This window comes from Coregonus clupeaformis, chromosome 35, assembly GCF_020615455.1.
Source record: "Coregonus clupeaformis isolate EN_2021a chromosome 35, ASM2061545v1, whole genome shotgun sequence".
In the NCBI taxonomy this organism is placed as follows: Eukaryota; Metazoa; Chordata; class Actinopteri; order Salmoniformes; family Salmonidae; genus Coregonus; species Coregonus clupeaformis.
This window is the reverse complement of record NC_059226.1, coordinates 23,485,235-23,557,323: the sequence shown is the minus strand read 5'-3', so window position 1 is coordinate 23,557,323 and position 72,089 is coordinate 23,485,235. Positions and strand designations below refer to the sequence as shown.

The following is a 72,089-nucleotide window of genomic DNA, read 5'->3' as shown; positions in this document are numbered from 1 at the left end:
CTGCCAGCTGTCTGCTTCCCCTGGACCTACCAACCCAGGGCAAGACCTGCAGACTAGGGGACTGACACTGGGTCTGGGGTCTGGAGGGAGATGGGGAGAGCTGGAGGTATGGAGCTACTGCAGATGTAGAGGGGTGGAATGAGTGTGTATGCATGCATGTATATATACACACATACTGTATAAGGGGACACACACAAAATATGCATACTCATGCCTATGTCTGCTTGCACATATACATGCATACAAACACACACATGCACGACAGTGGTTCCCAGGAAATGCTTTTCCCTAGTGAGGAAGGTGAACCACAAATGGTAACATCTGTTAACATTCATCCCGGACGAGCCCCCATATGTTACGAAACCAGTAAATAGCCCACTGATTTTGCTGCTCTCGTCTAGGGGTCCTAGGCCTAGCTACATGGTCTGGAGCCTGATTTGATGTGTGCGTAAATGTGAGAAGTAAGCGTATGTGACCAGGTGTTGAATGCATGTACCCAGGAGACGGCAACCTTGCCTCAGGTCCAGAGCCAGCTCCTTCTTGACCTCCTGGTCGTCCAAGCGGATTATTATTTGTTCAGATGGTGACGGAAATAAACATACAAAAAGGAAAACTACAAACATGCATTCCCCAAACTAAAGACTCCTCTCTCACAATATCTTACTTCTCTAGGACCCCCAGGATAGGAGAGCCATTAATCCATAAAGCAGTTGAGCCGTGGTAGGCATATTAAGAGATGGCCTTTGACAGACTGATATGTCACTCAGTCTTACATTACATCTTCTTCATTTGGATAGATCCACTGTTTGAGACAGACAGCATTGTGACAGACATTCAGCCTGTAAGTTTGTATTTAATAACCTGACAATCAACAACCTGTCAATCAAGATGTTGTCAAGTCTACATTTAGTGTCTGATGAGGTATCTTTAACAAATCATTTTTTGCGCTACCCACGCACACACATTCAGAACCAATTGTACTTACACACGCGCACGCGCACGCGCACACGCACACGCACACGCACACCTGCCTCATGGAAGGTTATTTGCAGCTCCTTCCTCTGGCAGCATGTCTCTATGCAGGCCACATTCTGCCGGAAGGTAAGGGGAGGCAAGTGACCTAAATCCAAGCTGCCACTTGTGAAGTGTCAACTCATAATGAGTGGTCTTTTTTTGGGTAAACCCTGTCACACTAATCTCGGCAGCCATAACCAAGTCTTGTGTGGCCAGCTAGGCCACTGTCATGCCTACCCAATATCAACATAAACCACAGAAACACCTCAAGGCTCAGACAGGGAATTTAAACTTATAATCACATTGAAGTGGAAGGATATAAATGGGGCTGCCTAGAACAAATTAGATAATTATTCTAAAACACAGAATTCTAGAATAGATTATTGTTTTCCTTGAAGAATAAAGATGGACACATAGTCCAAGTGCTTCCTTGAATGGCGCTGAAGGGGATGGCTACCGTTTTACGGGCTCCTAACCAACTTTGCTATTTTGTGTGTTTTTTCGCATTGTTTGTAACTTATTTTACATTTTTATTTTAGTAATTTAGCAGACGCTCTTATCCAGAGCGACTTACAGGAGCAATTAGGGTTAAGTGCCCTGCTCAAGGGCACATCGACATACTTTTCACATAGTCGGCTCGGGGATTAGAACCAGCGACCTTTCGATTACTGGCACAACGCTCTTAACCACTAAGCTACCTGCCGAAAAAAGAGCTTATGGATATCAGAACAGCGATTACTCACCTCGAACTGGACGAAGATGTTTTATTTAATGAGTCCGACGCGAAGGATATACTGCTTCTCTGAGACCAGGCCCAAATCCCTGTCATTCACGTGAAGAAAGGATGGAAATACAGAGGGCGGATATCGGGGTGCATTGTGAGAATTCGTCGGCGAGTGAGTAACCCGCCTCTACCATCCGTTCTATTGGCCAACGTCCAATCACTGGATAATAACCTGGATGATCTCAGTTCGAGACTATCCTACCAACAGGACATTAAAAACTGTAATATCTTATGTTTCACCGAGTTGTGGCTGAACGACGACACGGTTAATGTACAGTTGGCTGGGTTTTCCATGCATCGGCAGGACAGAACAGCTACGTCTGCTAAGATGAGGGGGGTGTGTGTCTATTTGTCAATAACAGCTGGTGCTTGATGTCTAATATTAAGGAAGTCTTGAGGTATTGCTCGCCTAAGGTAGAGTACCTCATGATAAGATGTAGACCACACTATCTACCAAGAAAGTTTTCATCTATATTTTTCGTAGCCGTCTATTTACCACCACAAACCGATGCTGGCACTAAGACCACACTCAATGAGCTGCATAAGGCCATAAGCAAACAAGAAAATGCTCATCCAGAAGCAGCACTCCTAGTGGCCGGGGACTTTAATGCAGGCAAACTTAAATCCGTTTTACCTCATTTCTACCAGCATGTCACATGTGCAACCAGAGGAAAAAAAACTCTAGACCACATTTTCTCCACACACAGAGACGCATACAAAGCTCCCCCTCGCCCTCCATTTGGCAAATCTGACCATAATTCTATCCTCCTGATTCCTGCTTACAAGCAAAAACTAAAGCAGGAAGTACCAGTGTCTCATTCAATGCGGAAGTGGTGAGATGACGCGGATGCTATGCTACAGGACTGTTTTGCTAGCACAGACTGGAAAATGTTCCAGGATTCATCCAATGACATTGAGGAGTATACCACCTCAGTCACTGGCTTCATCTCTAAGTGCATCGACAACGTCGTCCCCACAGTCACCGTACCTACGTATCCCAACCAGAAGCCATGGATTACAGGCAACGTCCGCACTGAGCTAAAGGCTCAGGAGTGGGACACTAATCCGGACCATCAAACAGGCAAAGCGTCAATACAGGACTAAGATTGAATCCTACTACACCGACTCTGAAGCTCGTCGGATGTGGCAGGGCTTGAAAACTATTACGGACAAAAAGGGAAACCCAGCCGTGAGCAGCCCAGTGAAGTGAGCCTACCAGACGAGCTAAATGCCTTTTATGCTCGCTTCGAGGCAAGCAACACTGAAGGATGCATGAGAGCACCAGCTGTTCCGGACGACTGTGTGATCACGCTCTCCATAGCTAAGGACCCTGGGACTAAACACCTCCCTCTGCAACTGGATCCTGGACTTCCTGACGGGCCGCCCCCAGGTGGTAAGGGTAGGCAACAACACATCTGCCACGCTGATCCTCAACACGGGGGTCTCTCAGGGGTGCGTGCTTAGTCCCCTCCTGTGCTCCCTGTTCACCCACGACTGCATGGCCAAGCACGACTCCAACACCATCATTACGTTTTCTGATGACACAACAGTGGTAGGCCTGATCACCGACAACGATGAGACAGCGTATAGGGAGGAGGTCAGAGACCTGGCAGTGTGGTGCCAGGACATCAACCTCTCCCTCACCATGAGCAAGACAAAGGAGATGATCATGGACTACAGGAAAAGGAGGGCCGAACACGCCCCCATTCACATCGACGGGGCTGTAGTGGAGCGGGTCGAGAGTTTCAGTTTTAAGACTGCTGAACAATTAATCAAATGGCCACCCAGACTATTTACATTGACACCCCCCCCCCGGAGCGCCAAGTCTAGGTCCAAAAGGCTCCTTAACATCTGCTACCCCCAAGCCATACGACTTGCTGAACAATTAATCAAATGGCCACCCAGACTATTTACATTGACACCCCCCGGAGCGCCAAGTCTAGGTCCAAAAGGCTCCTTAACAGCTTCTACCCCCAAGCCATAAGACTGCTGAACAATTAATCAAATGGCCACCCGGGCTATTTACATTGACCCACCCCCCTCGATTTCTTGAACTGCATTGTTGGTTAGGCTTGTAAGCAAGCATTTCACGGTAAGGTAACACCTGTTGTATTCGGCGCATGTGACAAATACAATTTGATTTGATTTGATTATCCTAATTAAAGTGAAATTATACAAAGCTGTCACTCAAATGTCTGAGAATTAAGGGACAGAACAAATTTTAATAGAGAATTTGGGAATATTTTTTATATTTTAATTCTTTGTACAGTATGTTTTAACTATAATTGGGTTTATAAAAAAGCCTTTAGAATACTATTTAACTAGTTTATACCTAATAGTGCTTAACTGGCAGCTAATGTTATTTACATTACAGATGAGGACTGATTGATTAAAATAACCAATGAATCATCAATTAATTAATTAATTTAGCTCTCCAAGAAAGGAGGAAAACATTTTGTAAAGCAGATAATAAAATACAAGTAATTATCTCAATAAGTCATTGTTAAGGGCTTGTCTGTGCTCTCTGATTGAATCTCCACTCTGTGAAAAGTCCATCTTTTAAATTGGAAGCTTGTGAGAAGAACCACTCCACATAATGAAAACAATGAAGCCTGAAGGACTACAGTAGTACCATTACTTATAAGTGATCATAAAGGAGATCTTCAGTACCCAAGATTTACGATGGAAGAGTAAAGAAAACGAGCATCAAAGGAGTGTCGCTGAAAGTCTGAATATATTATATTCTGTAATTCTACATGGGCCACTACACACATCTATACCCTGGAGAGACAACATAGCCTACCACGACCAGCTACATAAAGCCACTTCCTCACCAGTTGCTTCCTTCATGTTTATTCAGTCAGCTGTATGTGTTTGGATTTAGAGCTTAGAGGTCGGTGCTGCACTATGGACGCCTGCAAGGTTAGAGAAAAACAATCCTGTCTACTTATACACGCTTAGAAAAAGGGTTCCAAAAGGGTTCTTCGGCTGTCCTCACAGGAGAACCCAAAAGGGTTCTACCTGAAACCAAAAGGATTCTACCCGGAACCAATAATGGTTCTTCAAAGGGTTTTCCAATGGGGACAGCCAAATAGCTCTCTTAGGTTCTAGATAGAAATAAGGTGCTAAGAGTGTATCAGTGCATTCGGAAAGTATTCAGACCCCTTGACTTTTTCCACATTTTGTTACATTACAGCCTTATTCTACACACAATACCCCATAATGACAAAGCAAAAACAGGTTGTGAGAATGTTTTGAACATTTCGTAAAAAATATAAAAAGACTGAAATGTCACATTTACATAAGTATTCCGACCCTGTTCTCAGTACTTTGTTAAAGACCCTTTGGCAGCGATTACAGCCTCAAGTCTTCTTTGGTATGACGCTACAAGCATGGCACACCTGTATTTGGCGAGTTTCTCCCATTCTTCTCTGCAGGTCCTCTCAAGCTCTATCAGGTTGCATGGGGAGTGTCGCTGCACAGCTATTTTCAGGTCCCTCCAGAGATGTTCGATCGGGTTCAAGTCCGGGCTCTGGCTGCGCCACTCAAGGACATTCAGAGACTTGTCCCGCTTGGAGTTTGCCAAAAGGCACCTACATTTCTTCGACCTCATGGCTTGGTTTTTGCTCTGACATTCACTGTCAAATGTGTGACCTTATATAGACAGGTGTGTGCCTTTCCAAATCATGTCCAAACACTTGAATTTACCACAGGTGGACTCCAATCAAGTTGTAGAAAAATCTCAAGGATGATCAATAGAAACAGTATGCACCTGAGCTCAATTTCGAGTCTCATAGCACAGGGTCTGAATACTTATGTATTCTTTAAACCTGTTTTCAGTTTGTCATTATGGGGTATTGTGTGCAGATTGATGAGGACATTTTTCTATTTATTCCATTTTAGAATAAGGCTGTAATGTAACAAAATGTGGAAAAGGTCACACAGCTTTCACAGCTAGTCTCCAACAACCGCTACCTCTACCCAGCCCATCTTCATCTCCATCCATAGGCCCTGGCATTGGACATGTATTCCTAATATGGACACTGTATCAGTGGATGTGTATGTTTAGGAAGGCTATGTCAATGGACATGTATTCCTAATATGGACACCGTATCAGTGGATGTGTATGTTTAGGAAGGCTATGTCAATCATAAAGAATGCAACTTTTTTTCTGTCTTTATTTACTCTCTTCCCAGAGGAGTAGAGAGCAAGGCCAGCACTGACCCTGCCCAAACCCTCTTCTTGTCCTCCTCCTCTCCTCTCCTCCTGGGTCCATTGTCGTCACTGGTCTGCTCCGTGCGCCGACCTATTGGCTGCTGTTTTCTGCGAATAACACAACATAATAACATGCACAGAGATGTATTCTTTCTGAAATTGAATAGAATACCAAATAGGCGTCTTACTTTTCCATATCAAATCCACCAACAGTAGCAAAGGAGAATACTATTATTTCTGTATCTTTATTCTTCAGTCAGAGATGTGACTAGTAGTGGAGGGCTACACTGAACATCCCTTAGCCAACGACGATAGAAGACATGGTTTAAAATACTATTTTAAATAATTGATAATACTATAGCTGTGCTTGATTGAACTTGCCTGGCTTGATAGACCAATATAATAGTCTCAAAATTGCAAACCTCGCCCATCTGGCAGTCCAGGCACAATAGAGCAAACACCCAAAATATTTGAAAGATTTCAAATAGTATTTGAACCCAGGTCTGGAAGATAGTATCTGTTCTGACTGTGTATTTATTGGTCACAGAGGGATTAGACTAGCCTTGTAATTACCAGACTGATTACCGCTGCGTAGCGAACAGCCATGTAAGTTCGAGAGATCAGGCGGCTTGCGAGGCTTGGATTAGACACATGGCTGAGTTGTTGACATCGGAGGGATCGAGTGTAGGTTTTTTGAGGAGGGGTGCAACTCTCGCTCTCTTGAAGACGGAAGGGACATGGCCAGCGGTCAAGGATGAGTTGATGAGCGAGGTGAGGTAAGGGAGAAGGTCTCCGGAAATGGTCTGGAGAAGAGATAAATGAGGATCGGATGTCGTCAACCTTCTTTTCAAAATGGTTGACGAAGTCATCCACAGAGAGGGAGGAGGGAGGGGGAGGAGGAGGAGGATTCAGCAGGGAGGAGAAGGTGGCAAAGAGCTTCCTAGGGTTAGAGGCAGAGGCTTGAAATTTAGAGTGGTAGAAAGTGGCTTTAGCAGCGGAAACAGAGGAAGAGAATGTAGAGACGAGGGAGTGAAAAGTTGACAGGTCCGCAGGGTCAAGTTTTCCTCCATTTCCACTCGGCTGCCCGGAGCCCTCTTCTGTGAGCTCGCAATGAGTCGTCAAGCCACGGAGCAGGAGGGGAGGACCGATCCGGCCGGGAGGATAGGGGACATAGAGAGTCAAAAGATGCAGAAAGGGAGGAGAGGAGGGTTGAGGAGGCAGAATCATGAGATCGGAGGGAGAAGGATTTAGCAGAGGGAAGAGATGATAGGATGGAAGAGGAGAGAGTAGTGGGAGAGAGAGAGCAAAGGTTGCGACGGCACATTACCATCTGAGTAGGGGCAGAGTGAGTAGTGTTGAAGGAGAGCGAGAGAGAAAAGGATACAAAGTAGTGGTCGGAGACTTGGAGGGGAGTTGCAGTGAGATTAGTAGAAGAACAGCATCTAGTAAAGATGAGGTCAAGCGTATTGCCTGCCTTGTGAGTAGGGGGGGACGGTGAGAGGGTGAGGTCTAAAGAGGAAAGGAGTGGAAAGGAGTGGAAAGAAGGAGGCAGAGAGAAATGAGTCAAAGGCAGACGTAGGGAGGTTAAAGTCACCCAGAATTGTGAGGGGTGAGCCATCCTCAGGAAAGGAACTTATCAAGGCGTCAAGCTCATTGATGAACTCTCCAAGGGAACCTGGAGGGCGATAAATGACAAGGATGTTAAGCTTGAATGGGCTAGTGACTGTGACAGCATGGGATTCAAATGAGGAGATAGACAGATGGGTCAGGGGAAAAAGAGAGCATGTCCACTTGGGAGAGATGAGGATTCCTGTGCCACCGCCGCGCTGACCAGATGCTCTCGGGGAATGCGAGAACACATGGTCAGACGAGGAAAGAGCAGTAGGAGTAGCAGCACTTTCTGTGGTAATCCATGTTTCCGTCAGCGCCAAGAAGTAGAGGGACTGGAGGGTAGCATAGGCTGAGATGAACTCTGCCTTGTTGGCCGCAGAACGACAGTTCCAGAGGCTGCCGGAGACCTGGAACTCCACGTGGGTCGTGCGTGCAGGGACCACCAGATTAGAGTGGCAGCAGCCACGGGGTGTGAAGCGTTTGTATGGCCTGTGCAGAGAGGAGAGAACAGGGATAGACAGACACATAGTTGACAGGCTGAGTGCACAAAATATTAGGAACACCTTCCTAATATTGAGTTGCATAAACAGCGCCGGGGACATAAACAGCGCCGGAGAAGATGGCTGCCGTTTTACAGCCCTCTAACCAATTGTACTATTATGTGTGTTTTTCCGCGTTATTTGTAATTTATTTTGTACATAATGTTTATGCCATCGTCTCTTATAACCAAAAAGAGCTTCTGGATATCAGGACAGCGATTACTCACCTCGCATTGGACGAATACTTTTTCTTCAACGAGTCGGACGCGAAGGATATTCTACAGACACCCGGCAAGGCCCAGATCCCCGTCATTCGCCTGAGGAAGAGACGGAGATATCGTGGACGTAGGTCGGGGTGCCTTGTAAGGATCCGACGGCGAGCGAGTAAACTGCCTCTCCCATCAATACTATTAGCCAACGTTCAATCTTTTGAGAATAAAATTGACGATTTAAGATTACGGTTATCCTACCAACGGGACATTAAAAACTGTAATATCTTATGTTTCACGGAGTCGTGGCTGAACGACAACAATGATACCATTCAGCTAGCAGGCTACACGCTACATCGGCAGGACAGAACGGCTGGCTCCGGTAAGACAAAGGGTGGCGGTCTCTGTATATTTGTAAACAACAGCTGGTGTACAAAATCAAATACTAAGGAAGTCTCGAGGTTTTGCTCGCCTGAGGTAGAGTATCTTATGATAAGCTGTAGACCACACTATTTACCAAGAGAGTTTTCAGCTATATTTTTCATAGCTGTCTATTTACCACCACAAACCAATGCTGGCATTAAGATTGCACTGAATGAGTTGTACAAGGCCATTAATCAACAGGAAAACGCTCATCCAGATGCAGCGCTCCTAGTGGCCGGGGACTTTAATGCAGGGAAACTTAAATCCGTTCTACCTAATTTCTACCAGCATGTCAAATGTGCAACCAGAGGGAAAAAAACTCTAGACCACCTTTACTCCACACACAGAGACGCATACAAAGCTCTCCCTCGCCCTCCATTTGGCAAATCTGACCATAACTCTATCCTCCTGATTCCTGCTTATAAGCAAAAACTGAAGCAGGAAGCACCAGTGATTCGGTTAATAAAAAAGTGGTCAGATGACGCAGATGCCAAGCTACAGGACTGTTTTGCTAGCACAGACTGGAACATGTTCCGGGATTCTTCAGACAGCATTGAGGAGTACACCACATCAGTCACTGGCTTCATCAATAAGTGCATCGATGATGTCGTCCCCACAGTGACCGTACGTACATACCCCAACCAGAAGCCATGGATTACAGGCAACATCCGCACTGAGCTAAAGGGTAGAGCTGCCGCTTTCAAGGAACGGGACTCTAACCCGGAAGCTTATAAGAAATCCCGCTATGACCTCCGACGAACCATCAAACAGGCAAAGAGTCAATACAGGTCTAAGATTGAATCATACTACACTGGCTCTGACGCTCGTCGGATGTGGCAGGGCTTGAAAACTATTACAGACTACAAAGGGAAGCACAGCCGCGAGCTGCCCAGTGACACAAGCCTACCAGACGAGCTAAACCACTTCTATGCTCGCTTCGAGGCAAGCAACACTGAAGCATGCATGAGAGCACCAGCTGTTCCGGGACGACTATGTGATCACGCTCTCCGTAGCCGATGTGAGTAAGACTTTTAAGCAAGTCAACATTCACAAGGCCGCTGGGCCAGACGGATTACCAGGGCGTGTACTCCGAGCATGTGCTGACCAACTGGCAAGTGTCTTCACTGACATTTTCAACATGTCCCTGACCGAGTCTGTAATACCAACATGTTTCAAGCAGACCACCATAGTCCCCGTGCCCAAGAACTCTAAGATAACCTGCCTAAATGACTACCGACCCGTGGCACTGACGTCTGTAGCCATGAAGTGCTTTGAAAGACTGGTCATGGCTCACATCAACAGCATAATCCCAGAAACCCTAGACCCACTCCAATTTGCATACCGCCCCAACAGATCCACAGATGATGCAATCTCTATCGCACTCCACACTGCCCTTTCCCACCTGGACAAGAGGAACACCTACGTGAGAATGCTATTCATTGACTACAGCTCAGCATTCAACACCATAGTGCCCTCTAAGCTCATCACTAAGCTAAGGATCCTGGGACTAAACACCTCCCTCTGCAACTGGATCCTGGACTTCCTGACGGGCCGCCCCCAGGTGGTAAGGGTAGGTAACAACACATCTGCCACACTGATCCTCAACACGGGGGCCCCTCAGGGGTGCGTGCTCAGTCCCCCTCCTGTACTCTCTGTTCACCCATGACTGCATGGCCAGGCACGACTCCAACACCATCATTAAGTTTGCCGACGACACAACAGTGGTAGGCCTGATCACCGACAACGATGAGACAGCCTATAGGGAGGAGGTCAGAGATCTGGCCGTGTGGTGCCAGGACAACAACCTCTCCCTCAACGTGACCAAGACAAAGGAGATGATTGTGGACTACAGGAAAAAAAGAGGACTGAGCACGCCCCCATTCTCATCGACGGGGCTGTAGTGGAACAGGTTGAGAGCTTCAAGTTCCTTGGTGTCCACATCACCAACGAACTATCATGGTCCAAGCACACCAAGACAGTCGTGAAGAGGGCACGACAAAGCCTATTCCCCCTCAGGAGACTAAAAAGATTTGGCATGGGTCCTCAGATCCTCAAAAAATTCTACAGCTGCACCATCGAGAGCATCCTGACTGGTTGCATCACCGCCTGGTATGGCAACTGCTTGGCCTCTGACCGCAAGGCACTACAGAGGGTAGTGCGTACGGCCCAGTACATCACTGGGGCAAAGCTCCCTGCCATCCAAGACCTCTATACCAGGCGGTGTCAGAGGAAGGCCCTCAAAATTGTCAAAGACTCCAGCCACCCTAGTCATAGACTGTTCTCTCTGCTACCGCACGGCAAGCGGTACCGGAGTGCCAAGTCTAGGTCCAAAAGACTTCTCAACAGCTTCTACCCACAAGCCATAAGACTCCTGAACAGCTAATCATGGCTACCCGGACTATTTGCACTGCCCCCCCACCCCATCCTTTTTACGCTGCTGCTACTCTGTTAAGTATTTATGCATAGTCACTTTAACTCTACCCACATGTACATATTACCTCAACTACCTCAACTAGCCGGTGCCCCCGCACATTGACTCTGCACCGTTACCCCCCTGTATATATAGCCTCCCTACTGTCACTTTATTTTACTTCTGCTCTTTGTTTTTCTCAACACTTTTTTTTGTTGTTGTTGTTTTATTCTTACTTTTTTTGTTTAAAATAAACGCACTGTTGGTTAAGGGCTGTAAGTAAGCATTTCACTGTAATGTCTGCACTTGTTGTATTCGGCGCATGTGACCAATAAAATTTGATTTGATTTGATTTGATTTGCACCCCCTTTCACCCTCAGAACAGCCGCAATTCGTCGGGGCATGGACTCTACAAGGTGTCGAAAGCTTTCCACAGGCCCATGTTGACGCCAATGCTTCCCACAGTTGTGTCAAGTTGGCTGAATGCCCTTTGGGTGGTGGACCATTCTTGATACACACAGGAAACTGTTGATGTGAAAAACACAGCAGTGTTGCAGTTCTTGACACACTCAAACCGGTGCACCTGGCACCTACTACCATTCCCCATTCAAAGGCACTTAAATATTTTGTCTTGTCCATTCACCGTCTGAATGACACACATACAATCCATGTCTCAATTGTCTCAATGCTTAAAAATCCTTCTTTAACTTGTCTCCTCCCCTTCATCTACACTGATTGAAGTGGATTTAACAGGTAACATCAATAAGGGATCATAGCTTTCACCTGGTCAGTCTATGTCATGGAAAGAGCAGGTGTTCCTAATGTTTTGTACACTCAGTGTAGTTTTCCATATAATACAAATAACCCAAGGGCATACTAAACAATAACACAAGGCAATTCTCAAACACAGGAAAATACATCAACACATCCCAGTAGTATAGGCAGGAAGTTGAGGAATGAGTCAAATATATAAACCGGTTTCTCATGGTACTGTTCCTGCCAAATCCAGACATAGGAACATAATCAGTACAACTTTGGCCACATGGGAGTGATGGATAGCCAATACTTAAACAACTGATGGAGGGTATAGGTCAGTGTTTCTCAATCCCGGTCCCCTGAGAGAAGAAGAAGAGGGAAGAGGAATGAAGGAGGAGGGAGGAGTCGAAAAAACCCACATCCTAATATGTTTTTGTTTTGGAGTTCGTTGAAATTGCTGTTGTTTTCTGTTAAAGTAAAATGTTTGAAAATAAGGATAATCTCACATTCATTTGCTATGGAGTTCCTTGACATTGCCGTTGTTTTGTGTTTTGCATTGTGTGTGTTATGTGTTTCTGTTGTATGTTTTCTGTTGTTGTTGGTGACTGTCATGTATTTAAATTATGCAGCCTGAGTGGCAGTCTGTTTGTGCTATCATGCCAACTCGTTGTCACTCAATGGCTGCATTTACACAGGCAGCCCAATTCTGATCTCTTTTCCACTAATTGGTCATTTGACCAATCACATCAGATCTTTTCACATCAGATCTTTTTCAGAGCTGATCTTATTGGTCAAAAGACCAATTAGTGAAAATACGATCAGAACTGGGATGCCTATGTGAACACAGCCATTGAGTCAAATATATAAACCAGTTTCTCATGGTACTCTTCTTGACATTTCAATTGTTGGTTCACCGCAGAGGTTCGAAGTAAATACAGACAGATGAACATAATCAGTACGACTTTGGCCACAAGGGGCCACAAGCATAAATCAACTGAAGTGGGCTATAGGTCAGTGTTTTCCAATCCTGGTCCCTGCCATGAGGATCCTAAGGGGTGAATATTTTAGTTTTTACCGTAGCACTAACACATTGAATCATCTAATCAACTCATCATAAAGCCTTTAATTATTTCAATCAGGTGTGCTGGTGATAGGGCAACAACTAAAACGTGCATCCCATTGGGTCCCAGTGACCAGGATTTGTAATTTGAGAAACAACTTTACAAGGTTTTCAGCTTGTAGGTGACCTGTCTAGGCCCTACTGTAGCAGAGACAGTAGTGGCTATACCAGGATAGATAATCTGTGGTTGTGGTTATATCCCCTGGAAGGACTGACGTACTGTATGCCTTCCAGGGGAAACTTGATAGATCTCTGTGAATCTGGAGCCCTGTGGTTCGGTATATGGGAGAGGATGCATTGTTGAGGGGGTTGGCTAGCCCGTGAGAGAAGAAGATGAGGGACAAGGGAAGGAAGGGAAGAAGGAGTGAGGAGTTGGAACATAGTGACAATGCTTGCTTTTCTTCTTCTTCTTTTTCTAATATGTTTTTGGACTTCCTTGACATTGTTGCTGTTGTTTTGTGCTGTGCATTGTGTTTCTGTTGTATGTTTTCTGTTGTTGTTGGTGACTGTCATGTGTTTAAATGATACAACTAAAATGTTTGAAAGGAAGGATAATCTCACATTTATGTGTAAAAAATGCATTAAAATGTAGCCTGAGTGTCAATCTGTTTGTGCTGTCATGTCAACTCCTTGTCACTCATTTTCATGTCAAACATGTTTGGCTTGATAATGAGCAATGGGGTTGGGACCAGGCTAATGCCCACATTCCACCCTGACAATGATCTCTACTTCGGCCACAAGGGAGTGATAGAGGGCCATAATCAATCATTTGATGGAGGGTATAAATCAGTGTTTCCCAATCCCGGTCGTGTGACCCTATGGGGTGCATATTTTTGCTTTTGCCGTAGCACTAACACATTTTATTAATTTAATTCAACTCATCATCAAGCCTTTGATTATTTGAATCAGGTGTGTTGGTGATAGGGAAAAAATAAACATTTGGGTTCCCAGGACCAGGATTTGTAATTTGGGAAACACTGGTGTATGTGCTTATAGAGTTTTCAAACATGTTTGTCTTGACAAGCACACAAAGATATCTGGGACCAGGCTAATAAAAAATGACTGGAATACATGTCCATACAATATTGTGTCTCAAACAAGATGAAAAGACCCAATGCTGACAGAGGAATCTATTTTCTAGGATCTTAGTTCATTAGTGTCTGTACAACCATTCATCTGTCAACATAAAACAACATGAAAGCATTCCAAGCCAGAAGTCACAGCCATGGAGAGGGAGGCTCAAATAATGAACTCACTGACACTGTGCTTTATTAGGAATATAGCCAATATATTGATATAGACTCTGTTCAGCTTTCTATATGAAAACATCTTTCCTCTGAAATTAATGTCTTGAACCATACATCAACCCAAGTGTAGAAAAAATGTATAGAATCCTGGATAGTCATAGCCTAATTAAAAAAACATATATTTTTAACTGAAGATAAAAATAAATTTAAAAAAAGCTAAGACTTTGATATTTGGAAAGGTATAAATAAAGTTGTTAATGCTAAAAACAGCTGTTGTGCAAAATGTAATCAGTCAGCTTGGTCTCATAGACTAGACGTAACATAGTAAATGTAAATCCGTGTAAATTAAATTAGTATGATATGTTATGTTTGGTATGGTAACATATATAATGCGAATGTTTAGCAACCCAACGGTTGTTTGTTCGAATCTCATCACGAACTTTAGCACTTTAGGTAATTAGCAACTTACTAATTAACTACTTACTACTTTTTAGCTACTTTGCAACTACTTAGCATGTTAGCTAACCCTTCCTCTAACCTTAACACTTTAACATAACGCCTAACCCTAACCTTAACCCCAACCTTAACCCTAACCTTAACCACCTAGCTAACGTTAGCAACAACAAATTGGAATTCGTAACATATCATACCAGTTGCAAATTTGTAACATATTGTACGAATTGCAATTCGTAACATATCATATGAATTGTAATTCGTAACATATCATATGAAATGGATGATGGACATCCACAAATGAATACATACCATACCAAATGTAACATATCATACTAATTAGAACATCCCGGATTGTCCTTTACTATGTTACGTCTACCCCTGAGTCCAGGTTGCATCAGTCCTATTGTCTTAGCTTGTGCAACAGGTGAGTAATGTATGTATGGCTTTATGGTGGATCAGTAGCTATTGGTGAGAGACCTGCACAGAAGCATAGTGACGTTGTCACGTTATTGTGATATATAAATACCAGCGCAGCAGCCAGCCTCCCTCTCCAAAAGGACTAGCCGAAAAGCTCCAGACGAATTAACTGCGTTCCCACCTTCAAATGAATTCTGCACCCTGCAGAGCTGGATCTTGCTGTTTTACTTTGCTAACAGTAAACTACACATTCATCACAATCAAACAAGTTACTTTGATAAGAAAATGTATGTTAGTTTACATAACAATAATGATTAGATTGTGGGCGTTTTGAGATCAGCAAAATGCAAAAACGGATTATTGAGTGTGTGCCGCTCGCGCTTGGAATTGAGACGAGGACTTGATCGTTGTGGACGCAGAGATGGCACTATCTTTTTGTAATGCGATAAAGTGTAACATAGTCAATTTCTTCAAAACATTTCGTTGCTTTGATACAAGTCTTTAACAGCACCACCTCGATGAAGGCGCGCGTCTGAGGTGGAAAAGACATGGAAATGCGCACTGCGCGAATGGCTAAACTCTGACGTGCCATGGACAGTGTATGAAGCGCTCAGGTAAGTCTCTCAATAGAAATGAATAGAACTAGCAAATACTTTTTTTTTTTCAGGGGAATTATTAAAACAAGATTAAAGTTGCATTGTTTAATATGTCCCTAAGCAATTGAATATCAGGTTTTAAGTTATTGGTGTGCTTGCTAAAAGCAAGACTACTCTAACACTCTTACAGAGGAGCTACACCGGGATGGCGCGTGCCCAAACTGTGAACAGGACATTAGTGCTGTAATTTTACACGCTACACCAGAGAGATAAACAGATGCGTGGGTGGAAGCAGAATCAGTAGTACTAGGTCTCTTCTGCAAGGAATCTATTGACTTTCGGTCCAATATGGGTATATGACTATATGACGACAACCATATTTCTCATTATATCAAAAATAAAGTTGAGTAAAAATTCTACAACCATCTGCAGTCAATTCATTAACCTCATTCATTAATCAACAATTGAACAGTTGCTGGCTAGCTGCAGTGTCGGCCGCCCGTTAGGGGCAGCGCCCCACATGTGATTGGTCAAACTGAAAAAAGTAATAATTATATATATAGAAAAAATAACAATATTATATAATTCATGGATTATGTTTTAAATGTTCATAAAAGTGTGGTAAATGTGTACATTCTCCTGTTTAAAAAATATATTGTTCAAAACAAGTGGTGCAGTAACTTACTACTCTGCCCCTCAGTGACTCTGCCAGCAGCAGCAGCTCCGCGGGCGCATAGGCTGCGCGAACATTGCTTGGATTGTTTTGCCAGCTATTTGCTATGAGGGGCAACTGCCCCAATGAAATCACAGAATTTCATAGCATACATTTTTACAGCACAAAGTAAATGGACCACCCTGGGGTGTTGAAATGTTCACTCAGTCAGAACTTCTGTGTTTGCTCTAGTCTTCCTCCCAATGAGTCTCTCACACCTGACGGCTTACTTCCGCGTGAAACTAGATCTGCTCTATCAGGTACAGATGCCGCTAAATCAAAAAGCTAATTGTACAGTTAACTTGTAAATAAATAATCAAAACAGTCATGGGAGCCTGGGACCTGATAAACCGGACATCTACATCCAACAAGAGTCGAAGGACAGAGGGATACACTAGCTAGAACCTTCTCATCGCAGATCTGGTAGGACAAAAAAGCATGTTTCCCCCATGGTGTTTAACATATTGACTAAAATAGCATAAAACTGGGTGTATAACAAAGCATGATCAAATTAATTAATTAGCTAGCTACAGTAATTTTGAGTAACGTGAAATAGTTTGGTAGATTTTTTTGTCAAATTAACCCTTTATCTACCTTTGATAAGCAGATAGCTAGCTGGTAGCTTGCTAGCTAGTTGGCTCCCATGCCAATGTCAAGTCTATCTAAACTAATATCTGACTAACTCGGAAATAGGAAGTTATTTCAGAATTAAAGTTAACTTGCTAGTGCATCATACTTTGTGACATTATGTTAGCTATCCCCAGTTAGATAATCTGCTTTCACTTATAGCATCTGCATGCTTGTTGCGTTCTCCCTGGTGCACTCGTTCGTTTGTGAGCTGGCTGCTTGTTCTAAATAGACCCGCGCCCCGGGCTTTCAACCAATCAGCGGCTGCCACTGGCTAGCTGTCTGTACTTTGCAAGCCAGAACAAATACACATCAATTGATTTTGTTGACAAAACAGACCTGGTTCTCCGAAGACGGTTGCTACAGCATTCCATGCTTTTTCAAGCGTCCTTGTATTGGGGGTTGCTAGGGTCATACAGCAAAGGGTCCTTCTCAACTTCGATGATCAAACGGGTGTCATCCATTTTGCCAACTTTGTCCTGTCCTTTCAAATCGGAATAACTTCAAAGGAGGGTTGGGGGAGGGGTCTACAGCATCCTCTGCCTCAAATTATAATACAAGGTAGACAATCAGCTCTGCAACTGCCTCTAGTTATGAACTAGGAAGACTACAGTTATATTTGTTTTTCAATCAATCAATCAAATTTTATTTATAAAGCCCTTTTTTTTCATACAGGTAGCCTTCTACTATTGTATTGATGTAGCCTACTACTATTATTCATGTTTCTATTACATTTTCACTATGAAGCTGAGTGAAAGTGTCAAAAAAAGATTCATACCAATTATTTCAGGCACTTTGTATGGTGTTTACGTGTGTGGATCCGAGAAAAAGAGACTCCAAACATAATGTTAGGTTGCTGCTACAGCAGCTGCCAATGTCTACGCTTTATGCACGTGCCAATGTAGCAGGTAACATTGACTACAGTAGGACTCTTATCAACTTCGTATGAAGCAAGTCTCATGGACGCGTGGTGTAGCTGGGCCGTTACAGACTCTTATTATTATTAATGTGCTTGCTGAAGGCAAGACCACTAGAGTTCTTACATAATAATATTAATAATAATAATAATAATAACAATAATAATAATAATAATACTATATTATTATTTTTGCATAAATTAATGTGGACTTGAATGAGAACAATAGTAATACAGTGGTAGCTATTCAACATCATATCAAATTTTATTTGCCACATGCGTCGAATACAACAGGTGTAGACATTACAGTGAAATGCTTACTAACAAGCCCTTAACCAACAATGCAGTTTTAAGAAAAAAGTAAGTAAAAAATACCGGTTAGTCGAGGTAATTGAGGTAATATGTACATGTGGATAGAGTTAAAGTGACTATGCATAGATAATAAACAGAGTAGCAGCAGCATAAAACATTGTCCTGTTTCTCAGCCAATTAAGACCAACTTTAAAATGTTCAGGCTATCCTAACTACAAAATTCTCTAAAACCTTTCTAAACTATATAAAGAAATGTATTTGCATACATTTGCATACAACTTAATTTATTCAATGCCAGCCATAAGAACACAGTGGTGGACATTTTAAATGCTACTGCTCTTTATCCATTTCAGCTACAAACATTAAAGCAACTTTAAGATTTTCAAAAGGTTATAAATTATAACTATTGAAATGTGCATAAATTACCATAACATAACCCATCAAAAATAACAGTAACTTTTGAACCGTTCAAGCTAAAAACACCAAACCAACTTTTATATATTCAGGCTATCAATCAATCAATCAATCAATCTTTCAATCTACCTACTTTATCAACTATAACCAGTCACTACTGTTACTACTGCAGTCACAAGCACTACCATAAATACTTCAACACAAGCTAGCAAGCACACACATATTCTTTAGGAAATTTACTTTTCTAGTATGTATATATTATTCTTTTCACATGGCTGAACCAACTTTATATGTATTATACAATTGTAAAATGCGAACAATTCAAAGCATGAGAATGTTTTTGCCCGCAGGCATTTGCATTGGTATGCAGCATTGCCTGTGTGTACTTTTTTTTTAGGAGATTAGTGACTGACTGTGAAACTATCTGTCTTGACGTTAGGTATTTGCCCAGCGTCACCTATCATAGTATTTTACTGTGACAGAAGTCACAGATGATCACAGATGAGAAGATGATTTATTGCCAGGACATGAATGTTCCAATGTGGTTAGCCAAAAATGTCATGAGATAGTTCACACGGCCATTATCCAGGGTTTCAAATGAACAGATATGCCACATTTCTGGTTCGTTCTTGTTGCAGGGAGCGTTGACAGGAATGATAATTTGATTATAGAAAACCATGCTTTTGTTATGTGTGACATGACAATTGGAGAGAAAGAAGATTATACAGGCTGCCCAATTCTGATCTTTTGCCCAATTATTGTCAAAGAGCTGACATGTCCCGTGTAGCTCAGTTGGTAGAGCATGGCGTTTGCAAAGCCAGGGTTGTGGGTTTGTTTCCCATGGGGGACCAGTATGAAAAAAAAATAAAAGATGTATGCACTCACTAACTGTAAGTCGCTCTGGATAAGAGCGTCTGCTAAAATGACGTAAATGTAAAGGGTGCTTGTCTGGCACCTCTGGGCTACATCATTCTACAGTCTTGGGATGGGTTGATGCGTTTTGAAATGCAATTTACTGATCTGATTGGTCAAAAGACTAATAAGCAGCAAAATATCAGAATTGGGCTGCCTGTGTAAATGCAGCCAAAGAAGAGGTGTGGAAAGAATGTCACCATGCCGGTTTGCAGACAGTTGCCACGTTTCAATCCAACCCTTTTTCTGCGTAAAAAAAAACTCCAGACAAGTGGAAGTAAACAGCAAATTGTCTGTAAAATGTACACACAAAATATGTTTGACTAGAGTGGATAATTTTTTGTTGGTGAAAAAGATTATGGGACAAATGGCGATGAAAAAGCTTTTTGGAGCGAATAGCCTATTGATAGAATATCATCATGTTGTCCTCCCACTCCTAGGCTATGACATGGGGATGCACCACAGCTCACGTTCAATATGTTCCTCATGTACAATTCCTTGTGGGAGTATTCACACCCTTAGACAGGTGTAGCAAATGTATGATTGTAATCTTCTCTATCAACTCCAATCCAATACTGAAAAGTGCTGACTGACCCAACTTTATTTAATTTAGTTATTTCGTTTATTTTACCTTTATTTTACCAGGTTAGTCTCACTGAGATTAAATATATATTTTGCAAGAGAGACCTGGCCCAAAAAGCAGCACACGAAGTTTCAAACATTTACAACACAAAGCACTACAGTTTCAAACATTAGTTTACACATTGATCAGGACATTGCTGGTTGGGAGGAGTGGTTGACTAGGGGTCAAAACATTGACAACACCGCAAATCATTTTCCACCATTTGACTCTAGCTTTAAAATAATTTAAAGAGACAAGCTCCTGAAGTTTCAAGTCCTTTTGTAGCTTGTTCCAAGTAGAGGGGCCAGAGTAATGGGATGCTTTTTCACCTGTACGGACCTTAGGCACCGTCAAGGAGATACAGTCCTTTGAGCATATGCGGTAATTGTCATTAGTCTGCTGGATAATGCAGGTACACAGGTAAAATGAAAGCTGTCTCAATATGGCCTTATAAATTAAAACTTATGTTGCTTGCATTCAGATTTTTGAAACTATTTATACTTTTTGAACTATAACCGTTTTGAATTTGCAAAAATTAACATGGATTTCAATGAGAACCATAGGAGTACAGTGATTGATATTCAAAATGGTCCTGCTCCTTGGCCAATTAAGCTACAATACCAACTTTGAAAATGTTCAGAATATCCTGACTTCAAATTCTGTAAAACCTTTATAAACTGTAAAAAATTTAAATCGCATAAATTAGGATAAAACATAATGGATTCAAAACCAACCGTAACAACACAGTGGAATACATTTTAAATTCTACTGCTTTTTAACAATTTTAGATACAAATATTAAAACAAATGTAACATTTTCAAAACTTTTTTAATTAAACTATTTAAATTACCCACAAATAGTAATGATAACTGTTGAACCATTCGAGTTAGAGACACCAAGCCAACTTTCTTGTGTTCAAGCTATCCTATCAATCAATCAATTAACTAATTAACCAATTAAAAAATTGATCTTCTTTACATTTCCATAACTTAACATGGGTTAGCATAAAACTTCATGGGCTCAATGCCAACCATAAGAAAACAGTGGTAAACGTTTGAATGCAACTGAGTCCCTGGCGGCGTAGTGTGTTACTGTAGCTCAGCTGGTGGTCCTCTGTAGCTCAGCTGGTAGAGCACGGCGCTTGTAACGCCAAGGTAGTGGGTTCGATCCCCAGGACCACCCATGCACAAAAAAAATTATGCACGCATGACTGTAAGTCGCTTTGGATAAAAGCGTCTGCTAAATGGCATATTATATTATATATTATATTATTATAAACATTTCAGTTTCAAACATTTAACCACTTTAGAATTGTCAAAAGTTTATAAATTATAACTATTTAAATGTTCTTACATCTTACTAACCCATCAACAGTAATAGTAAAAATCAATCAATCATTCAGTCAATCAATTAATCTTTCCATCTACAGGTACCTACTTTTTTAACTACAGTGGGGAAAAAAAGTATTTAGTCAGCCACCAATTGTGCAAGTTCTCCCACTTAAAAAGATGAGAGAGGCCTGTCATTTTCATCATAGGTACACGTCAACTATAACAAACAAATTGAGAAGAAAAAAAATCCAGAAAATCACATTGTAGGATTTTTTATGAATTTATTTGCAAATTATGGTGGAAAATAAGTATTTGGTCACCTACAAACAAGCAAGATTTCTGGCTCTCACAGACCTGTAACTTCTTCTTTAAGAGGCTCCTCTGTCCTCCACTCGTTACCTGTATTAATGGCACCTGTTTGAAATTGTTATCAGTATAAAAGACACCTGTCCACAACCTCAAACAGTCACACTCCAAACTCCACTATGGCCAAGACCAAAGAGCTGTCAAAGGACACCAGAAACAAAATTGTAGACCTGCACCAGGCTGGGAAGACTGAATCTGCAATAGGTAAGCAGCTTCAAATCAACTGTGGGAGCAATTATTAGGAAATGGAAGACATACAAGACCACTGATAATCTCCCTCGATCTGGGGCTCCACGCAAGATCTCACCCCGTGGGGTCAAAATGATCACAAGAACGGTGAGCATAAATCCCAGAACCACACAGGGGGACCTAGTGAATGACCTGCAGAGAGCTGGGACCAAAGTAACAAAGCCTACCATCAGTAACACACTACGCCGCCAGGGACTCAAATACTGCAGTGCAAGACGTGTCCCCCTGCTTAAGCCAGTACATGTCCAGGCCCGTCTGAAGTTTGCTAGAGTGCATTTGGATGATCCAGAAGAGGATTGGGAGAAACACAACTCGTCGTGTTTGGAGGACAAAGAATGCTGAGTTGCATCCAAAGAACACCATACCTACTGTGAAGCATGGGGGTGGAAACATCATGCTTTGGGGCTGTTTTTCTGCAAAGGGACCAGGACGACTGATCCATGTAAAGGAAAGAATGAATGGGGCCATGTATCGTGAGATTTTGAGTGAAAACCTCCTTCCATCAGCAAGGGCATTGAAGATGAAACGTGGCTGGGTCTTTCAGCATGACAATGATCCCAAACACACCGCCCGGGCAACGAAGGAGTGGCTTCGTAAGAAGCAGTTCAAGGTCCTGGAGTGGCCTAGCCAGTCTCCAGATCTCAACCCCATAGAAAATCTTTGGAGGGAGTTGAAAGTCCGTGTTGCCCAGCGACAGCCCCAAAACATCACTGCTCTAGAGGAGATCTGCATGGAGGAATGGGCCAAAATACCAGCAACAGTGTGTGAAAACCTTGTGAAGACTTACAGAAAACGTTTGACCTGTGTCATTGCCAACAAAGGGTATATAACAAAGTATTGAGAAACTTTTGTTATTGACCAAATACTTATTTTCCACCATAATTTGCAAATAAATTCATTACAAATCCTACAATGTGATTTTCTGGAATTTTTTTCTCATTTTGTCTGTCATAGTTGACGTGTACCTATGATGAAAATTACAGGCCTCTCTCATCTTTTTAAGTGGGAGAACTTGCACAATTGGTGGCTGACTAAATACCTTTTTCCCCCACTGTATATAAGGTCCCACAGTTGACAGTGCATGTCAGAGCAGAAACCAAGCCATGAGGTCGAAGGAATTGTCCGTAGAGCTCCGAGACAGGATTGTGTCGAGGCACAAATCTGGGGAAGGGCCTCAATAATTCTTAAATGGAAGAAGTTTGGAACCACCAAGACTCTTCCTAGAGCTGGCCGCCCGACCAAACTGAGCAATCGGGGGAGAAGGGCCTTGGTCAGGTAGGTGACCAAGAATCCGATGGTCACTCTGACAGAGCTCCAGAGTTTCTCTGTGGAGCTGGGAGAACCTTACAGAAGGACAACCATCTCTGCAGCACTCCACCAATCAGGTATTTATGGTAGAGTGGCCAGACTGAAGCCACTCTTCAGTAAAAGGCACATGACAGCCCGCTTTTTAGTTTAGTTTGCCAAAAGGCACCTAATGTACTCTCATAACATGAGAAACAAGATTCTCTGGTCTGATGAAACCAAGATTGAACTCTTTGGCCTGAATGCCAAGCGCCATGTCTGGAGGAAACCTAGCACCATCCCTACGGTGAAGCATGGTGGTGGCAGCATCATGCTGTGGGGATGTTTTTAAGCGGCAGGGACTGGGAGACTAGTCAGGATTGAGGGAAAGATTATTGGAGCAAAGTACAGAGAGATCCTTGATGAAAACCTGCTCCAGAGTGCTCAGGACTTCAGACTGGGGTGAAGGTTCACCTTCCAACAGGACAATGACCCTAAGCACACAGCCAAGACAACACAGGAGTGGCTTCGGGACAAGTCTCTGAATGTCCTTGAGCCCGGACACTCCCCATCCAACCTGACAGAGTTTGAAATGATCTGCAGAGAAGAATGGGAGAAACTCCCCAAATACAGGTGTGCCAAGTTTGTAGCATCATACCCAAGAAGACTCAAGGCTGTAATCACTGCCAAAGGTGCTTCAACAAAGTACTTAGTAAAGGGTCTGAATACTTATGTAAATGTCATATTTCCGTTTTTTAAATATATTTATGCATTTGCAAAAAAATCTAAAAACCTGTTTTTGCTTTGTCATTATGGGGTATTGTGTGTAGATTGATGAGGAAAAAAACAAATTTAATAAATTTTAGAATAAGGCTGTAACGTAACAAAATGTGGAAAATGTCAAGGGGTCTGAATACTTTCCAAATGCACTGTATATTTATATAGTCATTATTATTCAACGTGTCCTCACCTGAGATTTGAACTCACAACTTCTTGGTTCCCGGCATTCCGATCTTCCTGCTACGCCACCATGTCTGTGTGAATAACTGATTTCACCTGTATTCCGACACTTTGGACTTCAAAGTAAATCTCAGCTTTGTATGATACATTCAAGAAAAACTATTTTATTTAAGGGTTGGTGTGAGGTGTGAACAATGTGCGGTACAGTATAGACAGTAGGCATAGATGGTGAAACAAGGATCTTTACTGGTGGTCCCAAAGCCAGGATACAAAATAACGGACTTGTCACGATAAAATAAAGGAGGAGCAAATTGGTCTCCAAAAACAGGCTGACAGCAAAAATACAAAATACTAACTATGACTGAAACAACAATGAAACAGGGAGAACACTTCTCAAGTACCTGTACATATGTCTCGCGATCAGACACTGATTCGTACTGCTTGGCATCAAGAAACTAACAGAGAAAACTGAGCAAGGGAACACAGGGAAGTGAGGGCATAAATACACAGGTGAACAGGTAGACACAGGTGACACCAATAGGATCATGATTAGTCCAAACTGTGAGTGAGGAGGTGCCTAAGGTTGTCGGAGGAGGACACCTAATGGGTCGCTTCGCTGCGACCCCCTCCTGTAACAATCATAGTGTGTCACGTTTGTCTAATGACGGGACAGACCAAGGCGCAGCGTGATATACGTACATGTTTATTCAACTAACTAAACACACGACAAAACAATAAACGAAACGAAACGTGAAGTCCTAAGGTAGATACAACAAACCTTAACCGGAACAAGATCCCATGACACACTAGTGCCAATAGGCTGCCTAAGTATGATCCCCAATCAGAGACAACGAGCGACAGCTGCCTCTGATTGGGAACCACACCGGCCAACATAGATATACACCTACTAGAAAAACAACATAGAACATACACAACAAAGAATATACACACCCTGACTCAACATATAAGAGTCCCCTGAGTCCCCTGAGGGCGTGACATAGTGATTCAGGAGTAACATTTAAACATAATATGCCCTAACAACATTAGACAACTATACAAAAAAAACTCAAATTGCTGATATAAGTAAATAGAATCAATGATGAGAGAATAGTCAGATTAACTGATAACTAAAATAGCAGTGCAGATGGCACTCTTTTGCTAAGTGCAGAGATGTATTATAGGTAATGAATGTGATGGGCCTTCTGACAATGTTACAGACTTAGTGGCACAGCAGAAACATCAGCATACCCAGGTGGGGTCATATTGAAAAGTCAGTACTACGTTATCATGTCAAATGTAATCATATTGTCAATGATTTAAGATTTTTACTAACATTTTGCTGAACGGCATACCATTTACCTTAAAACCTCCATACCATTTCATTACTTCTCTTACAAATACAAATTATATATGAAGAGAATAACATGTTTTCACCTCACAATTGAATTGCAGATTGTGAAAATCTAATTTCTATTTTCACATGTGAAAATTGAATTTGCATTTTCACATGTGAAAATGTAACTTTCACATGTGGAATTGCATTTTTACGTGAAAAACTGTCACGTGAAAATCTAATTTGCACTTTAACATGTGAAAAACTTTCACAAGTTGTCACATGTAGTTTCATGGTATCACATGTTGAAATGTTGCATCCCAATGTTGTCACATTTATTTCACCATGAGATCATGTTTTCATATGTGTAGCTTCATGTTATCACATGTTTCTTTTACATGTTGTCACGTTATCACATTAACTTCGGTAGTGTATATATTATGTATTTTGGATGTTTTCAGTGTATTTTGAACTCTTTCAGAAAATGCGATTTAAACAATTGTGCATTAAAATTACAAAACGTTAACTGATTAACTCTGACAGCGCTCATTTTAACATGTTAAAATGATAAATAAGGAGACACGGAGCACAAACCCTTGAATGAGTAGGTGTGTCCAAACTTTCGACTGGTAGTGTACATTTTAGTTATTTTGATGTTGGAAGGGAAACAATCTCTCTAATTTGTCTATCATACAGTGGGGAAAAAAAGTATTTAGTCAGCCACCAATTGTGCAAGTTCTCCCACTTAAAAAGTTGAGAGAGGCCTGTAATTTTCATCATAGGTACACGTCAACTATGACAGACAAAATGAGGGAAAAAAATCCAGAAAATCACATTGTAGGATTTTTATGAATTTATTTGCAAATGATGGTGGAAAATAAGTATTTGGTCAATAACAAAAGTTTCTCAATACTTTGTTATATACCCTTTGTTGGTAATGACACAGGTCAAACGTTTTCTGTAAGTCTTCACAAGGTTTTCACACACTGTTGATGGTATTTTGGCCCATTCCTCCATGCAGATCTCCTTTAGAGCAGTAATGTTTTGGGGCTGTTGCTGGGCAACACGGACTTTCAACTCCCTCCAAAGATTTTCTATGGGGTTGAGATCTGGAGACTGGCTAGGCCACTCCAGGACCTTTAAATGCTTCTTACGAAGCCACTCCTTCATTGCCCGGGCGGTGTGTTTGGGATCATTGTCATGCTGAAAGACCCAGCCATGTTTCATCTTCAATGCCCTTGCTGATGGAAGGAGGTTTTCACTCAAAATCTCACGATACATGGCCCCATTCATTCTTTCCTTTACACGGATCAGTCGTCCTGGTCCCTTTGCAGAAAAACAGCCCCAAAGCATGATGTTTCCACCCCCATGCTTCACAGTAGGTATGGTGTTCTTTGGATGCAACTCAGCATTCTTTGTCCTCCAAACACGACAAGTTGAGTTTTTACCAAAAAGTTCTATTTTGGTTTCATCTGACCATATGACATTCTCCCAATCCTCTTCTGGATCATCCAAATGCACTCTAGCAAACTTCAGACGGGCCTGGACATGTACTGGCTTAAGCAGGGGGACACGTCTCGCACTGCAGGATTTGAGTCCCTGGCGGCGTAGTGTGTTACTGATGGAAGGCTTTGTTACTTTGGTCCCAGCTCTCTGCAGGTTCTTCACTAGGTCCCCCCGTGTGGTTCTGGGATTTCTGCTCACCGTTCTTGTGATCATTTTGACCCCACGGGGTGAGATCTTGCGTGGAGCCCCAGATCGAGGGAGATTATCAGTGGTCTTGTATGTCTTCCATTTCCTAATAATTGCTCCCACAGTTGATTTCTTCAAACCAAGCTGCTTACCTATTGCAGATTCAGTCTTCCCAGCCTGGTGCAGGTCTACAATTTTGTTTCTGGTGTCCTTTGACAGCTCTTTGGTCTTGGCCACAGTGGAGTTTGGAGTGTGACTGTTTGAGGTTGTGGACAGGTGTCTTTTATACTGATAACAAGTTCAAACAGGTGCCATTAATACAGGTAACGAGTGGAGGACAGAGGAGCCTCTTAAAGAAGAAGTTACAGGTCTGTGAGAGCCAGAAATCTTGCTTGTTTGTAGGTGACCAAATACTTATTTTCCACCATAATTTGCAAATAAATTCATTAAAAATCCTACAATGTGATTTTCTGGATTTTCTTTCTGTCACGGTTTACTACGCCAGAACCCAGAAGCAGACCAGGACAAGGTACTTAGAGCAAAAGGTGAGTGTTTATTAATTGACTCCCGAGTGAGGCTGAATAATCCAGGGACAGAGCGGGTGGCGTGGATGGGTTGTTGAGGGTGCAGTGGTAGGTCCCGACATGGCTCGGCAGCCGCCGACCATCAGGCAGAGGTTGGGTGAAGGTTCCGGGTGAGAGACTGCAGACAGAACAAAACGGAGGTGAGTACACAGCAAATCAACAAGGTGCAAAACAACAAAAACTAACGCTAGAACTCAAGGCTGATACGCTGACAAACATACTGTTCATGGCTAACGATCCGGCAGGAACTGGATGTTCGGCCAGAGCCTAAGAAGGGTGATGATCAGGACCAGGTGTGCAGATTGCTGATGGGATGCAGGTGCGGAACACAAGAGCGCTCCCCGGAGCGTTCCCGAACCCTCGGGAAACTGGAGATTACGAACAGGAACACTCGTCACCAGACAGGACCCGACTCAGACAGCCGGGATCGTTACACTTTCCTCATTTTGTCTGTCATAGTTGACGTGTACCTATGATGAAAATTACAGGCCTCTCTCATCTTTTTAAGTGGGAGAACTTGCACAATTGGTGGCTGACTAAATACTTTTTTTCCCCACTGTATATGAATGTGGGCCTATGTCTCAGTTTGGCAAACCTTTAATCCAACTTACAAATCTCTCTCTAGCTCTCGCTCTCGCTCAGCTCTCACTTACATCTTAGAGAAGAGAGGAAAAAATATTGAATGTCATGTACTTGCATGGATGGCTTACAACATATGCTTGTTTGGTGGACCATGGGTCTCAGACAAGTGGAAAGGTTTTTAATGTTTCAGAGGTTGCTAATGCCACGATAATTATACTGACGCACAACAAATACTGCTCAGAGATACATTTGGGTCTAAGGAGATGCACCATGTAGTGTTTCACAAAGTTTTAGTTTAGGAACTGTACACGATGCACTTCATGTGCTATACTTTTAGCTGTACTGGTTACTCTGTTCAGAATCAGCTCACACATGAAGATTCTCACACCGCTGTACTGTTGGTAATACTTTACTTACATGGTCAGAAAATTACCAAGTAAATACTACTTATCATAGTGTGGCATTACTGGGTCTACTCCTCAGCTAACTAACTAGCAGAACAAGGAGATGGTAGATCAAGTTGAACCAGACAACAGGGTTTTATTGCCCTCTCAATACAGGTTAAAGAGGGTTAGCAGGGCAGCCCAAAACAATAAAAGCTATGGCTCACTATAGCAAGCTAACTTGGTAGAACTTGGTAAGAGTGGGGCTCTCCCTTTCAGTCCAGTTTGTAGTCTTCCCCTCACTCTCTTCCTGCTCAAATCCCTCAGTGGCCTGAACTAGTGGCAACTCCTTTCCTTATATTTCACCATAAGCCATAAGCTAGGTAGTGTTTGACATGATGTTTTAGTTTAGGACCTGTACACGACGCAATGTAGGAGGCATTGCATATGTGCAACCATGGGTCTTACAGGGTTAAGCTATGAACTTCAAACCAATGTTGAAATGTGCAGACTGACTCAACTTAGATGGCTTGCATTCGGCTTGTTGATACTATTTATACTTTTTTGATATATACATTTAACATTTGCATAAATTAATATGGATTTGAATGGAAACCATAAGAACAAAGTGATAGCTATTAAAAATGGTGCTGCTCCTTGGCTACAAGACCCATTTTTAAATGTTTAGGCTATCCTAACTTCAAGTTCTCTAAAACCTTTATAAACTTTAATGACATGATATAGACTATAATGACATACACTGAGTATACAAAACATTAAGAACACCCGCTCTTTCCATGACATAGACTGACATGATCCCTTATTAATGTCACTAATGTTGGGGGGGTTGCTAATGTTTAGTATACTCAATGTATATAGATATAATGCTAATGCAGTTTAACCATTTCAGCTACAAATATTGAAACCACTTCAACATTTTCAAAACGTTAAATTATGGAGTGGCTACGCTAAAGGTACTGAGATTTCTGTGCATTTGCAGGATCCGCTGCGCGCTTCCCCTTCAGAGTCCTTTCAGTTGCTGCTTCAGTGCTCACTCACTCCATGACTCCGCTGCCGCTTGTTCAAACAAACTTAGTTCTTTGTCTGTTGTAACAGTAATCAAAGCAAACATAAGAACGACACAACAGGCAGTCTAGCGATTTCATGTTCTTTTTTCAGGAGGGGAGTTGGCCTACATAGAGCTATTTAGGCAGGTTATATGTACACAGCATATCAACAAGCAAGACACAGACAGGCAGTCAGTAGTAGCGATTTGATGTAGAAACATTGGCTATAGGGAGGCTGAGCTATTTTTTTTAGCAACTGGCTATATGGCAGCATAACTATAAAGATTACATCATCACAAAAAATGTTGATACTTTTCCCCCAATGCAATGTGTAGACTGTGTCTTGCGTGTGCAACAGCAATATCCATTACAACAGACAGATAATCTTCATATACAGTATACACTGAGAGTACAAAACATCAGGAAGACCTGCTCTTTCCATGACATAGACTGACCAGGTGAATCCAGATGAAAGCTATGATCCCTTATTGATGTCACTTGTTAAATCCACTTCAGTCAGTGTAGATGAAGAGGAGGAAACAGGTTAAAGAAGGATTTTTAAGCCTTGAGACAATTGAGACATGGATTGTGTATGTGTGCCATTCAGAGGGTGAATGGGCAAGACAAAAGATTGAAGTGCCTTTGAACGGGGAATGGTAGTAGGTGCCAGGCACACCTGCTTGAGTGTGTGTCAAGAACTGCAACACTGCTGGGTTTTTCACACTCAACAGTTTCCCGTGTGTATCAAGAATGGTCCACCACCCAAAGGACATCCAGCCAACTTGATGCAACTGTGTGAAACATTGGAGTCAACATGGGCCAACATCCCTGTGGAATGCTTTCCACACCTTGTAGAGTCCATGCCCTGACGAATTGAGGTTGTTTGAGGGCAAAAGGGGGTGCAACTCAATATTAGGAAGGTGTTGCTGTTTTGTACACTCAGTGTATATATTTTTGGAATGTTTGTTCAAATCGCCACCACATTTTTATTTCAGCTGTTCAGAATTATGATGCGCAGAACGTGATTCGGATCCTTAGTTTTGGGAGAGAAGTTTCCAGAGGGGCGGGGGGCGTAAACTCCATATTCATAGTCTCGGCCTAAATTATTGAAACGGTTGAAATTAGCATAAATTAACATAACATAACCCACCATCTATAACAGTAACTTTATGTTTGTATTCTTATTTTTTATGACCTATTATTGTTGAGAAGGAACATGTATTGTAAGCATTTCGTTGTGATGCTGTATTGTAAGCATTTCGTTGGATGGTGTATACCATGTGTATTCTTTACGACTTTTTTTAAAACTTGAAACTTGAACAGTACACGTTAGAGACACCAAACCAACTTTCACATGTTCAGGCTATCCTATCCTATCATATCCTATCCTATCCAATACTATACTATCCTATCCTATCCTATCCTATCCTATCCTATCCTATCCTATCAACCATAAATACTTAAAGACAAGCTAGCAGACACACATTTTCTATTTTTATTACGGTGCATTCGGAAAGTATTCAGACCCCTTCCCCTTTTCCACATTTTGTTACGTTACAGCCTTATTCTAAAATGGATTAAATAAAAACATTCCTCATCAATCTACACACAATAACCCATAATGACATAGTGAAAACAGGCTTTTAGAAATTTTTACAAATGTATTAAAAATAAAAAACAGAAATACCTTATTTACATAAGTATTCAGACCCTTTGCTATGAGACTCGAAATTGAGCTCAGGTGCATCCTGTTTCCATTGGTCATCCTTGAGATGTTTCTATAACTTGATTGGAGTCCACCTGTGGTAAATTGGACATGATATGGAAAGGCACACAACTGTCTATATAAGGTCCCACAGTTGACAGTGCATGTCAGAGCAAAAACCAAGCCATGAGGTCGAAAGAATGGTCCATAGATCTCCGAGACAGGATTGTGTCGAGGCACAGATCTGGGGAAGGGTACCAAACAATTTCTGCAGCATTGAAGGTCCCCAAGAACACAGTGGCCTCCATCATTCTTAAATGGAAGAAGTTTGGAAGCACCAAGACTCTTCCTAGAGCTGGCCGCCCGGCCAAACTGAGCAATTGGGGGAGAAGGGCCTTGGTCAGGGAGGTGACCAAGAACCTGATGGTCACTCTGACAGAGCTCCAGAGTTCCTCTGTGGAGATGGGAGAACCTTCCAGAAGGACAACCATCTCTGCAGCACTCCACCAATCAGGCCTTTATGGTAGAGTGGTCAGACAGAAGCCACTCCTCAGTAAAAAGCACATGACAGCCCACACTAAAGGACTCTCAGAACATGAGAAACAAGATTCTCTGGTCTGATGAAACCAAGATTGAACTCTTTGGCCTGAATGCCAAGCATCACGTCTGGAGGAAACCTAGCACCATCCCTACAGTGAAGCATGGTGGTGGCAGCATCATGCTGTGGGGATGTTTTTCAGCGGCAGGGACTGGAAGACTAGTCAGGATCGAGGGATGAATGGAGCAAAGTACAGAGAGATCCTTGATGAAAACCTGCTCCAGTACGCTCAGGACCTCAGACTGGGGCGAAGGTTCACCTTCCAACAAGACAACAACCCTAAGCAACCCACAGCCAAGACAACACAGGAGTGGCTTCAGGACAAGTCTCTGAATGTTCTTGAGTGGCCCAGCCAGAACCCGATCTAACATCTCTGGAGAGACCTGAAAATAGCTGTGCAGCGACGCTCCCCATCCAACCTGACAGAGCTTGATAGGATCTGCAGAAAAGAATGAGAGAAACTCCACAAATACAGGTGTGCCAAGCTTGTAGCGTCATACCCAAGAAGACTCGAGGCTATAATCGCTGCCGAAGGTGCTTCAACAAAGTACTGAGTAAAGGGTCTGAATACTAATGTAAATGTGATATTTCCGTTTTTGTTTTTATTATACATTTGCTAACATTTCTAAAAACCTGTTTTTGCTTTGTCATTATGGGGTATTGTGTGTAGATTGATGAGTGAAAAAAAACACAATTTCATCAATTTTAGAATAAGGCTGTAACGCAACAAAATGTGGAAAAAGTCAAGCGGTATGAATATTTTCCGAACACACTGTAACTTTCTTTTGTTGTTACACGGACTATGAAGATTTAATGAGGATGAAGACTACAATAATGAGTCTTCCATTACCGTGGGCTTATGCCAATCATGGACATTTCATAGCTTTTTCCAACATCTTAATGTTAATGTGGGAATGATTGTCACTGTATAATACGCTGTTATTATTTTGATTAAGAAATTAGGTTCATAAGAAATTAAAATCAAGCCACTGGCAGTTTATCTTCAATGTGTCCTTTATTAATCTCTTAAGGACAGACTACGTAATCATAAAAAAAGGAATTATGTGAGATTTTAGTTCTGGGTTAACCGAGATTAGACCTTTATAGATAGCAAAGTGTAGTTTGAAGGGGCAATCTGCAGTTCAAAATATTACAAAGCGGTCACCCTCCACTTGTTTTGGTAAACAGCTGAGGGATGGGGCTTGAGTAATATAACCACTCTGAAATTCATAGACAAAGCTATGGATGCAAGGACTGACCATCTATGAGATTGAAATGATAGTTTTACCATGTTTTAAAGCTATAGTGGTTGTTTACATTAACATTGTTTACAAACATTGGAGTAAAACAAGCTTAAATTTTGGCTTCTGATGGGGTACTACAGTTGAACTAAGCTCATGAAGCATTGATAAGGTATATTATTCAATAATGAATGGCTATATATCAATCATGTAACGGTCCAAAAATTGATGTAGCATCTGCAGATTGCCTCTGTAAATGGCACAAACATGAGTTATTAAAAAAGTAATGTTCTGTTTTCTTTATTTTCTGTATAAATTAGAATATTATATAAACAACTTCCGGGCACTGGAAAGTGCCATTTTTCATGAGTGAAAATAGAAACTGTCATGATTTTGGTTGCCCTATTTTGCCCGAATCAAAGCTACCTTGGGGAAAATGCAGAATAGTTGTTATTGTAAATCAGATTCAATTACAGTCTATGTTATTGCAGACTTAATAGGATGCTGCATAGGAGTGTCAACTGCTCATATAACATGATAGCAAACACTTGTGAGAGTCAGACAATTATGTCCATACAATAGTTTTGATTTAGATTGACAGAAATGTCAAACCGATTCATGCAACTTCGCCTCCATGCCACATGCAATTGTTTGTAGTCACAACACTAGGCTGTTGAATGGACGTCATTCCAATGTTTTGGATGGCGGTTCAATGAATCCCCACATCAGACCACTTATTGGCGCAACAGGTTTCAGGAGCTAAGGCTGGGGGTTTACTCAGAAACACTAACCCATCTGGAACAATAAATGTCAACCCTTGACCTAGCCTAGTCTTCATTCAGATACAACCAGCATTGTCCAGAACTTGCACCCCATTGATAGACTAGATTAGCCAGCCTACTCCAATTGTGCTGATTGGAACCTGCTTGACCATTTCTGTCTTAACCTAAAGTAGGGGCAATCTATGATTGCTACATCCATTTTGGGATTGAAAATTCATGATATAAACCCATTGATTCTTGAAGAGTATAAGAGATTAGTTCCACTGTCTTACCCCATCAGAACCCCATCAGAATCCCAAATATATGCATTTGTTTGTAAACAATGCAATTGTAAAGAAACACTGTATAGCCTCAATACATGGTTAAAACTATCATTTGGATATCATGGAAGGTCAGTCCTTGCATCCATAGCTCTGTCTATGAACTTGAGAGTGGATACATTTCTCCAGCCTCAGCTATTTACCAAATCAGTGGCGGGGTGACCACTTTGGTTACATTTCTCCAGCCCCATCGCTCAGCTATTTACCAAGTCAGTGGCAGGGTGACTGCTATGTAGTGAAGCGGCATGGGGAATACGTGGAAGAAGTGCATGGATGTACTGTATGCCTGCCTGAGGTAGTCCATGGAAATTTGCTGTTCTTCTGATGAGGTATACAGAGAACAGTGTCAATATGGGCCCCCTGCCCAGAGAATGTCCACGTGCTGTTGTGGGTGCACAAAGTGGAATGGTGAAGCAGTATAGTGGAAAAGGTTAAATAACACAGTATTACATAACAAACACATTGAAACAACACTCAACCCCTCATCCATAAGATGGTTTTCATAGACAAATGTCAGAATGACTAATGATGTTCAATTCTATTCTAATTCTATATTCTTCTTCTATTCTGGTCTATTCAAAATGTCCATTACTTTAGGCTACTAGAATGTCAATTTTCCATCCTCAATAACTGACAATTCTGTTTTTATTTTCAGCCTTATGGGCCATTTCCTGATCCATCTCCCTGACCTCCAACCCCACCCCCACCTCCCCACCATGAATCCCCAAGACTGCACCTCCAATCCTGGGGACTTCAACCTCTCCTCCTCCTCCATCGGCTACTCCACGGTCACCAAGTCCTTCATGAACGGGTCCGGCGAGAGCGCTCCCTTCCAGGACAGCAGCACCGTTATCACCGCGGTAATCTCTATGACTGTATTCATGGTGGGACTCCTGGGCAACACGCTGGCCATCTACGTGGTCCTGCGCTATGCCAAGATGAAGACTGTCACCAACATGTACCTCCTGAACTTAGCCCTGGCAGATGAATTGTACATCTTAGGACTTCCCTTCCTGACCACCCAGAATGTGCTCTCCTATTGGCCGTTCGGGCAGTTCCTGTGCCGCGTGGTCATGACCGTAGACTCCATCAACCAGTTCACCAGCACCTTCTGCCTGACCGTGATGAGCATTGACCGCTACCTGGCCGTGGTGCACCCCATTCGGAGCGCCAAGTGGCGGCAGCCGAAGGTGGCTAAGATCATCAACGGGATGGTGTGGGTAGTGTCATTCGTGGTGGTGCTGCCAGTCACCATCTACTCAGATGTGCAGGACCGCTTCAACTCGTGCAACATGAGCTGGCCTGATCCCCAGGAGCTGTGGTCAACAGTCTTCATCCTCTACACGGCCATCTTGGGCTTCTTCGGCCCCCTGTTAATCATCTGCCTCTGCTACCTGCTCATCATCATCAAGGTATAGTTGGTTTGTGCTATAACCCACATCCTCTTTAGTCTTATGTTGTTCATTGTTTGTTCATTGTTTGAGGCCACATTCCATTTCAGTCCCTAGTCCCTTCTTCTCACTGTCCCAAACTTAATTCTAATGGTTCTTAGGTTTGGTTCCATTTCCAAACCCAATGGACCAGTGCCTTAAACCCTGGCCTGGGTCTTTAACCTCTCCAAACCACTCTATAAATCCTCTCAATATAGTGATGTTCAAAGGTATCCATGTCCAAAGATATTCATTCACAAAGTCACTGAGCAAAACCTCCCATTCATTACAGGTGAAGTCTGCCGAGGCCAAAGCGGGCCTGACCAAGCGGCGCCGCTCCACATGCAAAGTCACTGACCAAAACCTCCCATTCATTACAGGTGAAGTCTGCTGGGGCCAAGGCAGGCCTGACCAGGCGGCGCCGCTCCGAACGCAAAGTCACCCGCATGGTGGTCATCATCGTGGTGGTCTTCGTCATCTGCTGGCTGCCCTTCTTCACCACCAACATAGTCAACCTCGTCTTCATCATACCAGAGAACAGCGTCACCGCCGGCGTCTACTTCTTCCTGGTCATCATGACCTACGTCAACTCCTGCGCCAACCCGCTCCTCTACGGCTTCCTGTCGGACAACTTCAAGCAGAGCTTCAGGAAGGTCCTGTGTCTCCACAAGGCCAACGGGGTTGGGGTGGGGGACGGAGGAGACATGGGGAGTGGAGGGAGACGTCCCATATCCCCTAGGCTGGAGAGGGTGGAGACGACCCAGCAGCACGACCCGCTCTTCACCCCCCGGATCATGGACTTCAAGAATGGACACATGCAGAACAACCAGGTAGGTACATCTATAAGAAATAGAACGACTAGAACGGACATTCACAATAAAGTGAATGTTTCATGATGGGTGGACTACTAATTCTATGGGTCAATCTTCTACCCAAGAACTGTGAATGGCTGTGAGGTATCACTTATTTTGGTCAGTCTGCCAAAGATAATCTTGAAGGCTGTCAGTTTCATTTATTGGTAGTCAACCGCAGCATACAATATAAATAGATTCACAGCCAATTTATATGTAATACATCTAAATGATAGTATTTGATAGTTTGATCACCTGCAGAGCATCTTAAGAAGTCAAACCAGCAGTAGAATATATTAATAAGCACTTACTAGACAGGGCGTTTACCCTTCTCCTTGGCCCACAAATGCTTTACGGCATAGAGGGTGAGAGGAGCTGAAAAATCACTCTGGAATCCTAATATAGTAAACCCTCCTGATCAGCAGCTATGACGCTGAGGGGATCCAGTGTACTGTGTGCTGATAGTTAGTTCAAATCAAATCAAATGTTATTGGCCACATGCTCCGAATACAACAGGTGCAGACATTACAGTGAAATGCTTACTTACAGCCCTTAACCAACAGTGCATTTATTTTAAATAAAAAAGTAAAATAAAACAACAACAAAAAAGTGTTGAGAAAAAAGAGCAGAAGTAAAATAAAATAACAGTAGGGAGGCTATATATACAGGGGGGTACCGGTGCAGAGTCAATGTGCGGGGGCACTGGCTAGTTGAGGTAGTTGAAGTAATATGTACATGTGGGTAGAGTTAAAGTGACTATGCATAAATAATTAACAGAGTAGCAGCAGCGTAAAAAGATGGGGTGGGGGGGGCAGTGCAAATAGTCCGGGTAGCCATGATTAGCTGTTCAGGAGTCTTATGGCTTGGGGGTAGAAGCTGTTGAGAAGTCTTTTGGACCTAGACTTCGCACTCCGGTACCGCTTGCCATGCGGTAGCAGAGAGAACAGTCTATGACTAGGGTGGCTGGAGTCTTTGACAATTTTGAGGGCCTTCCTCTGACACTGCCTGGTATAGAGGTCCTGGATGGCAGGAAGCTTGGCCCCTGTGATGTACTGGGCCGTACGCACTACCCTCTGTAGTGCCTTGCGGTCGGAGGCCAAGCAGTTGCCATACCAGGCGGTGATGCAACCAGTCAGGATGCTCTCGATGGTGCAGCTGTAGAATTTTTTGAGGATCTGAGGACCCATGCCGAATCTTTTCAGTCTCCTGAGGGAGAATAGGCTTTGTTGTGCCCTCTTCACGACTGTCTTGGTGTGTTTGGACCATGATAGTTCGTTGGTGATGTGGACACCAAGGAACTTGAAGCTCTCAACCTGTTCCACTACAGCCCCGTCGATGAGAATGGGGGCGTGCTCAGTCCTCTTTTTTTTCCTGTAGTCCACAATCATCTCCTTTGTCTTGGTCACGTTGAGGGAGAGGTTGTTATCCTGGCACCACACGGCCAGGTCTCTGACCTCCTCCCTATAGGCTGTCTCATCGTTGTCGGTGATCAGGCCTACCACTGTTGTGTCGTCGGCAAACTTAATGATGGTGTTGGAGTCGTGCCTGGCCATGCAGTCATGGGTGAACAGGGAGTACAGGAGGGGACTGAGCACGCACCCCTGAGGGGCCCCCGTGTTGAGGATCAGTGTGGCAGATGTGTTGTTACCTACCCTTACCACCTGGGGGCGGCCCGTCAGGAAGTCCAGGATCCAGTTGCAGAGGGAGGTGTTTAGTCCCAGGATCCTTAGCTTAGTGATGAGCTTTGAGAGCACTATGGTGTTGAATCCTGAGCTGTAGTCAATGAATAGCATTCTCACGTAGGTGTTCCTCTTGTCCAGGTGGGAAAGGGCAGTGTGGAGTGCAATAGAGATTGCATCTTCTGTGGATCTGTTGGAGCGGTATGCAAATTGGAGTGGGTCTAGGGTTTCTGGGATAATGGTGTTGATGTGAGCCATGACCAGCCTTTCAAAGCACTTCATGGCTACAGACGTCAGTGCTATGGGTCGGTAGTCATTTAGGCAGGTTATCTTAGTGTCCTTGGGCACTGGGACTATGGTGGTCTGCTTGAAACATGTTGGTATTACAGACTCAGTCAGGGACATGTTGAAAATGTCAGTGAAGACACTTGCCAGTTGGTCAGCACTTGCTCGGAGTACACGTCCTGGTAATCCGTCTGGCCCTGCGGCCTTGTGAATGTTGACCTGCTTAAAAGTCTTACTCACATCGGCTATGGAGCGTGATCACATAGTCATCCGGAACAGCTGGTGCTCTCATGCATGCTTCAGTGTTGCTTGCCTCGAAGCGAGCATAGAAGTGGTTTAGCTCGTCTGGTAGGCTTGTGTCACTGGGAAGCTCGCGGCTGTGCTTCCCTTTGTAGTCTGTAATAGTTTTCAAGCCCTGCCACATCCGGACGAGCGTCAGAGCCGGTGTAGTACGATTCAATCTTAGTCCTGTATTGACTCTTTGCCTGTTTGATGGTTCGTCGGAGGGCATAGCGGGATTTCTTATAAGCGTCCGGGTTAGAGTCCCGCTCCTTGAAAGCGGCAGCTCTACCCTTTAGCTCAGTGCGGATGTTTCCTGTAATCCATGGCTTCTGGTTGGGGTATGTACGTACGGTCACTGTGGGGGACGACATCATCGATGCACTTATTGATGAAGCCAGTGACTGATGTGGTGTACTCCTCAATGCTATCTGAAGAATCCCGGAACATGTTCCAGTCTGTGCTAGCAAAACAGTCCTGTAGCTTAGCATCTGCGTCATCTGACCACTTTTTTATTAACCGAGTCACTGGTGCTTCCTGCTTTAGTTTTTGCTTATAAGCAGGAATCAGGAGGATAGAGTTATGGTCAGATTTGCCAAATGGAGGGCGAGGGAGAGCTTTGTATGCGTCTCTGTGTGTGGAGTAAAGATGGTCTAGAGTTTTTTTTCCTCTGGTTGCACATTTAACATGCTGGTAGAAATTAGATAGAACGGATTTAAGTTTCCCTGCATTAAGGTCCCCGGCCACTAGGAGCGCTGCATCTGGATGAGCGTTTTCCTGTTGACTTATGGCCTTATACAGCTCATTCAGTGCAATCTTAATGCCAGCATTGGTTTGTGGTGGTAAATAGACAGCTATGAAAAATATAGATGAAAACTCTCTTGGTAAATAGTGTGGTCTACAGCTTATCATAAGATACTCTACCTCAGGCGAGCAAAACCTTGAGACTTCCTTAGTATTTGATTTTGTGCACCAGCTGTTGTTTACAAATATACACAGACCGTAGTTACACCCATTAGTAGTGTAAATGGGTACCACTGATTTCTCCTCAACAGTTGATGCCTCCAGCGTATTTCATTTTTCTGATGTGGTGTAGTTGATGCGGCTGTGCCAGTGTGTGTGTGTGTGTGTGTGTGTGTGTGTGTGTGTGTGTGTGTGTGCATATGTACAGTGTGTGTGTTTCTGTATCTGTGTCTGTGTGTATGTATATTAGTCCATTGAGTGTGTGTGTGCGTGCGCATGCGCATGTGTGAGTGTGTGTGTGTTCAGCATTCAACACTATTGTCTCACTATTGTGAGATGGCGCTGCAGAGATGGGTAGCTGCCGTCTTACGGGCTCCTGACCAATTCTGCTATTTTGTGTGTTTTTTTACGCTGATCTTTGGACATAATATTTCCTCCATTTAATATGACCGAAAACAGCTTCTGGACATCAGAACAGCGATGAAGATTTATATTTCAACGAGTCGGCAGCTGTGGAGGTACTGCTCAGGCCCTAAGCCCCGGGACTTGGAGAGACGGCGCAAAAGAGGCAAACGAACCCTGAAGAGACTACGTCGACGAGTAAATAAACCGCCTCTTACACTTCGTTCAATTGGCGAACGTACAATCACTAGAGAACAAACTGGACGAGCTCAGTTTGGGACTATCCTATCAAGGGGACCTGAAGAACTGTAATATCCAGATCCTTCTTCAGTTGTGGCTGAAGAAGGACATTGATAATATACAGTACCAGTCATAAGTTTGGACACACCTACTCATTCCCAAGGTTTTTCTTAATTTTTACTAGAATAATAGTGAAGACATCAACACTATGAAATAACACATATGGAAACATGTAGTAACCAAAGAAGTGTTCAAATCAAAATATATTTTAGATTTTAGATTCTTGAAAGTAGCCACCCTTTGCCTTGATGACCGCTTTGCACATTCTTGGCATTCTCTCAACCAGCTTCACCTGGAATGCTTTTCCAACAGTCTTGAAGGAGTTCTCACATATGCTGAGCACTTGTTGGCTGCTTTTCCTTCACTCTGTGGTCCAACTCCTCCCAAACCTTCTCATTTGGGTTGAGGTCGGGTGATTGTGGAGGCCAGGTCATCTGATGCAGCACTCCATCACTCTCCTTGGTCAAATAGCCCTTACACAGCCTGGAGGTGTGTTTTGGGTCATTGTCCTGTTGAAAAAAAAATGATAGTCCCACTAAGCACAAACCAGATGGGATGGCGTATCGCTGCAGAATGCTGTGGTAGCCATGCTGGTTAAGTGTGCCTTGAATTCTAAATAAATCACTGACAGTGTCACCAGCAAAGCACCCCCACACCATCACACCTCCTCCTCCATGCTTCACGGTGGGAACAACACATGCGGAGATCATCCGTTCACCTACTCTGCGTCTCACAAAGACACGGCAGTTGGAACCAAAAATCTAAAATCTGGGCTCATCAGACCAATGGACAGATTTCCACCAGTCTAATGTCCATAGCTCGTGTTTCTTGGCCCAAGCAAGTCTCTTCTTATTATTGGTGTCCTTTAGTAGTGGTTTCTTTGCAGCAATTCGACCATGAAGGCCTGATTCACGCAGTCTCCTCTGAACAGTTGATGTTGAGATGTGTCTGTTACTTGAACTCTGTGAAGCATTTATTTGGGCTGCAAAATGTCTGAGGCTGGTAACTCTAATGAACTTATCCTCTGCAGCAGAGGTAACTCTGGGTCTTCCTTTCCTGTGGCGGTCCTCATTAGAGCCAGTTTCATCATAGTGCTTGATGGTTTTTGCGACTGCACTTGAAGAAACTTTCAAAGTTCTTGAAATGTTCCGTATTGACTGACCTTCATGTCTTAAATTAATGATGGACTGTCGTTTTTTCTTTGCTTATTTGAGCTGTTCTTGCCATAATATGGACTTGGTCTTTTACCAAATAGGGCTATCTTCTGTATACCACCCCTACCTTGTCACAACACAACTGATTGGCTCAAATACATTAAGAAGGAAATAAATTCCACAAATTAACTTTTAACAAGGCTCACCTGTAAATTGAAATGCATTCCAGGTGACTACCTCATGAAGCTGGTTGAGAGAATGCCAAGAGTGTGCAAAGCTGTCATGAAGGCAAAGGGTGGCTACTTTGAAGAATCTCAAATATAAAATATATTTTGAGTTGTTTAACACTTTATTTGGCTACTTACAACATTCCATATGTGTTATTTCATAGTTCTGATGTCTTCACTATTATTCTACAATGTAGGAAATAGTAAAAATTAAGAAAAACCCTTGAATGAGTAGGTTTGTCCAACCTTTTGACTGGTACTGTACATCTAGCTGGTTTTTGTATGCACCGATCGGCAGCTTCGGGTAAGGTTAGGGGGGAGGTGTGTGTCTCTTTGTCTCAGCTGGTGCACAATCTCTAATGTTAAGGAAGTCTTGAGGTTTTGCTCGCTTGAGTTAGAATATCTCATGATAAACTGCAGACCGTATTATTTAACAAGAGATTTTTCATGTCTATTTATCCCCACAAACCGATGCTGGCACTAAGACTGCACTCAACAAGCTGTATAGGGCCATAAGCAAACAAGAAAATGCATATCCAGAGGCTTCGCTCCCAGTGACCAGTGTTTTTAATGTAGGGAAACTGGAATCTGTCTTGCCTCATTTTTACCAGCATGTCATCTATGCAACTAGAGGCGAAAAAACACTAGATCAAAATTACTCCACACACAAAAACGCATACAAAGCTCTCCCTTGCCCTCCATTTGGCAACTCTAACCATAACTCTATCGTCCTGATTCCTGCTTACAAAAACTCAAACAGTAAGTACCAGTGTCGTGCTCAATACGGAAGAGGTCCGATGAAGTGGATGCTAAGCTACAGGACTGTTTCGCTAGCACATAATATCATTGAGGAGTTTACCACATCAGTCACCAGCTTCAGCTTCAGTGCATTAACGACGTTGTCCCCAAAGTAACTCTACGTACATATCCCAACCAGAAGCCATGGATTACAGGCAACATCTGAACTGAGCTAAATGCTAGATCTGCCGCTTTCAAGGAGTTGGACACTAATCCGGACACTTATAAAAAATCCTGCTATGACCTACGATGAGCCATCAAACAGTAAAATCTTCCATACAGGACTAAGATCGAATCCTACTACGCTGGCTCTGATGCTTGTCGGATATGGCAGGGCTTGCAAATTATCACAGATGACAAAGGGAAACCCAGCTGCAAGCTGCCCAGTGACGTGAGCCTACCAGACAAGCTAAATTCCTTCTATGCTCACTTCGAGGCAAGCAACACTGATCCATGCATGAGAGCACCAGCTGTTCCAAACGACTGTGTGATCTCACTCTCCATAGCAGATGTGAGTAAGCACGTTAACATTCACAAGGCTGCAGGGCCAGACAGATTACCAGGATGCATACTTAGAGCATACACTGACCAGCTGGCAAGTGTCTTCACTGCCATTTTCAACCTCTCCCTGACCCAGTCTGTAATACCTACATGTTTCAAGCAGACCACCATAGTCCCTGTGCCCAAGAACACCAAGGTAACCTGTCTAAATGACTATCATCCCCTAGAACTCACATCTGTAGCCATGAAATGCTTTAAAAGGCTGGTCATGGCTAACACCATCATCCCAGACACCCTGGACCCACTCCAATTCGCATACTGCCCCAACAGCTCACAGATGACGCAATCTCTATGACACTCCACACTGTCCTCTCCCACCTGGACAAGAGGAACACCTATGTGAGAATGCTGTTTATTGCCTACCCTCACCCCAGGTGGTGAGGGTAGGCAACAACACATTCGCCACACTGACCCTTAACACAGGGGCCCACAGGGGCCCCTCAGGGGGGCATGCTTAGTCCCCTCCTGCACTTCCTGTTCACCAACGACTGCGTGGCCACGCACAACTCCAACACCATCATTCAGTTTGCTGACGACACGACGATGGTTTGCCTGATAACCAACAACGATGAGACAGCATATAGGGAGGAGATCAGTGACCTGGCAGTGTTGTGCCAGGACAACAACCTCTCCCTATATGTTAGCAAGACAAAGGAGCTGATCGTGGACTACAGGAAATGGAGAGCCGAGCACGCCGCCATCCACATCGACGGGGCTGTTGCAGAGTGGGTCGAGAGCTTCAAGTTCCTTGGTGTCCACATCACTAAGGAATTATCATGGTCCACACACACCAACACAGTCGTGAAGAAGGCCTGACAACTCTTCTTCCCCCTCAGGAGGCTGAAAGGAATTGGCCATGGGCCCTCAGATCCTCACAAAGTTCTACAGCTGCAGCATTGAGAGCATCTTAACTGGCTGCATCACCACTTGGTGTGGCAACTGCATGGCATCCGACCGCAAGGCGCTACAGAAGGTAATGCGTATAGAGCTCCCTGCCATCCAGGACCTCTATATCAGGCGGTGTCAGAGGAAGGCCTTAAAAATGGTCAAAGACTCCAGCCACCCAAGTCATAGACTGTTCTCTCTGCTACCACATGGCAAGCGGTACTGATGCACCAAGTCTGGTACCAAAAGGACCCTTAACAGCTTCTACCCCCAAGCCATAAGACTACTAAATAGTTAGTCCGGGTAGCTATTGGTTAACTATTTAACTATCTGCATTGACCCTTTTTGCACTAACTCTCTTGACTCATCACATGCGCTGCTGCTACTGTTTATTATCTATCCTGTTGCCTAGTCACTTTTTCCCTACGTATATATGTACATATCTACTTCAATTACCTCGTACCCCTGTACATCAACTTGGTGCTGGTAACCCGTGTATATAGCCAAGTTATCGTTACTCATTGTGTATTTATTCCTTATTTTTCTATTATTTGTATTTTTCTCTCTCTGCATTGTTGGGAAGGGGCCGTAAGCAATAATTTCACTGTTAGTCTAAAGCTGTTGTTTACGATGCATGTGACAAATACATTTTCACTTGATTTGATTCCCTCCAAGCTCAACACCAAGCTCAGAGCCCTGGGTCTGGACACCACCCTCTGCAACTGGATTCTGGAATTCCTGACGGGCAGACCACAGGCTGTCAGGATTGACAAAAACATCTCCTCCACACTGACTCTTAACACAGGGGCCCCCCAGGGGGTTGTCGTCAGCCCTCTGCTGTAGGCCTGATAACCAACAACGGTGAATCAGCCTATAGGGAGGAGGTAAGTAAACTGGCATTGTGGTGCCAGGACAACAACCTTTCCTCAACATCAGCAAAACAAAGGAGTTGATTGTTGACTTCAGGAAGCAGAGGGGGTAACATGTCCGATCCACATCAATGGACTACAGTAGAGTCAGCAGTTTTATGTTCCTCGGTGTCCACATCACCGACGACATGACATGGACCAACAACACCACCACAAAGCGTCTCTACTTCCTAAGGCGGCTGAAGAAATTCCAAATAGTACTGCTGCACCATCAAGAGCGCCCTGACCGGTTGCATCATGGCCTGGAACGGGAATTGCTCCGTCCACGACCGCAAGGCCCTCCAGCTGTTGGTGAAGACGGCCCAGTGCATCATTGGGACCGTGCTCCCACCCATCCAGGACATCTACTCGAAACGTTGCCTGAGGGCGGCCCGCAGCATCATCAAGGACCCCACACACCCCAGCCACGAGATGTTCTGTCCCTCGCTGTCGGGCAGATGATATTGGAGCATGAGATCTGATAGCAACAGGCTCAGAGACAGTTTCTATCTACAAGCCATCAGACTGCTAAACACTTGAACTGGTCTGACCACCTTCACTGACTCTCCGCACCTTAGCACATATGCACTCACTTCCTCACTCACACACTCACACAGACATACACTCATCCACACACACACTCACACACACACACACACACACACACACACACACACACGTTAGGTTACGGTAGTCCATCTTATCCGATGATGAGTTCCACTTCTGAGTTAACAGTGAATTCTTTGGTGACTGTAGAGTCCAATCCGAGATCCACAAACTTTATTGCAGGTGGGGAATGTGCAGTCTGTGTTAGTGGGGGCAGGCATGGTTGTATGTCTCAGTCTGTGTTGGCGGGGGCAGGCATGGTTGTATGTCTCAGTCTGTGTTGGCGGGGCAGGCATGGTTGCATGTCTCAGTCTGTGTTGGCGAGGGCAGGCATGGTTGTATGTCTCAGTCTGTGTTGGCGGGGGCAGGCATGGTTGTATGTCTCAGTCTGTGTTGGCGGGGCAGGCATGGTTGCATGTCTCAGTCTGTGTTGGCGAGGGCAGGCATGGTTGTATGTCTTAGTCTGTGTTGGCGGAGGCAGCATGGTTGTATGTCTCAGTCTGTGTTGGCGAGGGCAGCATGGTTGTATGTCTCCTGAGCTGTTTTTGCTGTCTCTTTGTGCTCCTCTCCTTCTCCCACCTCTGTACACCACTCTGGCAAAGCTGCCGCCAGGTGGAACAGTCAGCAGCAGCTTCCTCTAGGTCTGTGGGTTTGATGTTGCACTTCTTCAGCAACGCTTTCAGCTGGTCCTTGTAGCGCTTCATCTGCCCCCTACAGACCGCCGGCCAAGATGTAGCTGGCCAGACAGGATCTTCCGAGGCAAGCGCTCCTGAGACATTACTTGAAACGTTGCCTGAGGGCGGCCCGCAGCATCATCAAGGACCCCAAACACCCCAGCCACGAGCTGTTCACTCCCTCACCGTCGGGCAGATGGTATCGGAGCATGAGATCTGATAGCAACAGGCTCAGAGACAGTTTCTACGTACAGTGGGGAGAACAAGTATTTGATACACTGCCAATTTTGCAGGTTTTCCTACTTACAAAGCATGTAGAGGTCTGTAATTTTTATCATAGGTACACTTCAACTGTGAGAGACGGAATCTAAAACAAAATCCAGAAAATCACATTGTATGATTTTTAAGTAATTAATTTGCATTTTATTGCATGACATAAGTATTTGATCACCTACCAACCAGTAAGAATTCCGGCTCTCACAGACCTGTTAGTTTTTCTTTAAGAAGCCCTCCAGTTCTCCACTCATTACCTGTATTAACTGCACCTGTTTGAACTCGTTACCTTTATAAAAGACACCTGTCCACACACTCAATCAAACAGACTCCAACCTCTCCACAATGGCCAAGACCAGAGAGCTGTGTAAGGACATCAGGGATAAAATTGTAGACCTGCACAAGGCTGGGATGGGCTACAGGACAATAGGCAAGCAGCTTGGTGAGAAGGCAACAACTGTTGGCGCAATTATTAGAAAATGGAAGAAGTTCAAGATGACGGTCAATCACCCTCGGTCTGGGGCTCCATGCAAGATCTCACCTCGTGGGGCATCAATGATCATGAGGAAGGTGAGGGATCAGCCCAGAACTACACAGCAGGACCTGGTCAATGACCTGAAGAGAGCTGGGACCACAGTCTCAAAGAAAACCATTAGTAACACACTACGCCGTCATGGATTAAAATCCTGCAGAGCACGCAAGGTCCCCCTGCTCAAGCCAGCGCATGTCCAGGCCCATCTGAAGTTTGCCAATGACCATCTGGATGATCCAGAGGAGGAATGGGAGAAGGTCATGTGGTCTGATGCGACAAAAATAGAGCTTTTTGGTCTAAACTCCACTCGCCATGTTTGGAGGAAGAAGAAAGATGAGTACAACCCCAAGAACACCATCCCAACCGTGAAGCATGGAGGTGGAAACATCATTCTTTGGGGATGCTTTTCTGCAAAGGGGACAGGACGACTGCACCGTATTGAGGGGAGGATGGATGGGGCCATTTATCGTGGGATCTTGGCCAACAACCTCCTTCCGTCAGTAAGAGCATTGAAGATGGGTCGTGGCTGGGTCTTCCAGCATGACAACGACCTGAAACACACAGCCAGGGCAACTAAGGAGTGGCTCCGTAAGAAGCATCTCAAGGTCCTGGAGTGGCCTAGCCAGTCTCCAGACCTGAACCTGTCATAGAAATATATGACTCGAAAGTAGTCAACTCAAACATATCTCTCAAGAAACTGGAGCCTGTGAATCCAAAAATTTGACTTTTATTATCTAATAACGAAAGCCGAGCAGTTCCATGGAACAACTGTCTCTCTTTGGCTTAGAGATCCTTTTATACCCACACAAATGCACAAACATACTTCCATGGCATATTCAGTTACCCCCTTATGGCAAATTCCTAACTTATTTTAGTTCTGCACCACCCTTCTTTTTCAACGTCCAGCTGTCACACAATGTCCACTCCAAAAGGTCATGAATGCTTTTTTCTATATGAAGCCTCTCATTCTATCATTCTATTGGCTGCGTGGCTTAGGCCCCTTCTTAAAAAAGAACTAATGTAACACATACTGTTGAGAGCTTTTGTGAAAGAGCACATACATTCATTTAAAACACAGCATATACTACATGGCTATATTCCTTATTTAAGCATGTATCTGGATTATAAAATATCAAACATGTTTATTATATTTTACCTTTGGCATCTCCCTACATTTGCCTTAATGATACATAAAATAATCCTATATAATCCCCCCTTTGGGACTTTACTTAGTCCCAACAATACAAAGATTAATTGTAAAAATGAATATAAGCATGTGCATTTACTTATTCCTAACCTTGCCATATGTGGCTACATTTTACGTGCATATATTTAAACCAATATATCTTCCTCATTACTTGACCCATCCTGATGAGGACCCAGAGCCCAGTCAGGTATTGATTACAAGTCTGGAAGGTTTTCCTCTAAATTAACCTCCACATTTTTCTATTGGGCTTTGTAACCATGGCAAGCCCATCCACACCCAGGAACAACTCCATACAAACATTCAGAATTCCCAAATGGACAGTCCATTGGTCCTCCCTTAACGTTTACAAAATTTCCCATATTCATTTACATACTGTCCTGGAGCTCCCTGAACTGGGTGTATTTCTTTGGCTGAACTAGTAACAATGATCTGTACAGTCATTTGTTTTACTGTGGTTTGGATCAACAAATGATTTTAACAGAGGTAGTATACAGCAAAACACCATTCCCATTACTACAAGTGCTATGCCTATCATGATTGCCATCTTTGTAAACATTGCTACCCACTTCTGTTTAATTGTAGCATTTTCCCATATATGTATTAGTATACTAACACATCAACATATGCAACTTTGTCTTAACAATAATATCTAGGGCATGTTAAGAATGGTGTCAACATCTTTAGCTTACATAACCTTTTTCACCCATATCACAAGTAGTATAACAATCAGAATAATCAATGTCAATATCTAATCCATTAATTGCAATGTCAAACATCACTAGGCATTAATATTAATAACTTATTCAGATCAATTAGTCCACTTATAATTTATAATCATAATACAATTAATTACCCAAAACAACTTTAGAATGACAATTCTTAATTAGTCACTTTGGATCCATCATTCAAAGTTAAAACTCTCACATTGGCACATATTGACACTATCATAATTCTAGCATTAACTTCCTCATAACGAGAATTACAACAGATCAGTATCTTAATGCATTCCTAGTCTAAATTTACTATAAATTTAGCAGTGTATAATACCTCCTTAATCAACATACTACCTCAACTAACACTCCCTTCCTCTACCGGCACTTAATCTTCTGGCGTCTTCATTATGTTCTTCAGATAGCTTCATAGTTCATCTTGGATTGCCCATGGCAATGCCCCAATTCCAATGTCACACCTGAGCCTCCCACCTCCACCATCATTCTGTTTTGTCCATTTGCAAACCAGTATACCCAAACTACGAAGAACGTTGCATTTGCATAGACCTCTCTCCTCCTGCTCACTACACATGGACTCCTGTCACATTCTTGAGAGAAAAGGCACAAAAGAGAAGGCAATTGATTGCTTTGATTTGATGCTGGATTCAGGTCTCCTGGCAGAGGTGGTATCGGACAGGAACGTCTTCAACGCCTTTGTTGTTCCTCTTCAGCCGGGTAGAGGGTTTTTGGTTTTTATTGAGGTTTACACCGTTCTGGACCGAATTATCTCTGCTTATGCATTACGACACCATCCGTAGTAACCTCAGGAAAGGACAGATCATAACAGTTTAGTTGAGTTAATTTTCAATCCAAAACATCCCTATTAACATTGTCTACATGACAAATCATTATGTTTCATCACTCATTCTTAATACCCATTTCTATCTAATGCCTGATAGATTTTCCTTTGAGGGGTCCCTGTATTCCAAAGGCTATCTGTTTAAACACCCCCTAGTTTCACATTCTCCCTTGAATTCTCCCAAATTATATAACCCAATTGTTTTATTGTAACCTTCCTATATTTTTGCTCATACTCTATTTGACATTACTCTGGTGTTTCCCTTTTCCTTGTTCCTATTCTAACAATTGCTTACACTTCACTCCTCATCCTGGTTGATCATAAAATTGTTTATATTTAGGATTTCCTAAATATTACAAACATTCTGCTGGCCAATATGGTCTTTCCGAGTTCCTTATATGACAAAAGTTGTAGTTGAATCATAACACAGTCCTAGTAACTGTGAAGATTTTGAACTACTGTTAATTCTTTAAAATGTGGTGCATATTAGACTATTTTCTTTATTTAATTGTAATATAATATATTGTACTCATCTATATCAATCATTGTTTAACGGCTCCTTCAATTCCCTTTCTTCTGTATTTGGTATAGCTCTAACATGTACAGGGTTTAGTGCACTTTCCCAAGGAATAACTACTCCAATAACACTTCCCCCTGGAAATCTAACACCAAATACTACATCAAATTGTTTATCTATGTCTTGGACTGTTCTCCTTATGTCTATGATTCACCTGTCTCTTTCTTTCATTATCTTAAGGTCACACTACCCCATGTGACTTCCCCATACTCTTTGTGCTGGTTCCTTACACACCAATAATATTTTAACCCTTGTATTTTAATAGTGATCCCTTCCTGCATTTTAGTTATGGTTCCTGCCTGTGCAAGAATATACATTCTAATCCTGTCTATATCCCTTCTATGTCTTGTTCTTCTGCTCTTTATTATTATCAGTACTCCATTCCCCTTATTCTCAGGGAACTAGTCAAGTGCAGAGAAATCATGATAAGGATATCTGGTGCGTCTTGAAGGTCTGGAATCTCTCGGTGGTCTGGAATCTCTCGGCGGTCTGGAAGTTCTTGAAAGTCTCTTAATCATCAGTTCCCTCACTCTGGTACAATGGTTTAGATGATACCCGATCGCGCTCCCCTCTATCCGTACCATCGTTGGTGTAACCTGGACAACGATGTATGGTCACTTTAGCTGTTAACCTTCCTCCGTCACTAGGGTCTCCGGATCAGCCAGAGTTCCTCTCAATCTATCGACATCAGTATGCGAAGAGTGTCCTTCTACCAGCCTACCCATAGGGAAGCTCGGAGTTACTGCTGCAAAGACATACAAGCACAGACACACACAAAAGACAACAATGCTACCCAATGGCTGAGGTTGGAACACTCCTATAGTGAGAAACATGGATCTAAGTATCTGTCTCCACCACTTTTACCATCATTAAGGTAGCCAACAACACCTGGTACAGGCCCCTCCACATAGGTTCTTTCCAGCTCTTTCTTCTGTAGTCTTTTGCCATCACATAGTCTCCAGGGCGCAGAGAATGCTCAGACTCTCCTACTCAGTTGGGCAGAGTTATCTTCACCCATGAAAAGAAAATCTTAAGAGCATTGTTAGGTTAGGTGAGACACAGTATGCTACTTATGTCCTCTCATCCGTCAAGAGAAGCCTTGAGATTATGAAGCACACCTGCTTCCAGCTCGTTGTAGACAGACCTCCTCTACACCCTGCCTCCTATCACAAAAACAAAAAATATTTAACCTAACCCATAACACATTATTACTACTGCTCATATCCTTAATACAATTTGCATATCTTACCACAAAAACATTAAAACCATTAAACCATTAAAACTCCTGTAAGCCCAAAAATCATTAAAACACCTTTAAAACCCCTGTAAGCCCAAAAAAACTAAATCGTTAACACCTTCCCCCCTTTGGACACACACACACACATTCATGCTACACACACATCACAACTGCTGCTTCCAGACTCTTATTATCATTGCTAAATACTGCACAATTTAAACACTTGCACCCCAATCACTCCTTCCCCAAAACACGTGTAAATATTAGACTATAAATTGTGCCTTCCTGTATTATACTAATGCTAAAATGTTTATTCTATTCTACTGAACCATTTACTTTATGTTCATATTCTTATATTTTATTATGTCTTATTGTTGTTGCATTGTCCAGAAGGAACCTGCAAGTAAGCATTTAATTGGACGATGCATACCATGTGTATCCTGTACATAAGACTAATAAAACTTGAAATTTGAAACTTGTTTGTGCGTGTGTGAATAGATTTTTGGTAATCTCCATGGAGTGTCGGTGAAGGCCATCAGACTTGTCTCCCTCTGAGAGCTGTGTCTGTGTCTAATACCGACTGTTAGTGTGAATGTGTTTATTTAATGCCATAGTGTGAGAATACAGAATACAGGGGGGGTCTGTATGTCATAAGCTTTGTCCAACCAATCAGTCCATGATAATGTGTGCTGGGCGTTGTTTGTAAAGCATAAAATGTATCTCTTGCTGTCTTTGCAGTGTGTTCAAATTGAGACTTCTGGCAACATCAAGACGGAGCTTTTGCCCTCAGAGAGCCCAGTGATTGATCAGTCTTCGCTATGATGAGGCCTGATTGGTCAGTCTACGCTATGATGAGCCCTGATTGGTCAGTCTACGCTTTGATAAGCCCTGATTGGTCCGTCTACGCTTTGATGTGCCCTGATTGGTGAGTCTACGCTTTGATAAGCCCTGTTTGGTTAGTCTACGCTATGACGAGCCAAGACGCCTCCCTCTCCATCCAGGCAAACAAGACATCATCTGGAGCCCTCCCACTGTCAACCCATGTAACTCTTGACCATTGAACTCTTTGGGACGATATGGGAAGAAGAGGTACATGGGACTACAAAGAACACTCCCTGTTCTGACACTACCTGGCACACTGAACGATTTCTGCTATGACACCTCTCCTGTTTGTCAGTATAAACCTCAGACATTTACAGCACATTGCACCACTGGAAGAGGCTGAGGGGATGATGGCTCATAACAATGGCCGGAACGGAGCAAATGGAATGACATCAAACACATAGAAACCATGTGTTCAATGTATTTTATACCATTCCACTAATTCCGCTCCAGCTGTTAACACGAGTCTGTCCTCCTCAATTAAGGTGCCAACAACCACCTGTGCATTGCACCAGCTTGGTGTCGTGGAACCAGAAAGAACACCATCTTCCATGTACTTTATAGATTCCTTCCATACACTATAAGGAAAGACAAACTTTTAGATGGTGAATGGGCAAAAACTTGCCCTAGATTAAAATGCCCTAGAAAATGAACCTGAGTATTCTATTCACTTTATATGAACTGGATCATTTGATTTAATCAGGAATGTTGTGAATTTAAATGGATTGTCCTCTTTGTGAGCTTAGATCTCTCTGTATGTACTCCATTACTATGTAGGTATGGCCATGGGGGGAGCGTGCTATACATACTGTCTATGACCCTTGTCCATTTGTAACTATAATCACCTGTAACAAGTCCCAATGGCTCATAATGCCTACCTATGGAGTCATGGATGGTTTCTGCTCTGGGCAAAGTTAGTTCAAGCTGGGATGACCAATGAAATGGTACTAGAGTAAACCTGCATTGTGGAAAATGAACACTGTCCCCAAACAGAGAGAATGATGATAATAATTATATCAATCAAACAGATGCAACTGGCTTATAGTACTCACTGTATCTATGGCATAATGTCATAATTGACAATGTATCTCTCTCACATAATGTCATAATCTCTCCCCCTCTCTCTCTCTCTGACCGCAAGGCGCTACAGAGGGTAGTGTGTACAGCCCATAATTGATGACCCTATTCATATTATTGATGAATTATTGTTATTTGTTGGGTATTATTGTTATAAACTTGGGTAGTTGTTCCAAGTGTTTCAGTTATTTTAATGCGTTTATTTGGGATTATTGGATCCCCTTGATCTTTTATTGGAGATTGAAGCGCTGGTACAACCTCATTGTGCTCGGCCTTAACTGGAGTCTTGTTCTTTAGGCAGCATAAGAAATAAAACTGACTGAAACAGGGAGGGACTACCTAGACTGACGTCCAATAAGATGCACTGATTTTTGTTTCCCATTTTGAAATGTTTTGAAATGTTTTCCCTTGCATGCCCTAATGAACATGACCCAGGGTTAATCTGATAACAACAACATAATTGTCGCTGTCTGATGAAAACCACTTATCTCCAAAACAGAAATGTTTCAGGAAATGGAAGAAAGGACCATATTGTCACATACAATTATCAAACTTCAGAAGCTATTTTGAATACATGTTCTTGGTCCTAGTTATGAAATGTTCAGAGTACATTGAGGGGAGTTACTGCTTTCAATACATGTTTAAAAAAGGAAGACAATTGGCAAAAATTGAGTTACAAGGTTTTCATCAGACAGAGGCGCAATGATTAATCTGCTGTACACACGTGCAGTATTTTATGGATTAAATGTAACTGTATTGATTTAAATGAGCACACAATCCACACTCACTGTCTTACAGTCATCTATGACAGGTTCAATATTTATACAGTAAGTTATTATCCGTATATTCTATGCTGGGATTACACATTGATCAAGTGCAGATTTTTTAAATTGCTGTTATTTATGCTCATTATTTTAGATAATACCAAAGCATTATTGCTAATGTGTACCATTTGGACATATGTTCAAAATGTTTCATTTCAGTGTTATTGTTTTAATAAAATGACAAAAATACAATTGGTTCGATCCATATGCATGTAGTCTGGGTACCAGTCCTTTTAGCTAACATTCCACTCCTTGCCACTCCTTTGGCAAATGACAGGAGTGGCATGAAGTGGAATGTAAAAGCTGAACAGACACAGCGACCAGGCATGGTCTTTGGATGGATGTTGCTCCCCCTGTCTGTCTCTCTGTCTCTCTGTCTCTCTGTCTCTCTGTCTCTCTGTCTCTCTGTCTCTCTCTCTCTCTCTCTCTCTCTCTCTCTCTCTCTCTCTCTCTCTCTCTCTCTCTCTGTCTCTCTGTCTGTCTGTCTGTCTGTCTGTCTGTCTGTCTGTCTGTCTGTCTGTCTGTCTGTCTGTCTGTCTGTCTGTCTGTCTGTCTGTCTGTCTATCTATCTATATCCCCTTCTTTCATCTCCTATCCTCCCATGATCCCTCCCTCTCCCCAACCGTCCCTGGTGCTTTCTCTTTCTCTTCCTCTCCACCCCTATCCCCAGTGTGTTTACAGGCAACGTGTCCCAGTGGCATACTACTGCAGGTGTATGGGTGAAAACAACAAGCTGCCCTTTAAACCGCTAGGCCCTAGGCTACACCTAACCGTTTGACTGGCATGTTTTCCACCCCTCAATGTCAGGGGAAAGGACAGAAGGAGAGCAGCAGGGTATTTGAAGGTCTGTTCTCAAATCGCCTACATACGTTAGCTAGCTATCTCATCGACCGTTGAATGAAGCTTACGTGTATTTACCAGCTTTGTTTTTTAGTCTTCAAATTTGTTGGTAACAATGGCTATGTTTTGAGTCTTATCTCAAATAGTTCAACATAATAGCTTAAAGAAAAGGTCCAAAGTGGCACACACTGCCATAGTTCTGCAGTTCTAATGTTTTAACGTTCTCCAATTATGCAAACAAATGGTGGATTGTAAAAGTGTAATACCTTTTAATAATAATAATAATAATACAAATCATTTCCATTAATTTCTGCTTACAGGAGAGCGAGGGATTAGTTATAACTGCAGTATTGTCCGACACAGCCCCCGTAGGCCTTAAGAGGTCGCAGGTGTGGGTGGAATTGCTTTTCCACCCATTAATTTTTATTCAATAGGAAATAAACAAACTTGCAATTACATTACAGTGATAAAGCTGCAGCCTCCATACTCTGGCTTGAACAGTGATGAGACTATGCCGTCTCAGAGGAAGATGCAGCGTCTTGGAGAAGATTAGAGAAACTGATATTTATTTATATATTTCTTAATTCCATTATTTTACTTTTAGATTTGTGTGTATTGTTGTTAATTGTTAGATACTACTGCACTGTTGGAGCTAGGAACACAAGCATTTCGCTGCACCCGCAATAACGTCTGCTAAATATGTGTATGTGACCAAACACTATTACAGAGGGTTTTAATTGGTTTACAGATGTTGATGGTTTTTTATTGACGCTTCTTGAAATACGGTAACATTAGACTGTACTGTACTGCTTTCTACAGCTAAGTCTTGGAATGGGTTGATGCATTTCGAAATACAATACAATCAATATGTAGGCCATTTTATTCATATTTATTTATTTAACCTTTATTTAACCAGGTTAGTCTCATTGAGATAAAAATATATTTATCCAAATGAGATTAGCCTGGTTGAATAAAGGTTAAATAAATGAAACATTATAAAATAGCCTACATTTTGGTTGCATTGCAGTATGAAAAAAAAAATGTATGCACTCACTAACTGTAAGTCGCTCTGGATAAGAGCGTCTGCTAAATGACTCAAATGTAAATTGCATTTCAAAACGCATCAACCCATCCCATTACTGTAGAATGCTGTAGCCCAGAGGTGCCAGACAAGCACCCTTTACATTTACGTCATTTAGCAGACGCTCTTATCCAGAGCGGCTTACAGTTAGTGAGTGCATACATTTTCATACTCTTTTTCATACTGACCCCCCGTAGGAATCGAACCCACAACCCTGGCGTTGCAAGCGCCATGCTCTACCAACTGAGCTACATGGGGCCCCTTTCCCAGAGAAAGTACATTTTCAGTAGGCAAGAGCTTCTCTATTACGAATGACTACACATACTTCTCTCTAACACACATTGCTCTTTTTCACTCTCAAACGCGCACGCACACGCACGCACACACACACACACACGCACATACAAAAACACACACATCTCTAAAACACACTCTCTAGGAAAGTATGTCACCCAGTTAGAGACATTTAGTGCCTTCCAAGAAATCTATATCTCGTTTTCAAGTGGTTGCGATAATATTGTAACTCGCACAACGCTGACATCAATATTCTTGGAGATTTATTTCAGGTGTGAGGAAACTAAATTACACATTTTTATAGATTCATGGAGACCACTTGAACTTGTGTTGCTGTTGATTACATAAAGGTTAAATTAAACCAAATTGATAACACATACAATGTGCTGAACTTTACTATCAATCTTGTTTTTTTTTATCTTTATTTATTTTACCACAAAATTCCATTGAGAGAATTAAAGTCAGAGACATAATCATGGTACACATAACCCAGAAGGCAGCTCCAACTCTTGTCATTTCTCTACATTTACATTTTACATTTACGTCATTTAGCAGACGCTCTTATCCAGAGCGACTTACAAATTGGTGCATTCACCCTATAGCCAGTGGGATAACCACTTTACACATTTATTTTTATTTTTATTTTATTAATTTTTTTAGGGAAGGATTACTTTATCCTATCCCAGGTATTCCTTAAAGAGGTGGGGTTTCAAATGTCTCCGGAAGGTGGTGAGTGACTCCACTGTCCTGGCGTCGTGAGGGAGCTTGTTCCACCATTGGGGTGCCAGAGCAGCGAACAGTTTTGACTGGGCTGAGTGGGAACTATGCTTCCGCAGAGGAAGGGGAGCCAGCAGGCCAGAGGTGGATGAACGCAGTGCCCTCGTTTGGGTGTAAGGACTGATCAGAGCCTGAAGGTACGGAGGTGCCGTTCCCCTCACAGCTCCATAGGCAAGCACCATGGTCTTGTAACAGATGCGAGCTTCAACTGGAAGCCAGTGGAGTGTGCGGAGGAGCGGGGTGACGTGAGAGAACTTGGGAAGGTTGAACACCAGACGGGCTGCGGCATTCTGGATGAGTTGTAGGGGTTTAATGGCACAGGCAGGGAGCCCAGCCAACAGCGAGTTGCAGTAATCCAGACGGGAGATGACAAGTGCCTGGATTAGGACCTGTGCCGCTTCCTGTGTAAGGCAGGGTCGTACTCTCCGAATGTTGTAGAGCATGAACCTGCAGGATCGGGTCACCGCCTTGATGTTAGCGGAGAACGACAGGGTGTTGTCCAGGGTCACGCCAAGGCTCTTCGCACTCTGGGAGGAGGACACAACGGAGTTGTCAACCGTGATGGCGAGATCATGGAACGGGCAGTCCTTCCCCGGGAGGAAGAGCAGCTCCGTCTTGCCAAGGTTCAGCTTGAGGTGGTGATCCGTCATCCATACGGATATGTCTGCCAGACATGCAGAGATGCGATTCGCCACCTGGTTATCAGAAGGGGGAAAGGAGAAGATTAGTTGTGTATCGTCAGCGTAGCAATGATAGGAGAGGCCATGTGAGGATATGACAGAGCCAAGTGACTTGGTGTATAGCGAGAATAGGAGAGGGCCTAGAACTGAGCCCTGGGGGACACCAGTGGTGAGAGCACGTGGTGCGGAGACAGCTTCGCCACGCCACTTGGTAGGAGCGACCGGTCAGGTAGGACGCAATCCAAGAGTGAGCCGCGCCGGAGATGCCCAGCTCGGAGAGGGTGGAGAGGAGGATCTGATGGTTCACAGTATCAAAGGCAGCAGACAGGTCTAGAAGGACAAGAGCAGAGGAGAGAGAGTTCGCTTTAGCAGTGCGGAGAGCCTCCGTGACACAGAGAAGAGCAGTCTCAGTTGAATGACCAGTCCTGAAACCTGACTGGTTTGGATCAAGAAGGTCATTCTGAGAGAGATAGCAAGAGAGTTGGCTAAAGACGGCATGCTCAATAGTTTTGGAAAGAAAAGAAAGAAGGGATACTGGTCTGTAGTTGTTGACATCAGAGGGATCGAGTGTTGGTTTTTTGAGAAGGGGTGCTCCACTACTCACATTTATTACCACTACTCATAGTAATCTATTGTTATATTCCTCACTGTCCATATATTTAGGAGTTTTTATAATGAAGTGCAGCTCCTTAGTTACTTACAGTATTATCATAATAACAGAATCAGGGAGAGGGGGGTTGTGGGTAATGGATGCCCATTCTTGATGCAACAAACGTCATGACAACCCTTCAGCAGCCCACCGGCAACCCACTGCTTTATGGAGTGGCTCTGATGCTTATTGATGCCCGGTGTAGACTAGACTAAATGGTTGTGAGATGCTGTCTGGGTCTCTCCACTGGGGGTGGCTGCCGTTGCCCGGCTTCCCCAGGCTCCACAGCCCATTCCTAGGTTGAGGAGCGGATTGTTTCCCTCGGCCTGACAGGCTCGCCTGGGTGGAAGGTGTTGTGATGGGGATGGCTGCTGACCTTTCAAGCTTTCAGACTCTCTCGTCAGCGGCACAATGCTATCCTGCAGAACTGGGTTCAAGTAGTATTTGATTTCTTTCAAATACTTTAGCAACGCTTGATTTTGCTTGCCTTGCGCAGTGGAACCAATGGAATCATCCCAAAAGAGCAAACCCCGACCATATGGCACTCCAGACAGGCTAAATCAAACGCTTAAAGTATTTTCTAAAAAACAAATACTGTTTGAACCCACCTGAAGGTGTTCAAGGTGGCTGTACTGTAGTCAGACAATGGTTTCCAAAATATAACATATACCTACAATTATCGTATAGAGGAAATATGCATGGAGGATATCCAATTTGGCTCACGATATCCGATCTGTTTAACCAATTGAGATGTTGCGATTGTGTGATCTTGTATCCTCCAAGCTGCAACATCCGTTCTGCCTCAATTAACATTCAATAAATTGCTTTTCCTAGGCCACAATTCTTTGCTTCAAACAAAGCTCTTGTCTAAAAATGTGCGTCTGAGGTGACTATCTGTAAAGCACCCTCCACGGAACTTAACATTTTGTGTGTTCTCAGCTCTCCAAATGATTTATTTCCGGGTTTTACAGAGAAACGCGGCTGGTAATCAAGGTCACTGTAGGAGAGTTCAAATTATTTCCTCAATCTGATTTAAAGGCTACAGCAAGGCTTTGATGTATCTTGGTCTGTTAACTCAAAGGAATTGAGCTTGAGGTCTTTGACCTTGACCCACTAGAATTGCTGCAATGTAATATTTCGAATGAGTGAGACAGAGTGAGCCTAGAAAACACAGGCAGAAAAGTGAAAATGGTTTAATTCGGTAAACGTTACAGTTTTTTCCTCCACTATACAAGCATTGTTGTTATCTCCACATGGATGCTTAGGAAAGGTGAAGCCATAACCCATTACCAGTATCTTCAAGTAGACACCCTGAGAATCAAGTGAACATTTCTGTTTTTGTCCTTCTCTTTTTCTCACTCTGGAGGGGGCTGCCCACTTTTCTTCTGTGGCTCTCTAGGAGTATGAGCACCACCACTTCTCAATTAGGTGGAGAAAAAGCTTTCCATGGGGCGAAAAGAGGGGGAAGAACGGAGGGGACGGAAGTAGGAATGAGAAGGAGGACAGAAGGAGAGTTGAGATATGGCAGACAAGGAGGAGGGATAATCACAGGAAGGTTTCTGTTCTACACATCCTCAGGACCGAAAGCCTTCTATCGTTCGCTCCTGTATTCCTCTCCACAGGTGTTTCTGTGATGGACAGATGGGTCCAGTGGGCTCGATGGGGACGTGTGGCTGAATAATTATTCATTGATTTGTCTAATGACAGAATGGGTGACTTTGTAACAGAGGTGATAAGTAACCTTGCCTGAGGCCTGTAGATTTGAGTTTGTCCTCAAGTTAATGCCTAAGCTTAAAGCTGGAATCTGTAGAAACTGCCACGTCTGTTTGGTATATTACAACAACAAAGAAGTTACTGTAAACAACAAACACAGTTTTTTCCCCTCAGACATCATTGCCCGCGTGATAGAACAGCACAATATGTACTGCCATTTTTTTACAACGCTGCTCACCTCCCTTTGGAGGCTCCTCACCTCCGTTTAGTCAACAAAACAAAAAACAGAACAAAGGCGCTGGGGGGAACAGTGACGCTGTTTCCCCTAATGCTGATTCCATCTTTAATTGGTGAAACTGCCATGTCTGTTTGGGATTACAACAACAAAGAAGTTGCTGCAAACCGTAAACACAGTTTTTCCCCCCTCAGACATAATTGCAAGCGCGATCTAACTTTTTTTTACCACACTGTGCGGACGCTCCTCTTTTCAGTTACCCCTCCATTTCATGAACAAAACAAAACCAATAACAAAGGCTGTGGGGGCGAACAGTGGCGCTGTTTCCCCTAATGCAGATTCCAGATTTAAGCTTCACTGGCTAAAATAGTATTGTTTATTTAATGTGTAACGGAGGTGGTTTACTGTGTTAGCCTGCTGAGCTTAAAGCGCAGCTGAAGGCAATAAACAACTTCTCTGATGGAAAATGGCCTATGTGGCATAGATATTATTCAGACACATTTATTTATTTGTGTCAAAATTGACTACAAAGTGTAAATAGAAACATTTTGTTCATAAAGTCAGTCTCGTCCAAAACGGAGTTTTGAAAGTGAGTTGGATTTTGATTTCGACAATGCTCACTTGCCCACTAACACAGGATACACAGCTGCATTGATTTCTCTCTATCCAATCCTACCGCAGAACACACAGACAATGAGACAGATCTTCCCATCAGTGCAGCAGATCTGACTTTGTTTACATAAGACACACGTTGAGAAATACTGCACAAACACCTTAGCTAGATTTACAATTGTGTGACTAAAACCTCCTCTGTAAAAACATCAAAATGAATTGTAGATTTATTGAGTTATCTTAGATTCATTCTAACTATTTTGAGGAAGCAACACTATTTCACCACCACATGTGAACTTGCAATTCCACATGTGAAAGTGAGATTTCCACATATGGAGTTTTTCATATGTGAAACTGCATGTCCGATTTTCAACCGCAAATTTGACAGGTAGTTTTTTTGTAAGTGAGTACAGGCTTTGTTCCTATGGTGTCTCATGGGAGACAAACATCAGTAACTGCCACATCAAATCACATCCCCAAGACTGAAATCTCGTTTTTTTTAATGAGCAACAGAGTAACACATGCGGAATCAGTGCGTTCAGTCACTCTTTAAGCCCAGGCATTAGCTTGCTCAGGGAGCTAATGCAAGTCTTCAGGTCTCTAATCTTGGATGGGTAGGCCTATGTGTTGCGGAGGTGATTCTGTGAACCACACTTGCATGATGAGTCACCTTGTCTGAGACCTGGAGACTTGAGTAAGCTCCCCAAGCTAGCTAATGGCTAGGCTTTAGCTCGGCGGCTATTGCGGTCTTGTGGCATGCAGGAGACTCGGATTCGAACCCAGTCACAGGGGGGAAGTATCTGAGTAATTCAACTCATTGGTAACTGTATAACTGATAAAGACCATGGGGTTTCAAACATCAACATTAACACACTGTCTGGTCTGGTAAACAGAAATGTGATTTTTATTTTCTACACATCCAAGAACAGGCTGTGAGGTCTAAAGTAAGTGAGAGACATGTCAATAGCAATCTGATGTCTATTCATTTTCTGTCTACAAACATGTTGAATATTCAGATGTGCTTGACACTGAGTCAAAGCAGATGTACCGATGTCTAATTTAACAGAGATTAGCATGTTATTTTTAATGGTAATTTAGAGCTTCTGTTTCGGTTTAACCAATCAATTTTATTTTATATAGCCCTTCTTACATCAGCTAATATCTCGAAGTGCTTTACAGAAACCCAGCCTAAAACCCCAAACAGCTAGTAATGCAGGTGTAGAAGCACGGTGGCTAGGAAAAACTCCCTAGAAAGGCCAAAACCTAGGAAGAAACCTAGAGAGGAACCAGGCTATGAGGGGTGGCCAGTCCTCTTCTGGCTGTGCCGGGTGGAGATTATAACAGAACCATGCCAAGATGTTCAAAAATGTTCATAAGTGACAAGCATGGTCAAATAATAATCAGGAATAAATCTCAGTTGGCTTTTCATAGCCGATCATTAAGAGTTGAAAACAGCAGGTCTGGGACAGGTAGGGGTTCCATAACCGCAGGCAGAACAGTTGAAACTGGAATAGCAGCAAGGCCAGGCGGACTGGGGACAGCAAGGAGTCACCACGGCCGGTAGTCCCGACGTATGGTCCTAGGGCTCAGGTCTCTCAGTTGGCTTTTCATAGCCGATCATTAAGAGTTGAAAACAGCAGGTCTGGGACAGGTAGGGGTTTCGTAACCGCAGGCAGAACAGTTGAAACTGGAATAGCAGCAAGGCCAGGCGGACTGGGGACAGCAAGGTGTCAGCATGCCCGGTAGTCCTGACGTATGGTCCTAGGGCTCAGGTTCTCAGAGAGAAAGAGAGAACGAGAGAATTAGAGAGAGCATACTTAAATTCACACAGGACACTGGATAAGACAGGAGAAGTACTCCAGGTATAACCAACTAACCCCAGCCCCCGACACATAAACTACTGCAGCATAAATACTGGAGGCTGAGACAGGAGCGGTCCGGAGACACTGTGGCCCCATCCGAAGAAAACCCCCGGACAGGGCCAAACAGGAAGGATATAACCCCACCCACTCTGCCAAAGCACAGCCCCCGCACCACCAGAGGGATATCCTCAACCACCAACTTACAATCCTGAGACAAGGCCGAGTATAGCCCACAGAGGTCTCCACCACAGCACAAACCAAGGGGGGCGCCAACCCAGACAGGAAGATCACGTCAGTAACTCAACCCACTCAAGTGACGCACCCCTCCTAGGGACGGCATGAAAGAGCACCAGCAAGCCAGTGACTCAGCCCCTGTAACAGGGTTAGAGGCAGAGAACCCCAGTGGAGAGAGGGGAACCGGCCTGGCAGAGACAGCAAGGGCTGTTCGTTGCTCCAGAGCCTTTCCGTTCACCTTCACACTCCTGGGCCAGACTACACTCAATCATATGACCTACTGAAGAGATAAGTCTTCAGTAAAGACTTAAAGGTTGAGACCGAGTCTGCGTCTCTCACATGGGTAGGCAAACTGTTCCATAAAAATGGAGATCTATAGGAGAAAGCCCTGCCTCCCGCTGTTTGCTTAGAAATTCTAGGGACAATTAGGAGGCCTGCGTCTTGTGACCGTAGCGTACGTATTGGTATGTACGGCAGGACCAACTCGGAAAGATAGGTAGGAGCAAGCCCATGTAACGCTTTATAGGTTAACAGTAAAACCTTGAAATCAGCCCTTGCCTTAACAGGAAGCCAGTGTAGGGAAGCTAGCACTGGAGTAATATGATCAAATTTCTTGGTTCTAGTCAGGATTCTAGCAGCCGTATTTAGCACTAACTGAAGTTTATTTAGTGCTTTATCCGGGTAGCCGGAAAGTAGAGCATTGCAGTAGTCTAACCTAGAAGTAACAAATGCATGGATTAATTTTTCTGCATCATTTTTGGACAGAAAATTTCTGATTTTTGCAATGTTACGTAGATGGAAAAAAAGCTGTCCTTGAAACAGTCTTGATATGTTCGACAAAAGAGAGATCAGGGTCAAGAGTAACGCCGAGGTCCTTCACAGTTTTATTTGAGACGACTTTACAACCATCAAGATGAATTGTCAGATTTAACAGAAGATCTCTTTGTTTCTTGGGACCTAGAACAAGCATCTCTGTTTTGTCCGAGTTTAAAAGTAGAAAGTTTTCAGCCATCCACTTCCTTATGTCTGAAACACAGGCTTCTAGCGAGGGCAATTTTGGGGCTTCACCATGTTTCATTGAAATGTACAGCTGTGTGTCATCCGCATAGCAGTGAAAGTTAACATTATGTTTTCGAATAACATCCCCAAGAGGTAAAATATATAGTGAAAACAATAGTGGTCCTAAAACGGAACCTTGAGGAACACCGAAATGTACAGTTGATTTGTCGGAGGACAGACCATTCACAGAGACAAACTGATATCTTTCCGACAGGTAAGATCTAAACCAGGCCAGAACTTGTCCGTGTAGACCAATTTGGGTTTCCAGTCTCTCCAAAAGAATGTGGTGATCGATGGTGTCAAAGGCAGCACTAAGGTCTAGTAGCACGAGGACAGATGCAGAGCCTCGGTCTGACGCCATTAAAAGGTCATTTACCACCTTCACAAGTGCAGTCTCAGTGCTATGATGGGGTCTAAAACCAGACTGAAGCATTTCGTATACATTGTTTGTCTTCAGAAAGGCAGTGAAGTTGCTGCGCAACAGCTTTTTCTAAAAATTTTTTGAGAGGAATGGAAGATTCGATATAGGCCGATAGTTTTTTATATTTTCCGGGTCAAGGTTTGGCTTTTTCAAGAGAGGCTTTATCACTGCCACTTTTAGTGAGTTTGGTACACATCCGGTGGATAGAGAGCTGTTTATTATGTTCAACATAGGAGGGCCAAGCACAGGAAGCAGCTCCTTCAGCAGTTTAGTAGGAATAGGATCCAGTATGCAGCTTGAAGTTTTAGAGGCCATGATTATTTTAGAGGCCATGATTATTATTGATTGAAAAAAGAGGGGAGGATGTTATGGAGGAAATATGGAAGAGGTCATGTGAGGAAATAGGAGGTGTGGGGGGATGATGGGAAAAATGTGATAATAGAGAGATAAAGATAAGGAGAGGAGTGAAAACATAAAGAACACTTGTACAGTATGGTCTTGCTTCTGTTGCACGATACATTTGAATAAAGTATAATTTTAAATGAAAGTTATTTATTAAGTTTGTTTAAGTGGTAATTAAGGTATTGTTTTTATGCTTGAGAAACAGCTAATAGCATCATTGTGATGGATCAGCTCATGATTAAATCGCTTCAGCCTGGTTCTTGGAAATCAACTGATTTAATGGTTCCTGGTTTTCCAAGTAATTCTCTGTTTTTCCAACTGCGCTCACTGTCTTTCATGTGTTTCAAACATGAACTTTTCCAAGGTGTCGTGTCGCACTCGACGACAGTTGCTATCCATTGGAGCTCTGTAATTGGTTGCCCAAAATTCTGCGGCGGGGCTTAGCGAAGGGTCCATTCAACTCACAGGTAACTGTATAACTGAAAAGGCCATTGGGTTTCAAACATCATCAACATTAACACAATGTCTGTTCTGGTGAATAGAAATGTCTTTTTTTTTCTACTCATCCAAGAACAGGCTGTGTCTAAAGAACATGAGAAACGTGTCAATAGCAATCTGATGTCTATTCATTTCCTGTTTACGAACATGTTGCCTCAGTTGCATGATACATTTGGATGAAGTATAGTTTTAAAGGATTTTTTTTTTCTTCTTTCGTTGAAGTGGTAATTTGGGAAATGTTTTAAGCATGAGAAAAGCAATGTAGATCTTATTTTCTACACACACACAATTATTATGATGAGCTTCCCTGGCGTTTTCCCAAAATTTAACTTTTCTGATGCATTTCAGTCACTTACTGATGCAAATACAAATTGTTTCACCTTTCCCATATTCAAGTCATTTGACATATTTTCTTATTAGCCTTATGAACATAGAAACTTGGTTGCAGTTTGTGCTACATTGGTTAAAAAGGCCATTACTGTTTCTGTAACAATATAGCTAAAACCACTATTGTTTGTCAGTGTCAGAGTAGCCTGTCATTTCGGCCATTTGTGAGGTATTAAAAAAATTCTGCTAATGTCTCCAGTCATGTAAAATGACGTAGAATTGCATAAAATTAGGCAATTTTTTAAATAGTTTCCAGGTTCCCACCTCATTGCTTTCACCAATCTAACCATGTCAGAATCAGTTCGGTCATCAAAAGAAGGAAGGCACAGTAGCACTTTCACACATGCGCCCAATTTGTTCCAATCACTCTCAAAATGGCTGACGGGCTGCTTGAGATGACGTAGGTTGATTTGAAATTGAAATTGTTCTTCGTGACGGAACAGACCGTTAGGTCGTGATGAACTTTTCAGGTTAGCTGTTAATTAGCAGGAGAGGGTATGTAGTTTGTTTTAATTTGTAAATTGCATATACAATAGCCTACATACACACTGCTACACATGATCAAGAATGGGAATGGAGTCTTTTGGGAGAGTAAAGAGAGGGGGAGGATGTTATGGAGGAAATATGGAAGAGGTCATGTGAGGAAATAGGAGGTGTGGGGGCCGCAGTATGAGGGATAATGGGAAAAAAGTGATAATAGAGAGAAGAAGATAAGGAAAGGAGAGAGGTGAAAAAATACTGGCTATACACAGAGTTATGTGTGTGTACATGTGTGTGTGTGGTGTCAATATGCAAATGTGCGTATGTGTGTGTGTTCCAGGTAGAACCCTTTTTGGTTCCAGGTAGAACTATTTTGGGTTCCACGTAGAACCCTCTGTGTAAATGGTTCTACATAGAACTAAAAAGGGTTGTACCTGGAACCAAAAGAGTTCTACCTGGAACTAAAAATGATTATTCTCCTATGGGGACAGCTGAAGAACCCTTTTAAGATTAGATGATGTTATTACTCACACGCACAGGGTCGCAGATGTAGTCACAGGGTACAGTGAAATTCTTATGCTCCGAGCTCCAACAGTGCATGTGAAAAAAAGAGAAGTGTAGGAGACAATACATTTTTTAAAACAATTATATATACTGTATATACAACTGTAGCAATGATAAATGTCCATTGGGGAGGTTGGAAGCAGGGTACAGTGGCTTGCGAAAGTATTCACCCCCCTTGGCATTTTTCCTATTTTGTTGCCTTACAACCTGGAATTAAAATGGATTTTTTTGGGGTTTGTATCATTTGATTTAGACAATATGCCTACCATTTTGAAGATGCAAAATATTTTTTTATTGTGAAACAAACAAGAAATAAGCGTGCATAACTATTCACCCCTCAAAAGTTAATACTTTGTAGAGCCACCTTTTGCAGCAATTAAAGCTGCAAGTCTCTTGGGGTATATCTCTATAAGCTTGGCACATCTAGCCACTGAGATTTTTGTCCATTCTTCAAGGCAAAACTGCTCCAGCTCCTTCAAGTTGGATGGGTTCTGCTTGTGTACAGCAATCTTTAAGCCATACAACAGATTCTCAATTGGATTGAGGTCTGGGCTTTGACTAGGCCATTCCAAGACATTTAAATGTTTCCCCTTAAACCACTTGAGTGTTGCTTTAGCAGTATGCTTAGGGTCATTGTCCTGCTGGAAGGTGAACCTCTGTCCCAGTCTCAAATCTCTGGAAGTCTGAAACAGGTTTCCCTCAAGAATTTCCCTGTATTTAGCGCCATCCATTATTCCCTCAATTCTGACCAGTTTCCCAGTCACTGCCGATGAAAAACATCCCCACAGCATGATGCTGCCACCACCATGCTTCACTGTGGGGATGGTGTTCTCGGGGTGATGAGAGGTGTTGGGTTTTCGCCAGACATAGCGTTTTCCTTGATGGCCAAAAAGCTCAATTTTAGTCTCATCTGACCAGAGTACCTTCTTCCATATGTTTGGGGAGTCTCCCACATGCCTTTAAGCGATGGCTTTTTTCTGGCCACTCTTCCGTAAAGCCCAGCTCTGTGGAGTGTACGGCTTAAAGTGGTCCTATGGACAGGTTTGTTGTGGTGCCATATTCTTTCCATTTAATGGTGCTCTGTGGGATGTTCAAAGTTTCAGATATTTTTTTATAACCCAACCCTGATCTGTACTTCTCCACAACTTTGTCCCTGACCTGTTTGGAGAGCTCCTTGGTCTTCATGGTGCCACTTGCTTGGCGGTGCCCCTTGCTTAGTGGTGTTGCAGACTCTGGGGCCTTTCAGAACAGGTGTATATATACTGAGATCATGTGACAGATCATGTGACACTTAGATTGCACACAGGTGGACTTTATTTAACTAATGGATGAAAACTTTTGCAAGGCACTGTATCAGGTTGTAAATCACAGCTGGACTGGTACGTTGTTTACTGCCTCCACCCATTTGGGAATTACTCAATATTTTGAACAAAAACGGACGACCGTAACTAAGGCCGGGAATGTGAAGACAATCATACTAGAAAGGACAATGATCACAAGTTAGTCATAACGTGGCTAATAGGCTAGCACATGTGTCAAACACACGGCCCGCGGGATAAATAGGATACGCAGGCCAGTAGAAATGAGTCACCAGTTGAGTCATCTACTTTATGAAATTACAGCCTGATGTGCTCGCATCGGTGAATTCAACGTCAATTGTGCTGCTTTCGTGTGTCCCGTTTACAGCGCGCATCGGAGGGAAAGTGTACAGACACATGCCACAGTCCTAGCTAGGCTACTAAAATGTTGCAGTCTGACTTCAGTTTTTAAAACTTGACAATGAATAACCAAAAAAACCTGCAACAAAACACCATGCAAAGGAGAAACATGTAGGCCTATTACAGCAACATTTGATCAGTAGCCTGGCTACTCAACTACAATACATTTTGAGTGCGCCATACAGCAATGCCCCGTGTAGCTCAATTGGTAGAGCATGGCGTTTGCAATGCCAGGGTTGTGGGTTTGATTCCCACGGGGGGGGCAGTATGAAAAAATGTATGCACTAACTGTAAGTCGCTCTGGATAAGAGCGTCTGCTAAATGACTACAATTTTAAAAATGTAATGCTATATTCAACCGCACTGGTGAAAAAAATGGAAAACATGTTTTAAGTTTAAATGTTTTAACAACCTATAGCTACGTTTTTGTTATGTGGCATTATTAAATACTTTTTTATTAGGGTCGCAGCATATTATGCACATCTGCAAGGATAGCCGCAAAGGCTTGACAAATACTATTTAGCTCTTCTTTTGTTTTAGTATGTTAAAATACCATATACATCAACCTATGTACATAAGTGGACATAAAGGGCCATCTTTTTCTAATAAAACAATGGACAGTTTGGGTCGCAATTGCAAGTTTTTTGTAAAAACAAATAGGCTATGTCAGGCCCGCAAATATGTTGTGTTTTTTCAGTATAGCCTGTGCTCTGATTGAGTTTGACACCCCTGGGCTAGCGTATCTATTTATGTAGCTAGCTATTTATTTAGCAAGCTAAAACATGGAGCCTAATTTTAGCTAGCTAGCTGCTGGGAAAATGTAATGTCATTGTAGGAGTGGGTGACTGAACAATTTTTTCCACACATATCGTTTTTGGTGGCTACAGCTAGAGATGCAGGTGTCATTTGGTTAGCTTTTTTTGATGGCCAACTAGCTGAAAAAGGTTGAGAGGGTTTATCTTACGTTCCCTCGTTAGATTTGAGCTCATCTCGCTCTTGCTAGCATTAGTTGTTGATCTTGTTGTTGTTGATGCGCATAGGCAACTGAGGGAGAGATATCCTACCTTTTCATGGTTTCTTGATCAATAGGACTGTGAAGTTCACAAATGTAAGAGGACTCCCTTGGTATTTACATATTTGCAGAAATCCATTAAGGTGTATTTTGTGGCTTTTGACGATGCTACTATTTGTAAACATACAGTCCAGTTCAAAGTGAATGATGGCAGGCCCATATAGGCCTATTGTAGCTCTGATTGGCTATGGCGCACTGGTCTGTGTAGACTCCGGTCCTGGACAATACAGGTTTTATTAGGTTTTATTTACTGCAGTGTCTATTAATTGTCCAAACACACGCCGCTTTCCCACTCTATATTGCTATAGAATTTTCACAAATGCCTTACTATACGTAATTCCCAAACATTCTATGAATTTATGAACACATGAAAATTACCATATCTAAGTGCTCGCTTGTCAGAAAATTTAAAATAAGGTGTCATAATCTTCCTGTGGGTGTATATGAACAGAATGCTGTCAGTTCCACTTTAATTTGCTACAGCAGGAAAATAATCCTGCAGCAACAGGAAATGTGAATTATTATGTGGACTATAATGAATGAACATTTTTGTAGGGGTTGATACAGTAAATCAAGGGAAAATCAAGTTGAGTGGAAATTACAAACTTCAGAAGCCTTTTTAAACCTCAAATCCGCTACAGGTTTTATATTTAATGCATTGCAGGAAGGTTTTCCTGCAACCGGGTGATGAAATTAAGATCCTATATCTGTATTATATCTGTGTCAATATTGTCCATGAGTTTCTAATAGCTAGACCATATGGTTCAAAAGAAAATAGCCTAATTCATAATTTAAAAACGCATTTAATCAATAATGGCATTATTTTCAATTCAGAGTCAAAGATAGATCAAACCTTGGTTTTCTTCAGAGCTACAGTATCTGAGCTCAATCAGATGAGAAATCAGACCTGGGCCAAAGCAAGGAAAACTGACTCTGTAGTGGACTGGCAATCTTTCAGACAATTGAGAAACAGATGTAGTATCTCGATTAAGAAAACTAACTCAAGCTACTTTTTAAGCTCTATCTCTGACTCTACTGGAGATCCATCTACATTTTGGAAAACAGTAAATGCACTGATGAGTGAAAATTCCTCTTCTTCCCTGACTAAGCAAGTTCTCTCTGACTCTGGCATCATAACTGAGAAGAATAGGATAAGTGATGTTTTTAATCATCATTTTATCTCGGCAGGCTTTTTATTTGAGAGAAACTGTGGTTTAATTGACCCTGGTCAGTCAACCGACTGCACTTCCCTCTGCCAGCCTCTAGCTGTCTTGACGGTTAACCTGCCAACTTCTACTAAATCTTTGTTTTCATTTCAACAATTTACTACCTGTAATGTGCCTTGCTTAAGATTGATGTAAAAAAAAACACTGGGGCTGATGTGCTTGATCCATTTTTGCTGAAGTTCTCTAACCCCCTGATTGCTGAATCATTAACCCATCTTTTTTACCTGACGATTATATCTATATCCCCAAGGTTTGGAAGGCGGCCCATGTACTCCCCCTTCACAAAGGTGGTGATCCTTGTGACCTAAATAATTATC

The 72,089-nt window shown here is 42.8% G+C and overlaps 1 protein-coding gene across 1 annotated transcript; it reads left to right on the top strand.

Moving 5' to 3' along the window:
- The first annotated feature begins 15,353 nt into the window (after positions 1-15,353).
- LOC121551288 (somatostatin receptor type 5) lies at positions 15,354-54,564 on the top strand. Its single transcript, XM_041863860.2, has 4 exons — positions 15,354-15,815; positions 35,445-36,201; positions 36,600-37,049; positions 52,925-54,564. Exons 2-4 carry the CDS (start codon positions 35,449-35,451, stop codon positions 53,006-53,008), a joined length of 1,287 nt encoding a protein of 428 aa, XP_041719794.1. The 5' UTR covers positions 15,354-15,815; positions 35,445-35,448; the 3' UTR covers positions 53,009-54,564.
- Positions 54,565-72,089: the final 17,525 nt, after the last annotated feature.

Excerpts from the sequence above, each read along its gene's own strand:
- LOC121551288 (XM_041863860.2), top strand. The coding sequence starts at position 35,449 with ATGGGCCATTTCCTGATCCATCTCCCTGACCTCCAACCCCACCCCCAC. Across the intron at positions 36,202-36,599 it reads ACCTGCTCATCATCATCAAG|GTGAAGTCTGCTGGGGCCAA; the intron begins GTATAGTTGGTT and ends CATTCATTACAG. Across the intron at positions 37,050-52,924 it reads GACACATGCAGAACAACCAG|TGTGTTCAAATTGAGACTTC; the intron begins GTAGGTACATCT and ends CTGTCTTTGCAG.